Source organism: Syngnathus leptorhynchus, chromosome 7 (assembly GCF_054491065.1).
Source record: "Syngnathus leptorhynchus isolate UIUO chromosome 7, UIUO_Slep, whole genome shotgun sequence".
NCBI lineage: Eukaryota > Metazoa > Chordata > Actinopteri > Syngnathiformes > Syngnathidae > Syngnathus > Syngnathus leptorhynchus.
In genome coordinates, this window is record NC_141201.1 from 14,257,253 (window position 1) to 14,326,915 (window position 69,663).

Genomic DNA, 69,663 nt, shown 5'->3' on the forward strand with positions numbered 1-69,663 from the left:
AAAAGTTAGTTTCACGTCGATGCATAGTGTATGTAGTGGTTTTCTTAAGTAAAAAAAAATCTCGGGTGAATAAAATATTGTAATGCCCTTCAGTGCGTCAAAGATGTTCAGACGGTTTGATCTCCGCTTTTATTCTATAAAAAAAAAAAAGGCAACGGAAAAACACATTCAAACAGGAGTTGCTGGTGGCCACAACTCACGCCCATGCGCCTCACACACCAACTGATTGCCAAGCTAACCAGCCCACATAACCCACACGCATGACGTCACTTCCCCCTCACACGCCCAGATACGACAACAAATAATACAGGACATTCCAATATTTTTGAAAGTTTATAATATATAGCATATAACTGCCTACATTTTAAAGGAATATAAGAGTTTGATCTTAAAGTAGTTCATTAGACATCCTGTGTATGAGAGTATGAAACTGTAAAGTGCTGAGTGTGTGACGGTGGAGACAAAACAAGATATGTGGGCAAGGATGTGCACGAATGAAATGTTCCAGAACAAACAATAACGCAGGAGCAGCAAGGAGTACAAGATGACCCAGGGGCAGCTGGTGGATAACAACTGGTGACCCTGTATGGAAAACTACAACCAGGAGGAGCGAGTAAGTGATTCTGCAGAAGAAGAAAGACCAATAAGAGCAAGCTAAAGTTAAATGCAGTATACACATAGCCAATAGAATAATGACAGAATGCCTTTGTTGATGTGCCATTTGCATATTGTGTAGTATAATTAATGGCTGGGCAACTCGGAAGTAGAGTACGTCTGCTGGTGGAAACAGAGGCGTATTGAGAGGGACCCGAGACCCAGGTGATGTATTAGATTTGTGTGTTAGGAATAAATCCACTCGTGTGTGAAAATGCCGGCTTCCTGATACCTTTCTATTGCAGAACGAGCGCGCATATTGTTGGATGAGTGGCAGTTGGGTAAGGTCACAAATTGGAGTCAGATTAGTAACTTGAGTTTATGTTAAATTAGAAATATATTCCAACAATTTATGGTGACCCCGACGTGATGCAAGAGAGGTAAAAGAGTCTGGGACTCTAAAGAAGTCTGGGACTTCGGTAACCACAAGAGTCTGGGACTCGGGGTCTGGGACCCACGTCCACACCAGGTGACGACCTGATAAAGACGCCACACGTCCGACCGTCTTTCCTCTTGGGCCCACAGTGAGACAAGGTAAGCAGATTCCTTTTCAAATTCTGCACATTGACAACGCTAAATTATAAGAGGAAGGGTGAGCGGACCAGTGAAAGTGTGTAGTAGGGTATAAAATCTGGGAATTACCTACTAGAATAGTTTGGAACTATTCGCGGTTACTATACGGTTTAAAATCTGGGATTTACGTATCAGTACAATAGTGTGGATTTAGTAGGGTATAAAATCTGGGATTTACCTACTAGAATAGTTTGGAACTATTCGTGGTTACGATACGGTTTAAAATCTGGGATTTACGTATCAGTGTGGAAGCGGTGTGAGTGTGGAAACTAAAATTGTTCTGCGTAAAAAGTGGTTGGGAGACACGCGAGTGGATTTAAAGATGGCGGATAAGAGGAAGTGGGATAATGGTCTCGGGTCCCTTCAAATTAAGGGTTCCCTTCAAATTAAGGGTCCCTTCAAAATTAATGGAATAAAAAGTAAGAAAATTAAGAAGGAAAAAGAACGGTGTCAGAAGTTGTTTCTGAAATTAAAGAAGGATGAATTGTTTCACGGAGAAAGAGCAAAATTAATATCCGAGATAGTCTTAAATGTAAAGATTGGAAAATAAGTGAAAAGCAGGATCCTGATCGGAATAAAAATCTAGATAAACGGATCAAACCCATGTAACAGAGTGGGAACCTGGCTGAGGAAAAAAAAAAAAAGAAACGGAAATTATCTTAAATGTACAGGAGATATTCGCGTTAAAAGGAAAAGTAAGAGAGAAACACTGAAGTTAAAATTTGCAAAATAAAAGGAAAAGAATTACAAATAGCTTCTAAAAGTAAAATAGAGAATAAATCAGACAAGTAAGATGAGCAAAAAGGTGTCCTTAGTGTGCTCTTTGTGGTCTTTTATGTTGTGCGCCAAACGTGTGTGTGTAGCGTGTGTGTGAGTGCGTGTGCGCGCAGAGGATCCTCATGAATGAGTGTGTGTGTGTATGTGTGGGTGTGTGAGTGAGATGTGTGTCCTATGGAGGAAATTAGTCATGGAGAATGTTCAGGAGCCTGTTGAGCGATAATAGGGAAGTTGAGAAGTAGACGATGAGTATGTTTAAGTTGGTTGGAGAAACTAAGATGATTGAGGTGTGGCAGTAGAGAAAACAAGGTGTGTGGCAGTAGAGACTATAAAGTGTGTGACAGAAAGTGACTAGAAAGGTGGCTTGATAGGATGAGAATAAGAGACAACAAATGTTATGTAGAAGACAGTGAAAGATGTTGAAGGGGGAACAGTAAAGTAGGCCTGCCCTTTGAGAGGGTGAGATTGAGGAGCGTGCCTGCGCTTGCGCGTAGTCGTGGGTCTGTGCTATGCTCGTGTGTGTGGTGGGCCGGCATCATGATTGTTGCAGGAAATGGCCAGCCTGTGAGCAATCAACATTGATGCCGCGTCCCCCCTCGCACGGGGGGTCCTATGGCCGCGGGTGAGGCAGAGAAAGGGTGAGTTTTTCAGAGAATGTTTGAAGAAGAGTGATGCTTAAGGAAGTGGTGACATTTGCATGAAGGATAAAAGGCACTGATGAGAAAAAAGTATAACCAAAACGTCATCCTCTATGACGTTTGCGCAGCGTTATTTGTTGGTATTATTTGTGAGCTGTGTCTCTGCTGTTTTTTGTGTTGTCTGTGTGCTGTCAGTCTTATGTGTTAAAAGGATGAAATTGGCTAAAATAGGTAAATAAAAATAATTTATTAGATTGTAGTTTATCTGATTTGCACCGCAAAACAAAAGCAATTTTGAAAGATGTGTCATATTAAATGATAATGTGTGTATGTAGTAATACAACACCTTATATGGGTTCTCTAAGTTATATAAACATACATTTTGTAGAGCTTGTTTGACATGTGCTAAAGAGAATCCATAGGGTTATAATGCCTGATCATAATAGATGCATTCTCAAAATGGATTGAATTGTTTCAAAATTAACACTGAATGCCTTAACAGTGGCAAAAGCGTTATGTAAAGAAACAATGACGTTATTGCATGTTAGGTGGCCATCTTGGTTGCCGTTTTGTTAACTTTAACAATATGGTATTTGTGGGAACTAAGCGTCATAATGAATAGGGGAGAGATGAGTTGGCAATTTATATAGAACACTCCCAAAATGATGCTGCATTGTGTTGATTTAAAAAAGATCAATTTGGCCTTTGCAGTGTGATCCGCTGTGTTGCATCTGGCCATGGAGAAAGTATGATGTTTATTTGTGTACTTTGTCAACAACCGATGTAGATGTTAACGAATGAAATTAATATCTTTAAAATGAATGTGGATTGAGACCACAGGTAAACACCCAGGCAGCTACCCTGAAGCTGAGATGATGTTCAGGACGGCGATGCTGAACGGCCTCCCAAATGAGGTGCAAGCGATTATGAGAATTGATCCGGACATTTTGGTCTGTCCGGAACCGAGATTCAAGAGGCATTTGATACACCATTGTCGCATCTACATGGAAAAAGCAAATAAAGATCAAAAGGAAACTGACGCTCTGGCGACTAGTTTGGTTAAATTACAGTTGGCAAAGTTGCATGGTGAGGCAAAACAAGAAAAGGTTAAACAAAAACAGATGTATCAGACTTTTGTGGGGGCTGGACGGGGCCGAGGCCGAGGGTTCCGTGGTGGATACAGAGGGCGTGGTCGTGGCGCCCCCCTGGGACGAGGGTGGAATTGGTTCGCTCTAGGGACTTGCTTCAACTGCGGGTCCCCTGATCACTGGGCACGAGATTGTAATGGCAACCCACCACCACCAGGGGCGGAGCAGCAGAACCAGCAAGCAGGGCCACCACACCAAAGGGGACCGCAGCAGCCCCGCCCGTGGCCACAGCCGAATCCACAGGGGCAGTATTACCAAGCCGACCCGTGGTACGGCCCGGACGAATAGGGGGGCCTGGGAAGCTCGGGAAGCACTGGTCAGGCAGAGCCAATGCTTCGGTTGACAGTGGCAGACACTCCGGTCCAGATGTTGGTGAACACTGGAGCAACACATTCATGGATCAACATGCCACTGCCAAGTACAGCGTTGTCGAAACGAGTTACAACGTTGGTCGGCTTCTCGGGACGTCCTCAGACTCTGCCCTTTACTCAGCCATTGAAAACGGAAATTACAAACACCGGACAGAAACTATATCATTCATTTGTTCATGCAATGGACACACCCATCAATTTGAGGGGCAGAGACATGTTGTCAGCATTGAGAGCCCAGATTCTGTGCGGCGAGAAGGGACTTACAGTGACATTTCCTGACGGACAGGTTCTGGAATGCTCCCAGCCTGTGACACCTCAGGGTCAGTGGTTGATGGCACCACTCCCCACAGTACCAGAAACGACACAAATCTACTGGGCGAGATTGAATCCTGAGACTCCGTTTGGGGGAGGTGTCTACTCCACGTACCTCTTGTGGAAACCGTGGATCCAGGCATTGGCACCGTACCACCCCCCAGTGGATCCATTGCATTGCACTCTATATTATGATAGAGAATCAGATGAGATATATAGAGATGCGTTTGAAGAAATTGAGGGAGATGATTGGACATTACAATCACCATGCATCTTTGTGGGCCCCGAGGGAGTGGCAGCATATGTACAGTTGTCGCCGGAGCAAGAGCAATGGTATCGAATGAGTGAGGAAGGTTTGCCTGTCACTGGCTGTGTCGCCAGGCCATGAGCCCCGCCAATTGGGGCCCATGGTGAAACGATTAACACAACAACATGACTGGATGATGACTGAGATTCCAGATGTGTGGCATTCGGCCGCAACCAAAAGTTACAGGATAATGGCAAAAATGGTAGATGAGTCAGACCTTGAATTGGTCTTCCTGGACCGCCATCATGGGCGGGAACAGACGGACCATGAGTCTGCACAGGCGATGCTGGATCAAATGCCACAGACCTTGTGGTCACAGGGTCCATTTGATGTTGGTTTTTGTCATACGGTTCAGCCGATCCAATTGGAAGTTGATTGCTCCAGTCCGGTCCGCCGTCCTCAATATCGATGGCCGAAGGAAGCAGACAAAGATATGGAGGACACAGGGGCACAGTGCCTGCCAATGGTGGGCTTAAAGGTTGACCGCCCGGACGGGCAGGTCAAGAGAGGGAATGTGACGATGGCGAGAAAGTGTCTGAACCAAGACGACGACGATGCAAATGTTTAACTTTATTGACTATTTTGCTTGCTGGCTTGTGCTTTGTGTGGACTATGTTGGCGTTTGAACATATGGTGCGGGATGACAGAAGTGATGGAGCGAAAGGAGAACGAGTGATGGTGTATCATTCCTGTAATGGAACGGTATGGTATGAAGCAGAGCAAGATGGTGGTAAGACGCTGACACAGACACAACAACTACTGCTAAATCTGAAGTGTAAACAACCGACACAGGTGAAAGCTTGGGTGACAATTTTCAACTGGACTCAACAATGGCTTGATTTGTTAGATAAATTGGACAATTATCAACCACGGTACCAGGACTGGCCCTTGGTACACCCACAGGAAAGAAAAAGCCCATTTTTGACGCCCATGTTGCACAACAAAATTTCACCTGCCTAAAGTTAAATGGGACTGGCCCTGGGATTGGAAATATCCAGGAGTCATGGTGTATTGAAAATGTGTCTTTGCCAGCAGGAATCCCTCTCGCTCGTGCTGATGTTTGGCTGTGGTGTGGAGCAAAAGTGTTGTACGATAGGCTTCCCTCCAATGCCTCAGGTAAGTGCGCCCTAGTAACGCTGATCATGCCAATTAGTGTGACAGCATTAGACGTGTCCAGAATAAATTGGGAAGGCGTTGGACGGTGGGAAAGAATCCCCTTCCTTGTGAGGAAGAAAAAGGACATGCAAGAATGGTTGAATGCAGGAGACCCCACGTACATAGATGCAATTGGAGTTCCGAGAGGGGTCCCTGATGAATACAAATTGGTGAATCAAGTGGCGGCAGGATGGGAGAGTATTTTCCTGCTCATTACAGTAAACAAAAATATGGACCGGATTAATTATGTCCACTACAATGTCCAACGATTGGCGAACTTCACCACCTCGGCACTCCAGGCAGTGCATGAGCAATTAGCAGCCACGTCTCTTATGGCATTCCAAAATAGAATGGGTTTAGATATGGTGTTAGCGGAAAGAGGAGGAGTGTGTGGTATTTTTGGGGATCAGTGCTGTACTCTGATTCCCAACAATACGTCTCCTGACGGTCGGCTTACTAAGGCATTGGAGGGTCTGCGCACGCTAAGTAACAAAATGAAGGAGCACTCAGGTGTGGACACCAGTTGGTACTCTGACTGGTTAAACGTCTTTGGTAAATATAAAAGCTTGATTGCATCAGTACTGATTTCTATCGCTGTGTTTGCCGCTATTATGGTGTTATGCGGATGTTGCTGTATTCCATGTATCAGATCATTAACTGTTAAGACAATTGAACGCACGTTGGGGCCACTCCCTCCGGGTGGCCAGTACATGATGATCCCTCAGAAGGACCCCCAGGAGGCGAAGACAGCTGTGGCCCTCCGGGAGTTCGGGATGTGAGTATGTGAAGGTGGCCTCAGGGACCTGAGGCCATGAGGAGAATGAAATTTTTTACTGATTTTTAATTTTCTACTACTTTTTAATTGTTTACTGATTTTTAGCTTATGGCTATTGATTTTTAGCTCGTGTTTAACAATAAAACAAGGTATTCGAGTGATGACCTCAGTGGTCTGAGGTCATGAGAGGGAATGAAGGAATATAAGAGTTTGATCTTAAAGTAGTTCATTAGACATCCTGTGTATGAGAGTATGAAACTGTAAAGTGCTGAGTGTGTGACGGTGGAGACAAAACAAGATATGTGGGCAAGGATGTGCACGAATGAAATGTTCCAGAACAAACAATAACGCAGGAGCAGCAAGGAGTACAAGATGACCCAGGGGCAGCTGGTGGATAACAACTGGTGACCCTGTATGGAAAACTACAACCAGGAGGAGCGAGCAAGTGATTCTGCAGAAGAAGAAAGACCAATAAGAGCAAGCTAAAGTTAAATGCAGTATACACATACCCAATAGAATAATGACAAAATGCCTTTGTTGATGTGCCATTTGCATATTGTGTAGTATAATTAATGGCTGGGCAACTCGGAAGTAGAGTACGTCTGCTGGTGGAAACAGAGGCGTACAGAGGTGTATTGAGAGGGACCCGAGACCCAGGTGATGTATTAGATTTGTGTGTTAGGAATAAATCCACTCGTGTGTGAAAATGCCGGCTTCCTGATACCTTTCTATTGCAGAACGAGCGCGCATATTGTTGGATGAGTGGCAGTTGGGTAAGGTCACAAATTGGAGTCAGATTAGTAACTTCAGTTTATGTTAAATTAGGAATATAATCCAACAATTTAAAATGGAAATGTTATTTTTGACCCCTCCACCTTATTGTGGTGGAGGGGTTTGCGTGCCCCTATGATCTGTTGTCTGGGGCTTCATGCCCCTGGTAGGGTCACCCATGGCAAAAGGGTCCTACGTGAGGGGCCAGACAAAGCACGGCTCAGAAAACCCCTCATGATGAAAAAGACAAATGGACCTAGTTTTCCCTCGCCCGAACGCGGGTCACCGGGGCCCCCCTCTGGAGCCAGGCCTGGAGGTGGGGCTCAAAGGTGACCGCCTGGTGGCCGGGCCTTCCCCCATGGGGCCGGGCCGGGCATAGCCTGAATAGAAAACGTGGGTCACCCTTCCCATGGGCTCACCACCTGTACTTATTGCCCCCCCCCCCCCCCCCCCGGCTGGGCGCCTGCACATTGGGGTTCACCCCGGTGAACGAGAGGGTAGCCTCCCTCCGCCTTCGGGTGGGGGGACTAGTCCTGACTGTTGTTTGTGTCTATGCGACCAAGCGGCAGCTCGGAGTACCCACCCTTCTTGGAGTCCCTGGAGGAAGTGCTGGAGAGCGCTCCTTCTGGGGACTCCATCGTTCTACTGGGTGACTTCAATGCTCACGTGGGCAATGACAGTGAGACCTGGAAGGGCGTGATTGGGAGGAACGGGCCCCCCCGATTTGAACCCGAAGCAGGGCCTGGAGACTCTGAGGTGGACTCTCCAATCTCTGGGGTCGAACTCACTGAGGTAGTTCAAAAACTCCTCTGTGGCAAGGCCCCGGGGGTGGATGAGATCCGCCCAAAAATCTTAAAGGCTCTGGATGTTGTGGGGCTGTCATGGCTGACACGCCTCTACAGCATTGTGTGGACATCGGGGACGGTGCCTCTGGATTGGCAGACTGGGGTGGTGGTTCCCCTCTTTAAGAAGGGGGGCCGGAGGATGTGTTCCAATTACAGGGGAATCACACTCCTCAGCCTCCCTGATAAGGTCTATTCAGGAGTGCTGGAAAGGAGGATCCGTCGGGAGGTCGAACCTTGGATTCAGGAGAAACAGTGTGGCTTTCGTCCTGGCCGAGGAACAGTGGACCAGCTCTACACCCTCAGCAGGATCCTCGAGGGTGCATGAGAGTTCGCCCAACCAGTCCACATGTGTTTTGTGGACTTGGAGAAGGCGTTCGACCGTGTCCCTCGGGAGGTTCTGTGGAGGGTGCTTCGGGAGTACGGGGTGCCGAGCCAACTGATAAGGGAGGTTCGGTCCCTGTATCACCGATGCCAGAGTTTGGTCCGCATTTCCGGCAGTAAGTCGGATTTGTTCCCAGTGAGGGTTGGACTCCGCCAAGGCTTTGCTTTGTGACCGATTCTGTTCATAATTTTTTTGGACAGAATTTCTAGGCGCAGCGTTGAGGGGGGGTCCAGTTTGGGGACCTCAACATTGCGTCACTGCTTTTTGCAGATGACGTGGTGCTGTTGGCTTCTTCAGGCCATGATCTCCAGCTCTGACTGGAGCGGTTCGCAGCCGAGTGTGAAGCGGTCGGGATGAGGATCAGCACCTCCAAATCCGAGTCCATGGTCCTCGGTCGGAAAAGGGTGGAATGCCCTCTCCGGATCTGGTATGAGATCCTGCCCCAAGTGGAGGAGTTCAATTATCTTGGGGTCTTGATGACGAAATGAGTTTCCTCCGCAGGGTGTTCAGGCTCTCCCTTAGAGATAGGGTGAGGAGCTCGGTCATCCGGGAAAGACTCGGTTCCGGGCATGTCCTTCCGGGCATGTCCCACCAGTAGGAGACCCCGGGGACGACCCAAGATGCGCTGGAAAGACTATGTCTCTCGGCTGGCCTGGGAACGACTTGGGATCCCCCGGGATGAGCTGGATGAAGTGGCTGGGGAGAGGGAAGTCTGGGACTCCCTCCTAAAGCTGCTGCCCTTGCAACCCGACCCCGGATAAGCGGAAGAAGATGGATGGCTGGATGGATCGATGGATGGATGTTATTTTTGACAAGTGGTTATGCCGTATGCATTTACGATTCACATGTGAATTCAAAACTAATGTAAATAAATGTAGATGTCAGCAGCTCGCTTTCAAAAATCGCCATGGTCATTATAAAACAAAAACAAGATCAAACAGTAAATATAGATCACAAATTTGAGATTTTCTGATGGCATGGCAAAGATGTAATTTCCCTTTTTACCCATGTAGTGATTTGTGACTCCAGATTTAGCTCAAGGAGTGGCACGTGAAAAAGTAGGTGTTTATCTTCAGATGCCATTAAAATGTGCGCCTAACTTTGTTTTGCGCTCAACGGGCCTTGTAACTCTAAGGCAAATCACTTCAAAAGTTAAAATTGTGTTGTGTCATGTTATTAACAGCAGTTCATGGGTGAATTGTCAAATCAGATTTCTTCTTTTTCCCCTTTCCCTTTTTCAGACTCCGAGCCTGGAGATGAGGAGCATCTGTAATAAAAACTGACCGGACTCCACAAGGTACAAATTGAATTTTGATTTATTCTTGATTGTAGAAGTGATCACAACTGCCTTGCGTTATCTTTGGAAATTGAGCTGTTATTGGTGGTTTGAATCTACTTGTGTATGCTTAGCTACTGTCGCGTATATGCAAAAAGTGTATGTTGTAATTGCAATCTTCAATATGGAACTTGCATTTATGACGTCAGCTTGACTATTACACTTCGGAAACCATAGCAGATGTCAAAGTGCAAAATAAAACCCAGGTTTACCCTGTACATTTTCATCATTTGGATAACAACTTGTAAAACAAGCAATTTTATCAGTACTATTTTAAAATAACGTGATTGGATATGTCCAACAGCCAAATTAATTTGCACCACATTCAAAGGCACAGACAGAATGCCACCATTTTTTTTTTTCAAACAGGGCAAAGTTTATCATTGGAGAATGGTTCATTTGAATTTTGCAGCTAACATTTGCTTCATTCTTCAACAGCTAGGAAGTGAGTGTGAAACGCCCATGACCGGGAAAAGTAAGATTTTTTTTTGTAGGCAGTCATTTAAAAAGAGGTCATAGCTGCAGAAATTTAAGTGAGTATTTTATTTCTATTTCTCTTTATTCTGAGAGTTTCTGAAGGTCATCGTGGAGCCCCTTCTGGCAATCCCTGGGCTGAGGAGCCTCAACTCTCGTTCAGAATGTGACACGGAGAGTGGACGGTGCCCATGACTGATCTGGAGACCTTTGACATGATGTCCAAGGAAATAAATGACAAACAGGATGCAAGACTGAATCACAGATTGATTAAGTTTAGAATTAGTTTGTCAACATTTTGGATGTCCCCCCCTCACTCTTGATAGCTTACAAATGGAACCTGTAGGGTTCTGTTTGGTTTAATTGCTGTACTGTCAGTTACTGACTTTTCAGTTACTTTTTTTGCTTGATTTACAGGAAAAAAAAAGTTCTCAATTAAATTTTGTCTACTCTTAATTCCACTCTTCTGAGACACTGTTCATAATCCCCGAATCGGCCGGGTCATACCAAAGACTATAAAAATGGGACCCATTGCCTCCCTGCTTGGCACTCAGTATTAAGGGTTGGAATTGGAGGGTTAGATCACCAAATGATTCCCGAACGCGGCACCGCTGCTGCTCACTGCTCCTCTCTCCCCCAGGGGATGGATCAAAATCACATGGGGATGGGTTAAATGCAGATGACAAATTTCACCACACCCAGATGTGTGTGTGACGATGATCATTGGAACTTGTATACAGATTGCAAAGCAGTCTTGTGTTAGGAGGCCGCTGATTTGAAGACCTGTGTGTTTCCAAGACCATGGACAGGTATGATTAGTTTGACATCTGTACTGTAGATTAAAAAAAGAACAGTGAAGGCTTACGATCCCAAGGTCTACATATTTACACTAATTGCGCTAATAGCTATTAGCCATCTTTCGAACGTCTACTCAGTAAACGTCTAAAAAAAACTTTTACATATAGACGTCTAAAAGACTATGGCATAGACGTCTATATTTGTTACACTTTTAGACCACTTTTAGACGTGTAAAAGCCGAGACTTCCGGTTAGCATATAGACGTCTAATAGACGTCAAAATGCTAGCAGGGTATATACTAAGTATACAACAATATGTAGTTACTGACGTCAGAAAACACAGACACACATCAACATGTCCAAGTTTAATAATTAAAGAATGGAAAAAGAACTTTTGCTCGTTTTTTGGCACGCACTCTCAATCTGTCAATAACCATTTCACAGCGGCGGTTTACAGCAAACAGGCCAACTGTGCTCGTAAACACACGGTTAGCTCGTAAAGACATTGTTCACATCCATGGATATTGTGGGGCTTTCTTAGCTCTAGGTGTCAAACCACCTTAGCCACCCAAAAAGCGTCAAACATACGTAGGTCGAACATGGCCAGTTGACAATCATGTTTTACCTTTTTCTTTTATTTAGACAAACCCAAATAAAAGGTACATAAAACCTTGCGCATGTTTACATAATTATTTTCCATGAACATACATTTAAAAAAAATGCAGGAATGTTTTACCTTTCTGCTGCTAACCAGAAAGCCTAGCCTTCATATGTATGTACAAAACTTATCACTGTTAATAATCTAATACAAAATGTTTTATAAAAAGATTTTTCCTTGCATGTCTGTCATAACTATAGCTAAGTCCTCTGTTCTAAACGGTTTGTACAAAGATATACATTCATTTGCCTTCACAACATTTTCCATATTAACCCCGTCTCACTCCCATTCCTCAAAAACAGATGATTTGGCCTTTTTTTTTTCTCCCAAATTCTCCTCCCAACCAAAGTTATTGATTTTTTTTTTTTTTTTTTTCAAAGTCAGTTTCTTGCAGAGTCATGACTCATTCCATTTCAAGGTTTACTAACTAACTGGACAAACACCACCATAATGTTTCATCAAATAAATTGCTTATGCCATAGTTTGGTTGACATCTGGCTTCCTTCACAGTATATTTCATCAAACAAGACAGAGAGGAAGCATCAGCATGTGAAAAAATCTTGCTTAGTATTTCAGGCACATTTGTTTGCGGCCACTAGAAAAGGTAATATGACAGCACATGCTTGATTTTAACCAGTTTTTTAGTGTTTTGCTTTTCTATGTCACTATCCTTCTAAAAAATGTTGTTCAACTTAAACCTATAAAGGACAAGCTCAGTCCACATGCAACATTGTAAATAAAAACAAGTCTATTAAATGAATTACACATTTCCAAGATCAAAATGCCATTCCACATTACAGCATTTCCCTTGGAGGACAGTGTTGACATGCACACAATGAAATGAGAACATCTGAATTACCAAAAATGAAGCGTGGGCAAACATCAAACAGAAATCCTTATCTTATTACCACAAACTAAAATACCACTTTAAGTACCACTCTGTTGTGGTGTGCCTATCCTGGTTTGCTGCATGTGCTTCGGAGCTTACACTGAAAAAAATCCTCAATTTCAAACAGCCTTCACACAGTCAAAGTTTTCTGGATTGAACATTTCATAAAGCCGCAGAATTATTTTGCACGGAAAAACAAAACAGATATATGTAGAATAATAAAACCTTGTATCGTTAACAAATAAGGAACATATTCATGTTTGGGTATGACCGAAAAAGATCAACGTGTCGACGCTAACATTTTGTGACATGAGACTGCAAAAAAGCACAAACCAGCAATTTAAAAAAAAAAAAAAAGTCTGTCTTGCACAGTCATGAGTCATTGGAAATGTTAACTTGATTGTTTGGTGTTTTCTAAGTCCATGCAGGCTTGGGCGTACCATTGATGAAGGACAATTAAAATGTTCAAACCCAAGCTGTAGGCTACCATTGCTTTGCTTAAAATAACATCAGGAATAAATCTGCTTATGCTTTCATGTTTTGTTAATGAACTTCACTTCATGAATATGTTGCTTTGATTCAATAAACCATACCTAAAACCTTTGACAAGAAAAATGTAAAAGTTTAATTTGACGAAACCTTTGCTTCCTCACAGTGAAACAAACTTAGACCGGTGTTTTTTTTCCCCACAAGAAAAAAACAAATCCTGAAATGGTTGTGGGCAAGGGCTCAAAACTTGTGTTGAATTAGTTTTAAGATCAGCTATCTCTAACACCTAGTGTTCAATACCAATTAATATTGATGAAATTCTGTCATAGATATGGTTAATCGACATTTACATAAAAATTGAAAAATCCAGGATTCAAAATCAGTCAAAAATTTCATATAGAACAGTATTTCCATGTGCCACTAGTCTAGACACATTATGTCGATTAATCCAACATTGGTGGAATAAGAATTAAGCATCTTAATTATCCCATTTTTCATCCATTTCAGGGTGCAGTCTTTTCAACTTTCTACCGCCATTAGCTGTTGACTGAAATTGATGTCAAAGTATCCTTGTAATTGTAATCGTTTATGCTCCACCTGTTTTGGGTTTGGCCACATGACGTTCGCGATGTTGACAATTTTATTCGACGATAATGGGGCAACAGAATGACAGCTGCACCCTGAAATGGATAAAAATGGGTGGATTAATTTACATTATTTAATTCCACCAACACATTATTAATCCAAATCCTGTTTAGACTAAAGAGATTATAAAGAACATATTGCCATGAAAAAATTACTTGAAAAATATTTTTAAAAGAATGCTGGTGATGATTTTCCCGCGTTTCCTCGTCAGTAAGGCTTTGAAAAGATCAAAATACAGTGTACTGGCAAAAAGTTGTGTATGTTTTTTTAACAGCAACAACTTGTGTTTTTTATGTCAGAATAGGATATCAACACCACCTCAATCATGTGTGACATGCAAACCTTTTTTGTTTGTCCAATGGGATTGTTCCTCTGCCACAAAAAAAGCGACTATCAATTTAAATTCATCACAAAATAATTTGGTACTGTTTTTGGCACCCCTGCTGTTGGACGGCCATAACAATGCTTCGACAAGTCTTGCATTGTAGCTGGTGGTGCAGTCAGACTGGCGCTTCCACAGGTAAAAGGCAACAAAATAGTGTTTCATATTTACACACACAAAGACCAGTCATTAATATATTATAAAAGACTAATCTCAGTCAGACATCTGAGTTTTACTTACAGAATTGGGATCCTATACCTGCTCAAGTAAACATTCTAATATACCCAACAACTTTGGGCTTGCACTGTCAATGTGCAACGAAGCAAATCTATTGACCTCTACAGTTCAAAGAAAAAGACAGAAAACAAAAAAACTGAATTTTTCCATTTGACCTTAGATAATACTGTCTTTTAAGGGCAACGCCTCAGGAGACTTGCTTTCAGTTGAAAAACAAATAAAAAAAAAAACGATAAAAAACTTTTCTTTCAGTACCATTAACTATCATGTCCTTATGTATCTATCCATCCATGCATCCAAAATTGATGAGATCGCTTAAGTTTGAAGAGTATCCAGCAGTGGTGACAAGTGACCAGTTTCCAGTCATTTAAGAATACAGGAGGGGTTGATTTGAAACAATTACAATTCTAGCCAGTCTCAGAAACAACAACGCAATCCAAAATATTGCTCAACGCCTCTCACCCTCCACTCTAACCTTTAAAATACAGAAACTATTAAATACTGATTAGTCCTATAAAATATTTTAAAACTAAAAACATTAAACAATTTTAGTAGGAAGCATTTTTCACCCTCCGGCAATACCTCAGGGCGTATGATTTGTTGTAGTAAGGTGTCACATTTATTGACATCAAATGCCCAACGCATAACAAATATTTTGTGTTTGTTAGCAAAGCAGCTGCAATTAGCCGGCTAACAACCACTCACAGTATCTATTATGTTAAAAATAATAAAAACTAAAGTATAACAACCAAAAGATAAAATTATGGTTTGGAGTGTAACTGCTGACAATGTAAGATTTGGTGAAAAAAACTTTCAATATTAGAGATCCTAGTGAATATCTGTTTGAAAATACAACCTGTATTAAAATGTAATAATATAAAAGTTTGAGCCATGATATTTTCTACAAATCTCAATTCCAATGAACCTGAGATGTCGAGTAAAAGGTAAAATCAGATTCAATGATTTGGAAATCCCTTTCAACCCATGTTCTATTGAATACACTACAAATACAAAGTATTTTAAGATCAAACTGATAACGTCTTGTTTTTAATATTATTATTTACAAGTACTTTGAACTTGATGTCTATAACGTGTTAGCAAAAAGGCTGGGACAGGGGAAACAAAAGAATAGTAAAAGTTAGCAATGCTTAAAAACAAAGAAAAGAAAACCCTGTTTGGAACATTTTACAGGTAAACACGTTAACTGTTTTTTATTTTTTTATTTTGCAAAATGTTTCTCAATGTACAATTGCAAGAAATTTAGATATTTAATCATCTACGAGCCACAACACCTATAGAGATTCAGAGACTCTGAAGAAATCTCATCATATCGTATACAGGCCAAAAACCAACAATGAATCCCTGTGACTTTCAATCCCTCATCTCTATGGTAGGATACTGCATTGGGCATACCAATTGGGCTCACAAAACTTTCAGAAAATCCCTGAGCAATCCAGGTAACTGTTAAAACAATTGCTCAAGGCATTTTTCTCATTTACATGGACAGTGCTCTGGAACTAAAGACTCAAAAGGAGTCAAGGCAGGCGTAGCAAAAATTCAAAATATTTATGACAGTCACAATGTTGTCTTGAAATAACGTTCAGTTGCTAATTAAGGGCGCTAAAAAAGTACTCCATAACAATGGCACTGTAGCGTATGGCGCCTGTTGCCAGCATTAGCCGTTTGCAACGTTAGCATTGCTCAAGTGCCCCATATATATGTTGGGAACAAAACGTTAAGAATGAAGGAAATTATGACATTTTAAAGGCTTCAAAAAGCAGGCAAAAATGCTAGTTAACTTCTTCAACTGTTACAATGGAAGAGCGTGAGACTTGTCTGTGTGAAAGGATGCCCCTCGCATCCTTTCACACAGACAAGTCTCACGGACAAGGAGCAAAAAGAGGCATTTTGAGTCGAGAAGCATGTGTGTCATATAAGCAATCCGTCCGCCTGCTATCTTCATCTCATAGACCAAAAACTCTGAGAAGAGATTTGTCCAAAACAATTTACCGCGGTGTACAGTTTAAATTCAAGTATACATCTATGTTCAAATACGAGTTAAAAGTCTACCAGGTAAACGAAAGCCATCTATCAATAAAAACCCAGAAAAGTTAGTTTCTATGGGCCCAAGCTTAACTAAGATGGAATGACACAGAGTGGAAAAGAGTGCTATGATCTGATGAGTCCAGATTTCAAAATGTTTTTGGGCAGTCATGGACATCGTTTACTCCGGGCTAAAGAGGAAAAAAACATTTGGACTGTTATCAGCGCGACAATCAAAAACCAACATCTGTGATGGTATGGGAGTGTGGTACAGTTGCACATCTGTGAGGGCATCGTTAATGCCTCAACAGGCACATTCTGCACGTGTTACAACAGTGAGGCCTTTTAATACGAATATGAGCAATATACTTGCCTGGCAGCAGTCCAAACTTGTGTCTTATTGAAAATACTGAGCAATTGAAGTTGTACATCAAGCAAGATTAGTAACAATTCCACGACTACCTTGTGTGGAAAGGAAAGGTGAAAGGAATGGAAAAGATAAATGAAGTAACATATGCCTGCCCCAGCTTTTTTGGGAACATGTTGCAAAATGTATTATTGCAGAATTTTTTTTTTAAGATAATAAATATCTTTGTAGTGTATTCAATGGGCTATAGGTAGAAACTGGTTTTCAAATCAAATAATCCGTTTAAGTTTTATACAACATCCCATCCATCCATCTTCTGAATCGCTTAGTCCCCACGGGGGTCGCGGGCGTGCTGGAGCCTATCCCAGCCGTCATCGGGCAGCAGGCGGGGGACACCCTGAACTGGTTGCCAGCCAATCGCAGGGCACACAGAGACGAACAACCATCCGCACTCGCACTCACACCTAGGGGCAATGTAGATGGGGATGTGGGAGGAAACCGGAGTGCCCGGAGAAAACCCACGCGGGCTCGGGGAGAACATGCAAACTCCACACAGGGAGGGTCGGAGGTGGAATCGAACCCGCACCCTCCTAACTGTGAGGCAGACGTGCTACCTAGTGCCCCACCGAGCCGCCTATACAACATCCCAATTTCATAAAACAAAAATTTTTTTTGATAGATGCAATCAAAAAAATCCGATGTTGGCATAGGTTAAAATACAACATGGTGCAAACTTAAAGTTAACTGCCTGTAGCAGCTTCTAATGTGAGGCCTCAGTCAGGTAGTACGCTAATTAAGTGTATTTGGGTTTCCCAATCTTTTCAAATATAGAATTCAAAAGGGAAACATGTTGCTTGGAAAATCTTTGGCATAAACAATTGCTTTTATGTTTGGATTAAAACTATACAGTGGGTTTATTTGAATTAGACACCACCCAAACAGTTTATCTTCTACTGTTTGACCCATTAAAACACACGTGTCAAACTCAAGGCCCGGGGGCCCAGATACGGCTTGCCACATTTTATGTGGCCCACGAAGACAAATTGTGCATCAAATTCGTGTATCATTACTAGAATTACAAATTGTCTTCACTTTTCGTAATATCTTTTTTTTTTAATAATTGACCAGTTTTTACTCGTCTGATTTGAAAACGAGTTATTTGTCAGTTTGTTTTGTAGCTTTTACTGTATATAATATGATGTGCTCACACATTTATTTGGGTTGACAGTCATAATGGCCTTCCGAAAGAACCTATGACTACAATGTGGCCTGCGAAAAAAATGAGTTTAACACCCCTGCATTCAAAGATAAACGTCCTCTCGCCTCTCGATTTTGCAAGACGGGGATGCACCTAGAAAGTCCTTAAACTTCTTTTGGATTTTCCGAATGAAAGTTGTTTTGTTGTAAAAATTTGTAGGGACAGCTTTGGAGGTAATATTTCATTTACATCATTTTGCATCAATGTGATGAATTAATTTGTCAGATAAAGTATATAGATCATTGTTTACAAATTACTATAATGACGAAGACTTTTCCCAAGCATTTCCCTCTCATAAATACAAACAAACAATTAATGAAATGATATTAGCACTGATTTTTGCTATTCATAATCCATGTGGGTTGTAGGGTGTCATTGCATTATTGAGGACGGTATGCCAACTTCAGTGTTAGGCATATTGCCCATCCACTGAGAACGCAATTACAGTCAGATTTTGACAGGTTCGTGTATTATTAGGCAGTTACATTCTCAACAGTTACTCAGCGGCTAGAAAACAAACTCTACCAAGGAGGTGAGGATGGCAGAACCTGGGATAGAAAAGGCATGCTCTCCATGGGCCTCATGGCAATGTTAAGTGGGCCGGTGATATTCATGGGCATTGGGGTGGTGATGGTCACGGGGTGGGCAATATTCATGTGGGCGGTCGTGGGGATGTTGACAGAGGCTAGGTTCATAGGGCCTGTAATGGTGACGGGATGCTGCAGGTTGATGGGGTTTGTAATGTTGACCGTGCTGGTGGTGATGTTCATCTGAGCAGCAATGGTGACTGGGTTGCTGGCATTGCCACCGCGGTTCATGGCCGAAGTGATGGCTGCCGAGTTGGTGACCGGCGTTGTCGTGGCAGAATTGTTGTGCACGTTGTTGGCATCTACAGTAAATAAAAAAAAAAGAAAAGAAAGAAGCCCAGTCACCTTGGTAGGAATTTGAGTGTCTACTTAAGCACAGTAAAACCAACAGTCCAATCGGCATCGTCGTTCTTTATCTGGGTCGCTGAAAATGTAAAGACATCATTTCAACATTATGTCAACTGTAGTAATATTGGTGGAGAAACCTACCTTTGTGAAAGTTGTCAATTAGGACTTGGAAGGAGTTATTTAAAATCTCTCCTACCGTCAAATCACCTAAGGGGTAAATTCAAAAAGCAGGATCAATAGACTAAACGGCTAACTGATGGTTTAAAAAACTGTAATTTTGAACATTAATACATGATATAAAACATCCTCAGATCTATGTGCAGCAGACTAGATGAACACGACAGTGCATGACGGTTAATCTGATTACTTGAGGGCAAGGACATTGTCAATGTCAGCAAGTCTGGCTCAAGCAGCAACAAACTGTCTAAAAAAACTGTTAGCTATTGGGGCATTTGTGTCCCAGTTACATCTATATGTAACATCTATGAGTTCATTTCTATATGTAAGGTTTGCAGGAGCCTATTTAATCAATCAGGATAAGAGCCAGGTAGTGTGCATCTAGCCTGCGCAATGGTCCAGTTTTTTGTTAATTCAAATAATCTACTGATCCTGCTTCATGAACTTGAACCTAACACTGGCACAATTATACTGTACATACTACAAAAACAGAGAAACCTGAAATTTACCAGCTCTCAGAGAAAACGTCTTCATGGGGAAATGGTGCAACATGACTAAAAACTGGCCACATGTGTTGAGTAGACTGTATCATGGTATGTCTAAGAGTTTCTGCTACCAACTACAGGACTGGATTACCTTTTCGTGGCCCTGAGTGGTTCCACTGCCAGTCACTTATGCCTATTCAAAAATACAGACACATATGGGGTTACAAAAACACAGGGCAACATTGCCATCATCTGGGGGTTTTGGATAGCGTGTCTTTTTTTTGCCTAAAAAATCTGGTTCCTTACTTTTTTAAAACAATTTTTCATATTCTTTTATTGAGTTTGTAAGATAATTTGGGTCGGAAATGAAGAGCCAAGTTATTTACAAATGTTGGTAAAAAATAACACTGTAATTTTTGGACTATAAATTGCGGTTTTTCTCTTAGTTTGGGTGGGGGGGTGACATACTGAGGTGCGACTTGTGTGAATTTTTTCACAAATTTTCAAAACTCCCCCGAAAAAAAAAAAAAAAAAGGAAAACCGCGATAAACTAACCGCAATATAGCAAGTGACGTCAGCGGCGCGGCGGGTGTTTACATAAAGGACAAAGATTCGATCACGGGATGACGAAGGGCCCGACGTACTACCGGCATCATTAGCGGCTTTGTTTGTAAGTGACACGGAGGACGAAGAGTTTGAAGGATTTAATGATTTGGAGTGACACAGAAGGTTTGAAAAACTATTATGGCTTTTACGCATGCCCGGTCCTACTCGATGGAGCTCTCTTTCACCTCCATGGATGGAAGTCGGGGGCCGGCGCTTGGCCGGGTGGCTGTCCGAAGACAGTGGATGGGGCTCGGACATGGCTTTAAACGCACGCCCGTCCTACTCTACGGAGCTCTCTTTCACCTTCGCGGATGGAAGTAGGGGGCCGGTGCTCAGCTGGGTGGCTGTCCGGGAACGGTGGGTGGGGCTCGGACATGGCTATTACGCACGCCCGATCCTATTGTATGGAGCTCTCTTCCACCTCCGTGGCTGGAAATGCCACCTCCGGGGATGGAAGCCCATGCCGCCGCACGCCTGGAAGTCGACGCCGGTGCTTGGGGCCGTGTGTCGGTGAACTATTTATGTTATACTTATTTGATATATTTTATTTCGTGTCGCAACTTGTATATGTTTTTATCGTTACAGTTCAGTAGTTGTTGCCTCGTTGAACTCTTGTTTTATTAAATAAAGAGCCGTTTACCAAACCCATGTCTTCGCGTGTACTTTGTTAACGCTACAATATAGTTATATACTAGATCTGTGGAATAACGACGAGGCTGACGTCAGGGCGAACGTGCGGCGTTGTTGACAAAGGACGAGGAATTTGATCGATGGATTTAATGATTTGGAGTGACACAGATGGTTTGATAATATTGTTGCTATATGATAGTTATTTGAAATATACTTTATATATCGTTATATGGGTCTGTGGAATAATTACAAATGCAATTTACGAGTCCGACGTCAGCGGCGCATATGCGGCATTGTTTACATAAAGGACAATCAATGGATTTAATGACTTGGAGTGACACAGATGGTTTTATGAACGTGTTATTTAAGTAATAGTTATTAGAATAACTCCGAAGGTTACGTCAGGCCTGTTCTCAGCTCTTTGTTTGTGTTTATTTGTGTCACGTTAGCATACCTATCGTTTAGCCTGTTGTTGCTCGTTCATGTCTGTTGGATTTTGTCGAATAACCTTCCCCCAAAATGCGACTTATACTCTGGAGCGACTTATATATGTTTTTTTTCACATTATTGTGCATTTTATGGCTATTGCGACCTATATTCCAGAGCGATTTTTAGTCCGAAAAGACGGTATTTTGAACAATCTTTTTTTTTCCATTATCATTCAATGTGTAAAATAGAATTTATTGTGAAGAGGTCTCAGTTCTCTTTAATTTGATGTGGATACATCCTTTCTCTGTTTGTTAAATTCCATGATGTGGGTGTCATGTGGCCACCATGTCATTTCATTTGGATTATCTTCATTGAAATGTAGTGAGCCGGGAGCAGAAATGTAACAGATGACAGTGGCTGCCATGGCATTCACCATGGTGGAAATCTATTTTGTCAATTGCAAGGTGACGTTGTGCCACCTTCAGTTCTTCAGCTGCTACAATTTATGATGAACATTTGTAAGGCTTGGTACACAAGAATTCTTCAAAACTTAAAAGATTTTTTTCAGATTTGACAAACGACTAGAAATCAGGCATTTAACAGTTTTGGTCGTCTGCAACTCCAGTTCCTTGCAAGCTGCTGTGGTTGTGATCTATAAGTAAACGGTTCCGGTTGCAGTTGAGGTGAAACAGAACACCACACACAGATGTTGCTCCACAACTGGTTTAGCATGGAGTCCTTTGAGGCTGAATTTTCCATTCACAATAGTCCACGAGTCAAATGGTTGCTCTTCCCTGAATACATAAAGATTGGGTTATGAATAGGGATGGCTCTTCCTTATGGTATGACCTCCCGCTAAATATTTGTCGTCTCTTTGTTTATTTTTAAAACTTGTTTGAAGTCACATTTTTATTCTTTGGGTTTTTACTGAATTTGTTATTGTTCTACTGCCGTATATTAATCTGTAGTTAAATTTACTATTGCTGCTTTACCATTTAGTTTTTGTGGTTGTCCCATTGTTATATATAAAGCGCTTTGTTACAGCTTTAGCTGATGTAAAATGCGCTATGTAAATAAAGTTGGATTGTATTGGATTATTTTGGATATAGAGGGGTTTAGTTGATTAATCAGATTTAATATAATTCAATATTAAAAATTGCTGATTAAAAAAAAGTAAATTATGTAAAACAGGATATTGCTCCAAATAGCGTAGAGAATGCACAAACAAATTGCTTCAGCTACAGTTTCGCTCTCTTACATGTCATAAAATAGGGGGAAATATGGCTCACTATTTCCCTCAAGTAAAAGGTGCTGTTTTCAAACGTCCTTTACAGATTAAACACAAAGATAATCAATAGTCAGGTTTGCATAGAGCCTTATATTCCAATTAAAATAAAACCAAAATGGAATGAAAATACTCATTATAGGGGCAAATCAGAATAGAATTTAATTTGAATTCAAAGGAGTAAATATTTTGAGAATAACCTTTCTACTCATACGCTCAACCATTCACACTCGAGTGGTGGTGAACTACTTTAATAGCCACAGCTGCCCTGGAGCAGGCTGACAGAAACGTGGTTGCCAGTGCACGCCTACGGCCCTTCCGATCACCACCAAAGATTCACACACGAGTGTGAATGGGACTGGAGGCAAGGTGGATGATGAAGTGTCTTGCCCAAGGACACAATCCCCCATGACTTGGGCAGAGCAGGAATCAAACAGCCGACCTTTCGGTTATTGGACGACTGCTCTACCACTGAGCATTATAGTATAATTCTAATGAAAGTTAAAGAAAATGAAGAGTGCTTTAGGTAACATTTAGGTGTTTAACTGAAGTTTCTCTATCTGAGCATTGGGTGGCACCAACAAAATTGAAGAACAAATGTGACTGCTATGCCGTAAATAAAACATGTCAGACATTTAATAGTAGTGCAGTGATCAAACTTGAATGTTAACAAGTCCAGACACCTGCTGGCCATTCTGAACCTCTTTGTAGCCATTGAAGGTTTCCAATTGTGAATCTGAGTACAACAAAACTAGATGCAAATGGTAATGCTAGTCCTCTGTCGGTGTTGTGACTTCATTCCTCAAGAAGGCAAAGCAAAGGCTTGAACTTTAAAAAGACAGCGCTTGCTCAATTCTCAAACAATTTGACGAAAGTTGGTAGCCATGACATACATTTATTTTGGGTCTGCTTCTTTGTCTTCTTGGGTCCGTTGGCATCTTCTTTCTTTTATGACAAATTAGCAGCGTGCTGCACCGGATGTACCGTATTTTTCAGAATATGTCGCGTTTTTTTCATAGTTGTTGGGGGGTCGACTTATACTCAGGAGCGACTTATATGTGAAATTATTCACAAATTTTCAAAATTAAAAAATCTGCGATGCAGCGAAACAATGATAAACGAACCGCGATGTAGCAAGGGAATGGCAAGATGGCGGCGCGTGCACACGCAGCGGCCTCTCTCCGTCCCTGCCGATCGGTGTTTTTGTTCATTTAATGAGTGTTTGTCAGACAGTTTTATGTGTTTGTCTGATCGCACCACGTAGCGCTACGAGTACAGCAGGCAGGTTCTGCTCGACATCGGCGAAAGCGAGTTTTGCGGCGTTTCGGACTTTGATGCGGGGACATTAAAGTCACTGGGACTACAATGCCTGCATCATCGCTGGACTCGTCTGCTACTCCTTCCCCGGACCAGCAGCGTCGGAAGCGGTGTACGAGGAGGCAGAAGAGGGGGAAGCGCGGAGGCGTCCGGGCCAGGCTAGCGGCGTGCCCAACTCGCCCCGGCCGTGCCTTCCATTCTTCTGGCGACTGTCCGGTCGCTGGACACCGGACTCTGCTGTGCTACTAGAGCGGCTGGCGTGCTATCAAGCGGACCGGGCACTTATTACTTCTTCGTTGCTCTTGTCTGTTCGTTTTTACTCTTTGTGCTATTTGGTGCGAGTGTTGTGTACTGTCTAGTCACCGTGGGACGGTGGGGAACGTAATTTTGATCTCTTTGTGTGCCTGGCATGTGGAGAAATTGACAATAAAGCGGACTTTGACTTTGACTTGACTTTGAACACTGTAATTTGAACTGCAACTGGCATTCGCGGCGAGGCGCATTCGTGGCGGTGTTTACATAAAGGACAAAGGATTCGATCACGGGATTTAATGACTTGGAGTGACAAAGATTGTTTGATAAAATTGTTGTTTATAAATATGAGCCTGTGGAATAATTTGAACTGCAACCGCCGTCAGCGGCGCACACGACTGGCATCGTTGACATAAAGGACGATCGATGGATTTAATGATTTGGAGTGACACAGATGGTTTGATAATATTGTTGCTTATATAATAGTTATTTGATATATAATTTATATATCGTTATATGAGCCTGTGGAATAATTTGAACTGCAGCCGATGTCAGCGGCGCGGCACACACCCGGCATTGTTGACATAAAGGACGAACAATGGATTTAATGATTTGGAGTGACACAGATGGTATGATCGAGGTGTTACTTATGTTATAGTTATTTGGATAACTGTCAATGTTATGTCAGGCCCATTCTCAGCTCTTTGTTTGTGTTTATGTCACGTTAGCATACCGTATCGTTTAGCCTGTTGTTGCTCGTTCATGTCTGTTCTTGGTGTTGGATTTTGTCGAATAAATTTCCCCCAAAATGCGACTCCGGAGCAACTTATATATGTTTTTTCCCCCTTTATTGTGCATTTTGTGGCTGATGCGACTTAAACCCCGAAGCGACTTTTAGTCCAGAAAATACGGTAGTCGTGAGAACTTACTTTTGCTTTGAACAGTAACATCAACAAGATGCATACACTTTCAATGACTAGGATTGCACCTTAATTGCATAAATCTTGTTTACCAATTTTGGTTAATGCTGGTTGTACAACTTAACTCAAAGGTAAACAGATGTTATTTTCCAACATAATTCACACTAACATTACATCATTAATGTTAAATAATAAATATTATACGCAGTGGCAGTTCTACACCGAAATACTCACTGGACGAGTCTACTTCTGAGCACCCCCACCCGTAAATAAAACCCATTTTATTTTGCAGTTTTTTTTATTAGAACTCTCCAAAATAAATGCTCCAAAATATTTTTAAAAAGCCCTAGTAATTGCAATGCTAATTGAGCTTGATATACACATTATAACTCAACTCTACATCCGTTCATGAATTATTAATCTAAATAAACATGCATTTACATGCTAAATGACATTATTGTAAATTTCATAATAATGTAATGAATAATTTAATAATAATAATAATAATAATAATAACAATAATGTAATAAATGTCAAATGACATTAATCTTCTTTAAAGGAAGGAAGAACGATTAGCTCTTTGGTAACTGTCCCGAATTCTATGCTTGGCACACTTTCAGTTATGACACAAAATACAGTTGTCATAAAATATAGTTGCACTAGCAAATGGCAAATGTTCGTCAATTAAACTAGCTACAGATATACACGTTAGCTAATTACGGGCCAAGGGAAATAATTAGGCCTAATGACTGAACTTGTAACAGTCTTGTTGCAAAGCACAATTTTATAATCTTAAAGCCGAATTACAAGTTGTAGCCCATAAGCAAAGCAAGCATAAGGGAAACCAGAAAAGTAACCCAAAATGAATGCTAACAAACGTAAAGAGAAGGCTATATAATGAACTAGAATTGGCTATTTCTGGAGAAATTGCGTGTGAAGGCGAAATGGTTGAATAGCTTTTTGGGGAATTCAAAATTTTGAACTGTTGGTAACTTGAAAGTTGTGGAATAGGTAGGCAAAAGATTAACAGTTGAAAGTTGGAACGGGTTGAATCAGTTAAAAAATGTAGAAGTTAGAGCAAATGTTGAATCCCCATTGAGAATGAATGGGAATTTTTTTTTAAAAATTGCGCCAAAATGTTTTGAAATTTGGAACGAAACGAAATATATGGCTTCAAAAGTTTCACTTTCGGAGTTAAATGTTGAAACGAGTTGAATCGGACAAAAATTGTAGAAGTTAGAGCAAATGTTAAATCCCCATTGAGAATGAATGGGAATTTTAAAAAAAAAAGCGCCAAAATGTTTTGAAATTTGGAACGAAACGAAATATACGGCTTCAAAAGTTTCACTTTCGGAGTTAAATGTTGAAACGGGTCGAATCGGATAAAAATTGTAGAAGTTAGAGCAAATGTTAAATCCCCATTGAGAATGAATGGGAATTTAAAAAAAAAAAATTGCACCAAAATGTTTTGAAATTTGGAACGAAACGAAATATACGGCTTCAAAAGTTTCACTTTCGGAGTTAAATGTTGAAACGGGTTGAAACGGACAAAAATGGTAGAGGTTAGAGCAAATGTTAAATCCCCATTGAGAATGAATGGGAATTAAAAAAAAAAATTGCGCCAAAATGTTGTGAAATTTGGAACGAAACGAAATATACGTTGTTACGAGTTAAATGTTGAAACGGGTTGAATCGGACAAAAATTGCAAAAGTTTGCGAAAATGTAGCTATTTAGGGCACTTTGTGTTGAAATAAGGTCACTTCCGGTTTGATTTGGGTCACTTCCGGTTTATTTGGGGTCACTTCTGGTTTGCCAGGGGTCACTTCCGGTTCATTTGGGGTCACTTTCGGTTCATTTGGGGTCACTTCCGGTCCAATCAGGGCTCATTGGGGTCAATCCAAGATGACCGCCACACTGGAAGTGTGGGTCAAGGGTTGAATTGTGGAAGCATAGTGGAAGTGTGGGTCAAGGGGGTGAATATGGGAAGCATAAGGTGAATAAAATTGGAATGGGTTGAATCGGTTGAAAAATGTGGAATTTAGAGGGAAAAAACGGAATTTGGGAGAATTTGGTGGAATTTCTAATTTGAAATTGTGGAATTTATGGTAAATGGGAATTAGGGGAATAGGGAGGAAGATTAGGAAGAGTTGAACGTTGGAATGGGTTGAATCGGTTGAAAAATGTGCAAACTAGAGGTGAAAAATGGAATTTGGGGGAATTTGGTGGAATTTCAAATTTGAAAATGCGGAATCTTTGGGAAGTGGGAAATTGGGGAATGTTGAGAATCTTTCCCAATGTGATGTGAATGTGCTGAATGATGTGAATTTCAAACTGGAACGACGTGAATGTGAAATGTTCAATGTGCCATTGAGAATGAATAGGGAAAAGTTTGTCGGAAATTTGGGAATTTTGCGGAATCTGAGAATTTTCGTAATAAGAAAAATGGAAACGGTCATCTCGTGAATATTTGGAATGCGTGAAAAGTGGAATGGAGTGAATGGGTTGAATTGTGTGGAAGAAGGACAGAAAAGTGAGGAGAATAAAATAGAAGAAGAAGAAGAAGAAAGTGAATGGAGTAGAATAACATAAGTGTGAAGGCCTTCGCCTTCACACAATTATTAATAGCCCCTAATTTACAGTGCTAGGAACATTACCGTATTTTCCGCACGATAATGCGCTTCACGTTAAAAGGCGCAGATTAAATTGCAGGGTGTATTGAATCCTCACATAGAGTGCACCGCATTATCGACACCCGTGAGGCGGCGGGCCCAGACAACATCCCAGGTCAAGCACTGAAGGACTGCGCTGAGGAACCTATGGGTGTCTTCACGGACATCTTTAACATTTCCCTGCAGCAGGCCATCGTCCCATCGTGTTTCAAGGCTAGCACCATCATACCTGTGCCGAAGAAACCTGGTCCATCCTGCTTCAATGACTACTGCCCCGTGGCGCTGACTCCCATTGTCATGAAGTGCTTTGAGCGGCTTGTCATGACGCACATCAGGTCCATTCTCCCCCCCACCCTTGACCCCTTCCAGTTTGTGTACTGAGCCAAACGGTCCTCTGAGGATGCTATCTGCTCTGCCCTCCACTCATCCCTCACCCACCTGGAAAAAAGAAACTCGTATGTGAGATTGCTATTTGTGGACTTCAGTTCTGCATTCAACGCCACTGTACCACAGCGTCTCATCTGCAAGCTCGACAAACTGGGTCTCAGTACCTTCCTCTGCAACTGGCTTCTGGACTTCCTCTGTCAGAGGCCTCAGGTGGTTTGTGTTGGCGACACTATCTCCGGCAGCATTCCGCTGAGCACGGGGGCCCCCTAAGGCTGCGTGCTCAGTCCGCTGCTCTTCACCCTGCTGACGCATGACTGCACTGCAACCTACAGCGGCAACCGCATGATGAAGTTTGCTGACGACACGACTCTGGTGGGTCTCATCACCAAGGGCGACGAGACTCAATACAGGTCGGAGGCCGTCCTTCTGATCACGTGGTGCAGGGACAACAACCTCCAGCTGAACGTCAGCAAGACCAAGGAGATTGTTGTTGACTTCCGGAAGGGTCACGCCCAACACCTGCCACTGACCATCGACAGTGCTGTGGTGGAGAGAGTGAGCAGCACCAGATTTCTGGGGGTGCACATCAGTGAGGACCTCTCCTGGACCACCAACACTGCATCACTGGCGAAGAAAGCTCAGCGCCGCCTGTACTTCCTGCGGAAACTCAGGCGAGCAGGTGCTCCACCAGCCATCATGACCACATCCTACCGTGGCACCATTGAGAATGTCCTCTCCAGTGGTATCGAGGTGTGGGGTGGTAGCTGCACTGAATACAACACGAAGGCCCTGCAGCGCATAGTGAACACGGCCGGTAGGATTTTTGGTGCTTCACTCCCCTCCCTGAAGAACATTTACACCTCCCGTCTCACCCGCAAGGCGACCACAATTGTGTGTGATGTGAGTCACCCCGCTCACGCTTTGTTTGATCTGCTGTCCTCTTGGAAGAGGTACAGGAGCCTGCGCTCCCGAACCACCAGACTCACCAACAGCTTCATACTCCAGGCTGTTAGGATCCTGAACTCTCTCCCCCCTCGGCTGCATAACGTCCTGACCTTTTGGGCCGCGTTGGCTACCTTGCACTACTCTCGCACTGTATTCTGACTGTCTGCTGTATGCACACTTGCTCCATTTCTGCTCCTCTTATTTGTTTATTTATTTATATTTATTCGTTGCTCTTGTTTATTAATTGTTTGTGCCTTCTGGTTTTTACTTTTTGTGTTGTTTTTTTGGGACTTCCGGTTGTGAGTGAATGCTGGCGCGAATTGCAGCCGCTGCTCTCCGGACATTGGTGTGTTCCTTCGCGCCATTTTCAAAAGTCAAAGTCCGCTTTATTGTCAATTTTTTCACATGATAAGACACACAGATCAAAATTACGTTTCCCTTGTCCTTGGTCTTGTTGACGTTCAGCAGAAGGTTGTTGTCCCTGCACCACGCGGCCAAAAGGTCGACCTCCGATCTGTAGTGAGTCTTGTCGCCACCGGTGATCAGACCCACCACAGTCGTGTCGTCTGCATATTTCAGCACGCGTTTGCTGCTGTGGGTCGCAGTGCAGTCCTGCGTCAGCAGGGTGAAGAGCAGCAGACTGTGCACGCAGCCTTGAAGGGCCCCCGTGCTCAGCGTGATGCTGCCGGAGACATTATCGCCCAATTTTGCTGGCCCTGATGAGCGTTTTCCTGCCTGGGCCCGTGCATCAAGCTTCCAACAACCTTGCTGTGAGTTCTATGCTCTGATGGACTATCCTGTTCGCCATGATTTATCCAGCATCATCCATGTTCCAGTACACGAAGCTTCTCCAATACCGGCGCTGCCGGTATGCTCCCCCTCCTGTGCTGCAGTGTTTCCCGAACATTGCTCGACTTCACCATCACAGATACATCCATCGTGGCGCTGGACGCAACTACTACATCGACGACTCTACTTACATAAACACCATCTGGTCCTCCACTCGCCGCCATCCACCAAACAAACACCAAAAGGAAGGTTGATCACGGCGTATTAGCTAGCCTAGCTAGGTCAGCTAATGCTTCCTGTTCCAATCTACACTGTGACATCAAAATGAGACTACTCAACATCCGCTCCCTCATGAGTAAGGGTCAACTGCTACAGGACCTTCTCCTCGACTACAAGTATGACCTTTTGTGTTTAACAGAAACATGGCAACATCCTGGTGACTTTTCTCAATTAAATGAAGCAAGTCCGCCCGGGTTTGTTTACACCTGCAAGCCACGTCTCACTGGTCGAGGTGGAGCTCTTGCGATATTTCATCGTGAGTCCTGGAAGGTTTCATCTGTTGTAGTGCCAGAGTCCAGTTCCTTCGAATCTGTGGCTTTACAGCTGAATGGTCCCACACCAACTATTTTAGTTAATATCTACCGTCCACCCAAACCAAATAAGGATTTTATTAATGATTTCACCACATTTGTCACCCACATCTGCTTACTCTCGCCCAACATCATTCTGCTGGGTGATTTAAATATTCACATGGACAACACCAACAGCACTCCAACTAAGGATTTATTAAGATCTGGTTTGCTGCTCTGGTGTCACTCCTTTTAACTGCTCTGCTGTTGATCTGGGAACAGGCTTCTCTGATCACTTGCTAGTTTCTTTTAATCTTAAAATCACATTGTCCAAAATCAAACTGCCTCGTGTTATATCCTTCCGTGACATGGCTTTTTCACAACAGCCATTGAATGTCTACCCACCATCTCCCTCCCATATATCCCGGATCAACTGGTTTTTAATTATAACAATGGACTCCAAGCTTTGCTGAACTTATTTGCCCCCCTCAAAACTCGGAATGTTACCTTTACCCACTCTGCTCCCTAGTTCTCTCATCATTTGCGCCAACTGAAAGCTAAAGGATGACATCTAGAGCGTCTATCTAGGAAAACTGGTCTCAATATCCACAAACTGTTATTTCACACGCACATTCTCCAATATAAGGATGCAATTTCCTCCGCCAGATCACAATATTTTGCGGAGAAAATTGCAGCCGGCTCTGTTCGCCATGATTAATGATTCAACCCGCCCCCCTGACTCCCTCCTCCCACATTTTTACTCTTCCGACTACTGTAACACCCTGATGTCCTTTTTTAACAATAAAATAGCCTCCATCCACCAACAGATCCCTCACTCGTCTAGCCATCCATTTCCTTTCTTCCTCAATCCAAACCCCCTCTCTCTTTCCTGCTTCCAACTTCCTTCTGCTTCTGACCTTTCTAATTTTATCCGGGTTTCAGTGCCATCTACATGTATACTTGACCCCATGCCTTCCTCCTTGGTCATAGCTTCTCTCCCTTCTCTGCTGCCCCTGATCACTGCAATCATTCATTCTTCCCTCACCTCTGGCTCTGTCCCTTTACCTTTCAAATCTGCCGCTGTTACACCAACCCTTAAGAAACCCGGCACCAAGACCCAAACACCCTCAGTAACCTTCGCCCCATCTCCAACCAGCCGTTTCTCTCCAAAATACTCGAAAAAGTTGTTGCATCACAAATCCACACTCACCTCTCTAGTAATAATTTATATGAACAGTTCCAATCTGGTTTCCGTCCCCGTCACAGTCCAGAGACAGCCCTTATTAAAATTACAAACGATCTTCTTGCAGCCGACTCGTGTCTTTTATCCATTCTCATTCTCCTTGACTTAAGCGCAGCCTTCGACACCATCTCTCACTCTATCCTCCTTGACCGGCTAGCTTCTATTGGACTGTCAGACACACCCCTGCAGTGGTTCCATTCATATCTCTCCGGCCGCACGCAATTTGTCCAGTTAAAATCATTTACTTCACATCCCCTGTCCTCTGGTGTTCCCCAGGGCTCTGTCCTTAGTCCAATTTTATTTACCTCCTTCCGCTTGGTTCGATTTTCCGAAAACACAACATCAACTTTCATTGCTACGCGGACGACACCCAGCTCTACGTCTCCTCCAAACCCTCCTACACTTTCCCACCCTCCTCCCTCTGTGCATGCCTTCAAGAAATTAAATCCTGGTTCACCTCAAACTTCCTCAAACTCAACTGTGATAAATCTGAGGTAGTCCTCATTGGTTCCAAATCATCCCTCAACAAACAACCCTGTCTTATGCTCACCATAGACAACGCCTTGGTTTCTCCCTCCACTCAGGCTAAGAGTCTGGGTGTCGTCCTCAACAGCACCCTATCATTTCGCACCCACATCAATAACGTCATTTGTTCGTCCTACCTACACATCCGTAACATCAACCGCCTCCGTCCATCACTCACTCCGAACAGCACTGCTATCCTGGTCCACTCCCTCATTACCTCCCGTCTGGATTATTGCAACTCTATCCTTGTTGGCCTCCCTCACAAACTCCTCCATAAACTGCAATTGGTTCAAAATGCTGCTGCCCGCATCATCGCCAGAACCCCTGTCCATCATCACATCACTCCTGTTCTGCTCCAACTTCACTGGCTTCCTATAAAACACCGCACTAACTATAAAATCCTCCTCTATATATTTGAGGCCATCCATAACCTCACCCCTTCATACCTGACTGACCTCCTCCACATTAACATTCCCACCCGGTCTCTTAGGTCCGCATCTACTATTACCCTCACCGTCCCCCCATTCCGTCTGTCCACAATGGGGGCTAGAGCCTTCACCTGCTCTGCCCCCCATCTCTGGAACTCTCTCCCACCTCACATTCGAAACATTGACTCCATTTTACAGTTTGCATCCCACCTAAAAACCCACCTCTTTAAGCAAGCATGTACTTGAACCCCTCATTCTGCTGCAGATGTTTCCTTGCTTTTATACTGTTTTTATATTTGATTGTGTATGTTATTTTATCTTTGAACGGTGTCCTTGAGTGCCATGAAAGTCGCCGTACAAATAAAATGTATTATTATTATTATTATTATTATTGTTATTATTTATTCGTTGCTCTTGTTTATTCATTGTTTGTGCCTTCTGGTTTTTACTTTTTGTGTTGTTTTTTTGATGTTTTGTTATATGTCTTGTCACCGTGGGATAGTGGGTAACGCAATTTCGATCTCTGTGTGTCTTGGCATGTGAAGTGATTGACAATAAAGCTGACTTTGACTTTTGACTTTGATTATAGAGTGCATGCATGCCATGACTAACGGTAGACAAAACAAAAAACGTCGCGGGAGCAAGACAGTGAGTTTTCAGTTGTACTTTATCCCACTGTTTAAACATGTACTCTACTGTACTCACATTATTGTTAATTAATATACATACACAAATCCGTACATGTCTTCATCTTCTGTATCCAAATTAAACAGTTGGGCAAGTTTGCCATTAAACATAAGAAGTTCCTAATCGTCTCTGTAACGTTGTTTTTCTGCAATGATCCTGGCTTTCCAGAAAGCTCCAATTGTGCCTCGTAAGCATGTCTCGTTGTCTTTGCCATTTTAGAGGGTCCCAATGCTGTTTTCTTTGCACAAACGATAGTATTCATTTATTAATGGCGGTGGAGTTACGTCTTACATGAAGTCCTCTGATTGGTTTACCGCCCCGATCTACGTAAAACGTAATGTCCTCTGATTTGCTCATCGGGTTTACTACATAATACGCCTGTGTATTACGTTTCTGTGGCGAAAGCCACGCAAAGCAACTTTACAGATTTACACAAATGGAGGTATGTATTTATCAATGGCAGCGGAAGTGCGTACTTTACACAAACGATAGTATTTATTTACCAATGGCGGTACAATAGAGGTGGGGAGAAATTTTCGATTAATCGAGATTCGGCCGTGGAGAACGATTCAAAAGACATCCAAATTCCGATTACCGTAATTTTCGGACAATAAATTGCTCCGGAGTATGAGTCGCACCAGCCATAAAATGCACAATAAAGTGAAAAAAACCCATATATAAATAGCACTGGAGTATAAGTCGCACTTTTGGGGCAAATTTATTCGTCAAAATCCAACACCAAGAACAGACATGAACGAGTAACAACAGGCTAAACGATAGGTATGCTAACGTGACATAAACACAAACGCGGAGCTGAGAACGGGCCTGACGTAACATTCAGAGTTATTCAAGTAAGTATATAAGTCGCACTTTTGGGGCAAATTTATTTGTCAAAATCCAACACCAAGAACAGACATGAACCAGCAACAACAGGCTAAACGATACGGTATGCTAACGTGACATATACACAAACGAGGAGCTGACAACGGGCCTGAGTAACATTCAGAGTTATTTAAAGTATACATAAATAACACGTTTATCAACCCATCTGTGTCACTCCAATTCATTAAATCCATCGATCGTCCTTTATGTGAACAATGCTGCGTATGCGCCGCATATGTGCCGCTGACGTCGGACTCGTTGTAAGTTGCATTTCTAATTATTCCACGGACCCATATAACGATATATAAAGTATATTTCAAATAACTATCATATAACAACAATATTATCAAACCATCTGTGTCACTCCTAATCATTAAATCCATCAATCAAATTCCTCGTCCTTTATGTCAGCAACGCCGCACAGATCTAGTATATATCGCGTTAACAAAGTACCAGGAAAGACGTGGGTTTGGTAAACGGCTCTTTATTTAACAAAACAAGAGTAAAACGGGCCAACAACTACTGAACTGTAACGATGAAAACATATAAACATTGCTCCACAAAATAAAATATATCAAATAACTAACATATGTTTTTCAAACCTTGTGTCACTCCAAATCATTAAACCCTTCAAACGTGGGGCCCTTCGTCATCTTTGTCATGCCGTGATCGAATCCTTTGTCCTTATGTAAACAACCGCCGCGCTGCTGACGTCACTTGCAGTTCAAATGACAGTAATCCCTTGCTACATTGCGGTTCGTTTATCGCGGTTTCACTACATCGCAGATTTTTGAATTTTAAAAATTTGTAAAAAAAAAAATCACATATAAGTCGCTCCTGAGTATAAATCGCCCCCCACCCAAACCCAAACTATGAAAAAAAAATGCGACTTATAGTCCGAAAATTACAGTATGTTGTACTTTCTTGTACTATTTTACAAGTGTTTTGCAGTGCAATAGTTGATTTTTGCACAATTAACATTTAAAGAAGTGAATGAACTGGTAGGCTGCACGGTGAGCCACTGGTTAATACGTCCGCGTCACAGTTCAGAGGCTGTGGGTTCGATTCCACCTCTGGTCCTCCCTGTGTTGAGTTTTCATGTTCTCCCCATGCCTGCGTGGGTTTTCCCCGAGAACTCCGGTTTCCTCCCACATCCCAAAAACATGCATGGTAGGCCGAGTGAGCACTCCAAATTGGCAGTAGGTGTGAGTCCGAGTGCGGATGGTGGTTCGTCTCTGTGTGCTGCCATTGGCTGGCAACCGGTTCAGGGTGTCCCTCGCCTACTGCCCTTTGATGGCAGGGATAGGCTCCAGGCCGTGACCCCCCCATGGGACAAAGTGGTACAGAAAATGGATGGATGGATTAATTGGTGGGTTTTTTTTTTCAGTGTTATCAAAAAAGTAGCGAATATGGAGTTTGAAATTTTGGTACTGTGACTAGAGGTCGACCGATATATGGGTTGGACGATATATCGGGCCACCATTTGCTATTGTTTAAGTCATTGGTATTGGCAATATTTGTGTTTAGTAGTGCTGAGTTAAATCCCAAACCAAAACGTTTGGAATATGTACTCAACAACAGGTAAGGCTTACATTCTGATATTTCAAAGTCTTATTGTCATACATTTACTGTATGTTACTAGTAAACTATTAAGTGTTGCTTCAGTTAGTGAAAGAAATAAACGAAGGGCAGCGAACCGTCTGGAACTGGCAGCTACAGCTCGTTGAATATTCGCTAACTTGCAGTTAACTTGAAGGACTGTAAGCTATCAAATGTTTCCTTGCTTAATATATTACGTTATTAGCCCCAATGTTATAAGTTGTTTAATTTTTCCACAACTCTGAGAATTATAGTCTGTGCGTGGGGTGGAGCAGGCATAGTGATTACAAATGCTGCGCTCCGCCCTGCTCACAAACACAGAGCACCATGTGCAGAGTGATAGCTCCGCTGGAGCAGAAAAGAACTGTAGACTATGACATTTTTTGTTTCTGAATCATGTTAGTTGTTGCAGACGCTAGCCGGGTTTCTATCCAACGTATTTGCATTAATGAAAATTCAGCTCAAGAATTTATTGTGTATCGTGAGTAAAAGTGGACCTGATTAGTGTAATAAAGTGATGTGTTTGACCGATGACATCGCAGTTATTTTCCTTATTAAACCTAACGTTAACCCTGAATATTCATTCATTCATTCATTAAAAAAAATATATCAGAAGTCACTCAAGGTGTTGCACTGCTACTGCTACTAGGCTGAGAAACATGAAAAAGTTAGTAAAAATAAATTTTGGACGATAAGCCGCGACCTTTTTTATCAAATTTTGTACCCTGCGGGGTATAGTTTGATGCGGCTTATATAGGATTTTTTCCATGATTTTTGTGATGACTTGATCACTTTTATACACTCGCAAAAAGGCTGTGGACCACTGTTGTGTGGCACCACTTTGGTAGGGGGGGGAATATGTGACACGATCACTGGGGAGAAAAGTGGTGTGTTGATTGCATGTCTATCTGCCAGGCAAATAGTGCCGTATAATTCATCCAAAGAAGAGACATAACGAGATCAAGACGGACATTACTGATAGGAAGCTTTTATCAGGTATGAGAATGGTGAAAAAACACGGAAAAGTAGCGCAGGGGGGGATTATGGAAACTGGAATCTCCCGTCGATCCGACGGATGAGAAGACAAGCAGTTATTTCTGCAAGTCTTACCAGCACAAAGATTGTTTTTTCCTCAGGTGGTACGTGTTGGCGACAATATCTCAAGCAGCATCACGCTGAGCACGGGGGCCCCCAAGGGCTGCATGCTCAGTCCGCTGCTCTTCACCCTGCTGAATGCACTGCTACCTACAGGAACAATCGCGTGCTGAAATTTGCTGACGACACGACTCTAGTGGGTCTCATCACCAAGGGCGACGAGACTCAATACAGGTCGGAGGTCGACCTTCTGGCCACATGGTGCATGGACAACACCCTCCTGCTGAACGTCAGCAGTACCAAGGAGATTGAAGGGTCACACCCAACACCTGCAACTGACCATCGACAGTGCTGTGGTGGAGAGAGTGAGCAGCACCAGATTCCTGGGGGTGCACATCAGTGAGGACCTCTCCTGGACCACCAACGCTGCGTCGCTGGCGAAGAAAGCTCAGCGCCGCCTGTACTTTCTGCGGAAACTCAGGCGAGCAAGTGCTCCTCCCGCCATCATGACCACATTCTACCGTGGCACCGTTGAGAGCGTCCTCTCCAGTTGTATCGCTGTGTGGGGTGGTGGCTGCTCTGAGTACAACATGAAGGCCCTGCAGCGCATAGTGAACACTGCTAGTAAGATCATCGGGGCTCCACTCCCCTCCCTGAAGGACATTTACGCCACCCATCTCACCCGCAAGGCGACCGCGATTGTGTGTGAGTCACCCCGCTCACTCTTTGTTTGAACTTCTGCCCTCTGGGAAGAGGTACAGATGCCTGCACCACCAGACTCAAAAACAGCTTCATACTCCAAGCTGTCAGGATCCTGAATTCCCTCCCCCTCCACCCTCGGCTGCCCTGTTCTTTTGCGCTATGGTCTGGCTGTCTGCTATTAGCACGCTTGCTCCATTATTGCTGCTCTTATTTGTATATTTATTTATTTATTTATTGTTTTTTTTATCTGGGTTATTTGCTTATTACTTATTCATTGCTCTTGTCTGTTCGTTTTTACTCTTTGTGCTATTTGATTGTAAGTGTTGTGTACTGTGTCTAGTCACCGTGGGAAACGTAATTTCAATCTCTTCGTGTGTCTTAACGTGAAGAAATTGACAATAAAGCGGACTTTGACTTTAAATAACACTGAAGTCATTCAAGTCATTGTGTCTCAAGTCAAGTCCCGAGTCTTTAACTTCGAAGTCCAAGTCTCAAGTTTTTTTAGGTTTTGTCAAGTCACAAGTCATCAAAACAGCGACGCGAGTCGACTCGAGTCCAAGTCACAGTGCCTCGAGTCCCTATCTCTGCGAGTATGCCAGTATTACACTGAGTCAACACCAGGGAAAGCCAAGTGCAGAATCGGCAATGGACTGGTGAGTATGAGAGTGGAAAAAGGTAATAATAAAACAAAAAAACAAAAAAAAAAACATGACCAATTTGTGGAGTCACCTGAGGTGCCACCACCTCCAAACTTACAAGAACGCACAAATAAAAATAAAAAAAAGGAAGCAGCTGCCTCGACAGCCAAAATTTGCAGTTTTACTGTTATTTAATATGTATGTGTTGTATTTTTTACATTTAATTCTATTGTTTAATTAATATTTATTCATAACACGTTTCTTTTATTTACATGTATAGTTTACACTTATGTTCAACAAACTAAAGAATATTTGATTGACTTCTTTAAATGACATGTTTTATATATTTCATGCCGTATCTACTAGAAGGCGCACCGGATTACAAAGCGCACCTTCAATGAATGGCCCATTTAAAACTTTGTCCATATATGAGGCGCACCGGATAATAAGGCGCATAAAATAGAAGCTATACTGCAACAAACTGAGGTTGACAAGGGTTGCGGTATGCATCGACTAGCCAATAACCAATGAGCCCTCTGTAAACAATCGCGTTTCTCAAACTATCTCCTATAAAATGATCAGAACTGACTAAAGTTCGATCTAACGCATTGGTACTGCTTACCTATGTTTCCCTTCTATATCGATCCGTAAATTTACTTTAAACATTAACAGAGCAGTCTATTTTAACATGAAATAGCCTCGTGCGAATAGCAGCTATCACTATAGCATTAGCTATAGCACCCTATAGCACCCTAACCCTAACCCGCAAACTCCCATGAGCCTCATAACCCTAACCCTTATATCGATCATTAGTTTATCCTGACTGCTAAATATTGGTATCGGTTATAGAGAACCCCATATAGGTCGATCTCTAATCGTGACAACCCTATTTACACGTGTAAAAACACACAGCTGAGCCTCGGTTTTCAAACGTCCCGGTTCTCGAACAAATCTGTATTCGAACAAAAAATTCGAGATTTTTTTGCTTCGGATGTCGAACGAAATTCGGTTGTCAAACCTCGCGAGGTGAGCCGAGATGACCCGCATGCCAACTGACTCCGTTCGTTATTACATTCTCGTTACTCTGAGAATTGCATCAACTCTAATCATGCCTCCAAAGGAAGCAAGTGGGAGCAGTAAAGCCATCCTAAAACACAAAGACCTAAAGCAATGAATGCGACAGTGAGCGCCCGGCGCGCTGCAGTTGCGCGATTGGACCAAATTAAGCTTCCCTGAAGTCCACTTAAATTTTGGAAAGTACATCAGGCCTTTAAAAGTATTTTCTAAATTTCAGCGACGGCTCTGTCACAATAATGCGACCAGCACGGTGCAGTTTTTTTTCCCCATTATTTGTAATGGGAAAACTGTATATACATATACAGTGGAGCCTCGGTTTTCAAACACAATCTGTTCCAGAAGGCTGTTCGAGAAGTGAATCGTTCGAATTCCGGATCATGTTTTCTCATTACAAATAATGGAAAAAAATTGTATCTGTTCCAAGCAAAAAAAAAAAAAAAGTCATTTTTTTTCATTTCCGCATTTTTGTTTGATCGCGCAACCGTAGCGCGTCACCGACCGCAGTGATAGATATATATACTCTCTCTCTCTCTCTCTCTCTCTCTCTCTCTCTCTCTCTCTCTCTCTCTCTCTCTCTCTCTCTCTCTCTCTCTCTCTCTCTCTCTCTCTCTCTCTCTCTCTCTCTCTCTCTCTCTCTCTCTCTCTCTCTCTCTCTCTCTCTCTCATCTCTCTCTCTCTCTCTCTCTCTCTCTCTCTCTCTCTCTCTCTCTCTCTCTCTCTCTCTCTCTCTCTCTCTCTCTCTCTCTCTCTCTCTCTCTCTCTCTCTCTCTCTCTCTCTCTCTCTCTCTCTCTCTCTCTCTCTCTCTCTCTCTCTCTCTCTCTCTATATCTTTTTTTTTTTTTTTTTTTGGGCAGGCTGCATCTTATCCAACTTAATTCGGAACTAAAGTAGGAGGAAGCAGCATTATGACTGGTCCTTTGTGTTTTACAGCTATGCAATGCCGCCCCTATGTGTTTCATTTGAGAACTGCAAGTGAATTAAAGTAGATACCCTCATTTTTTGCATGGTATTGAGGGACAAATCTAACCAAATACATAGTTGTAGAAAAGCACAGCAACATCAGCATTTTTTTAGAAGGGGGGGGACAAAAGAAACCACGTGATAATTTTATCATAAAGTTGTAGCATATCATCATGAATGCCAATATTGACCATTTTGTTGTCATAATATCTATGTTACAAGTGGATATTTTTCATATTTTTCAAAATCCATATAGAATGTGGAGACACTGCAAATACACGTGTGACTGGAGTGTATTCACAATCCTGAGTCAAGTCATAATGGAATTGTGAAATTTGGAAACAGCCTACCTTTATTGTTACATTGGTTGCTGAAGCTGGCCTGACCATGTGTCTTGAGGTGACTTGTGATGTAGGCAGCACTTAGCATTTTGCCACAAATGTTACAGGTGACTTTGCCTTCATGTCTGATCATGTGAGAACGTAGACGGTCTTTGGTAGCGAAGGCAGACGTACAGGCCTAAAATAAACAAAACCAATTACTCATAATTTCAAAGGCAAATAAAATATTTCTTGAGTGGAGAAAACATACTTCCCTAAAACAAGTTATGTTTAACAATCAATAACATGAAAATAAATACATACATCATTTGACTATTTCAACACTGCTGATTATATGCAAAGCAACGGTACAATGACAAAAGTGAACTGATTCAAGAGAAATCAAGATGAATTAAAAGTAACTAATCAAAGCTAAATGGAAGTAAATTGAGTTTGGGTGATTAGTTGTGAATGCCGAGTTCCCGATACAGCTCTAATTAAACTGAGCAAGTATCAGAACGCATAAACTTCCATTCACTACAAAAGTCCGAACGTTTGGATAATTTCTCAGGCTAAGAAATAAGAAAAAGTGTATCCAATTGCTTTAATAGTATAGAGGCACATTATGTATGTCTGGTCATGTTAAATGTGATAAATGTAGTGTTGACATCAGTTACCGTCACTTGGCACTTGAAAGGCCTCTCTGAGGAATGGACATGCTTGACATGACAGCTTAGGTGATCAGGCCTGCACAGAATGATGGAGACGTTGAAACCAATTACATGATCTATAGTTTTAATAAACAGTAGCAACTCTGTGGATCGACACATGCATGTGCATTAAAAAAAAAACTGGAATTTGAACCTCGGTGTGTAAACTTTTTCTAACAACTGTCGGTGCTTGAATTGACCAAATTGTCTGTTAAAATCTGAATAAAGTATAGTATGGCCAGTTTGAATTCATGAGTTTGTCTGGTGAATTGTTAGTTCAGAGTTCAAACATCACTACATACACAAATACAATTTTATTGACATTAGTAACATGATGGAATAAAAACTTCATATAATTTTGTAGCTCACATACATAACTGTTCTATATTTTTTTATTCAATTTCTTCATTAAAAGGAGAATACTTAATAAAAAAAAACCTAGCGAAGTATTTTAACATATGCCCACCATTATCAAATGTGACCAAACTATGATCTGTCATTTTAAATACATTTCATGTGTTTTTGAATTAGAAAATTCAGTGTGGGTTTCTTTATTCTGTTTTGATTTAAGTACATTTTAATTTTGTTTTCTTGTTGCTCCGTGCATGAAACGAAAAATCGTAATCAAACTGTTGTGTTGTACGAGTAAGTGAGATTATTTTGGCCGTAATAGTGTGTGATCTGAAATTTTGAGATTGGTTCATCTCTCTCTACTTGTACCTATTTTTCTGTGCATTATATTAAAACTGGGGTGGCACGCTTGGGCACTGGTTAGCACGTCACCTCACAGTACAGAGGTGCATGGAGTCTGCATGTTCTCCCAGAATCTATGTGAATTTACTCCGGATACTCTTGACTCATCCTGCATTCCAAAAACATCCAAGGTAGGCCAATTGACCACTTTAAATTGTCCTTAGGTGTGATTGAGAGTATCAATGCTTGTTTGTCTATGAGTGCCCTGCCATTGGCTGGCAACCAGCTCAGGGTGTCCTCCACCCACTGCCAAAGTCAGCTTGGAGAGGCTCCAGCACACCTGTGACCCTCATGAGAAGCGGTTCAGATAATAAATAGATGGATATTAAAACTCGTGTATATTACAATCATACACTCTTACTGGCACTTGCTGTCCTTTTGGTTGATATGATCAAATGTTTTTGGATGTTTATTTATACAAACAAATAATTACATACCTGGAGAATCCTTTCCCACATACAGAACAAATATAAGGCTTGTGAACACCACCATCATGGGAGCGTGCATGATACGTCATTCGATCCTTCCTCTTGAACCTCTGATGACAGATGGGACACTCAAATGGCTTTTCATCAGAGTGTGACAACTTGTGGCGGTTCAGGTGATAGACATCCCTGAAAGCCTTCCCACACATATCACAGCCATGATTCTTTTTCACAGGTTTGGGGGGCTTCTTAGGGATGTTCTGCTGCTGTTGGTGTTGCATCGGAGTCATGATACTCGTCCCTGTCGCAGTTGATGTGGTGGCTGTTGTCAAAATGCCAGCTACAGTAGTAATGTACGAAGGGGTTCCACTGTTATCTCGAGGTAAAGTGGATATGATTGGCACCATGGTGGGAGCTGCTTGAGTCTTCTTTGTTCGCGAAACCATCTTAATGCCGGTGTGGCAAGACTCGTGCCGCCGCAGGTGGTAGCTGTCGCGGAAAGCCTTGTTGCAATAGCCACAAATGAATGGAGTCTTTGATTTAGGCTCTTTTTTGACCACAGCAAGGGGAGGTCCTCCACCACCTCTTGCCCCAGTCCCACTGGCCACATTGTCTTTGAGAAGTTCCGCGGCGCTGACTGGTGGTTTTTGATCCAACACTATGGGCAGCACTGGTTTCTGATCAGGCGGCTCTGATCCAGAAGTGAGCAACGGCAAGAGGCTGTTCCCGGCTAATTGGTGCTGGTGGTGGAGTGCCTCGTTAGCCTGCTACAATGGGAAAAACAGAGCAAGAGAATGGCTTTTGAGTAAAAATACAACAAGGATTTTTGCATCCAACTGACAAAAGTATCAGAATCTAATCATCAAGGTAAATAGGTGATGTGCACAATTACCAATCATCCTGACAAAGGATGTTCAGTCTTCATCAACAAAAACAGCACGAAACATTTTCATGTTTCACCAGACCAAATTGAGCACATTAGTTGGAAATGTTTCATTCCAGAGGAGACTGGGGCACGACGAAAATAGACCACTGCCGCCAAGTCGAATCTGTCCCCAGTTAGCCCTGTACAGTGGTACCTCTAGTAACAAACTTAATTGGTTCCACGATCGGGTTTGTAAATAGAAACACTTAGAAGTAATGTTTCCTATAGGAATCAATGTAAAAGCAAATAGTGCATGCCGGACATGACATTATTAACATTAGAAGTTTTTGTCCAAGCCTGAAACAAACAATGGGGCCCAGCCTCACCCCAGACTCCACCTCCAGTGCCCCCCAGGTAAATTGAGTTTGAAACCCCTGGTGTAGATGGACAATTATCCAAACTAATTAAAGTGTCTGCGGAGAATGCTCAAAAATGGTCAGGAAACCATCAAATTTATCATAGCCAATGCCAAGCAAGAATGCCATTTTAAAACAATTTTATAACATGAACTTTTTTACACTACCCTGTGATAGTACATAGGAATTGTAATGTCACTAAAATGTGATAAAACATTTTAATATGATTTTTTTTCTATTACAAATTAACTCCAAAAATCATGGTGCAAGGATTGATTTTTGTGTACTGTGAGGTAGTGATAATGCAGAGGAACAGAATGGCAATTTAAAGAAGAATATATATATATATATATATATATATATGCAAACTAAAAAAAAAAAGAAAGACCTTTCTAAACCAAGGCACAGGAACAAAGCTGAGACAGTAAAATGAAGCACTTGCAAGATTGCTGAGCACACGCTTTTGACACAATCTGTACAGAGGATATCTTAAGTCTGCAGCTGCTGCCAGGCATTGTCCAATTGGTCATGGCAGATTCCCAGTGGGATAGACAGAACAGACGGTGGGAGCTTTTATGGATATTTTTGCAAGAATGAAACAAGAAATTCACGTTTGAATTAGCTGGTTTACAACTGCTCAAAAATGTGGTGATTGAGAAAGACTTGTTTTTTTCTGTAATTACCATAGAGCTGGGTTAAAGAGCTGACCCTTGGCTTTTCAGGTTCAGCCAAGCATCACAAAACGGTCAGCCAAGCAGGGGAGATGCAGTTTGATGGGGTGGGGGCGGGACCCACTGTGCTCAGTTTTACCCCACTGTGTTCTTTTATGTACAACCCTGATGCGCTTGCAACCTTAATGGGGTGGAGAACGTTCAGCTGCCATCGTATACCTACTTGGGACAAGGGGCCCCGCTATCGTGGCGGAGCGAGTGCAGGGCTGTCACACATTGTCAAATTGCTTTTATAGTTGCCACACAGCAGTATGTTGACAAGAATCATTACTGCAATTACCATTGTCTGAGTATATTCAAACAGGACTGAGAAAACAAAATCCTGCTCTCTCAACATGGTCCTCTCATGCTTTTGATACAAATTTGCTGTGTAGGATGAAATCCCTCTTTCGAGATAAATTACCCCAAAGAATAACATATCAGCACTGTCTAATGATTGCTGTCCAAGGGCTGCACAATATAGTGATATCCTGATAATGGTTCGTGCAATGTGCTCAGTGCAAAAACATGTGATAAATTAATACTTTCACATGGTATTGCATGCATTGTTGCACGTGTTAGTGATTACCTACTGACCAAACAGATGCAACCTTAAATGCCGATCACCCACACTCTCATAGATACTGGTCTCCTATAGGCACCCAGTGAGCAGTTCCACGGCCGTGGTCAGAGGAAGGAAGCAATGGCAGATGCCGGAATGGAGCAAATAAGACAAAAACAATGAACTTTCACCAGAAAAGTATAGCACATCTGAAATATGGGACGACTTTGGCTCCAGGAAAGAAGTTATTGCAGATATTACTGTGTAAAGTCATGTAAAAAAATAGAGAGTACGTCAAGAGGCCACACAACAGTCATATGGAGCACAACCACAAAGAAGATATGTCAACTCCCAAAAATACTCATGCAAAACAAGTTACAAAATAGGTAATCCACAGTCGAAGATTAAGGACAGTTTTGAGAATGTCACACTACGAGAACACTTCAGTGCCACAGCGCCTTTACTGCAGCATTCTCAATTTGCAACACTTGATCAAACGAATCAGAAAATACGCGGCAAGCAGCTAATGTTCCAAGAGACTTTTTGGTGCCTTGTCGTTGAGTAGGCCCTAGAGCTATCTAACTAAATAAATCGTCTACAAGTGATAAAAACCTAATCGCAAATTCACATTGTGGCAGTGTAAAAACACTCTGTTCTCTGTGTAAATTAACAAGTGGAAATGATGTGACGAAAGTAGCGCCAAAATGCTGCCGAAAATAAGGCGGATGTCGCATCACTGCTGCCAGTGTGTTAGCTTTACAGAGGCAAGCTGATTTCCGTACTCACAGCTTAACAAATTTTGCCCGAAGATGTGCCAAAAGATGCCGTCGTGGCGGGTGAGCAAATGCTTGCGAGTTGCCTTGGCTAACGTTGCCCGGCCAGCTGCCCCCCCCATATCTAAAAATAATAATTTCTCAACGGATTGACACGATTCACGAAAATAATTTCGACGGGAAAAAACACGGAAATCCGCGGATCTGCGGAAAATTCTCATCCCTGATTATATCGAGATCAGAAACGATTAATACATATATACATATATCATTTAGAAATTTAAACACCATTCTATTGAAATTTTCAACACGTTGTGTTTCCTGTTGGCCGATAGAGGGCATGGGTGTATTGCAAGTCATTTAGAAGCGTGGTTTTTCCTTTCCAAGCAATGGTCCTGCTGCACCAGTGCTTATTCCGTAAGTGCATGACTGAGTTCAAGCGCTGGCGCCTCCAGCGCTTGAACTCAGTCATGTTCGCAGTGACGCACATTGCTCAGAGGCATGCCTGCGTTATCAGGGCTCATTGACACTGTCCCGACTCCTGGATGGCAGTGCTTTTTTCCTAGCTACGTATCTGGCAGCTAGCCGTGCACCCCGCGCTTGTCCTCTGTAGCACATTGGTCAGAGGCACGCCCCATGCTATCAGCATGTATTTAAACATCGTTCTCCCGTCACAAACCTGCGAAGTAGGTGAAAGGTGAAGCGCGAATTGGCGATGGATCACTGTGGACACACCCACACAAGTATTTTAGGGGCGTAACCAAAGTTCAAAGTACTTTGGTTCAACTGCTCCTTCTGTCATCCTTAACCGCGGTTTGGCTGTGCACGTCCTAATTCTGCGGAGCATTTGAATGTAGCACTCGAGTTGACGACAATGACGGACAAACCCAAACGAGCAGCACTTCCAGCCACATTCGGCCGTGTGGAGACATTTTGGATTTCCAAATGAGATGAAAGAGGATAGTGGTTGCATTGTTACCCGAACGCAAGTTATTTGTTGTTTGTGATCAATGAAACTGTCTGTGGGAGAGGACCGTAACACGTCAAACATGCTAGCACATATGAAGGGATATCACGCCGGCACCAAGCTCACTCGGCCGCGTGGAGCCTTGAAACCACAACAGCAGCCAAATATTCACAAGGCTTTCAAAGTGAAACTTGGTCTGAAATCAGAGGGTGCAAAAGCAATAACTAACACCAGCCAATTTCCCCATTTTGTTTGATTAAAAGTCGGCAGTCTAGCTATGTGGTAAAAACAAAAAAAACAAGTTTCAAATATTAGTTTGGACTCTAGATGTCCACAAAACCATGCTACAATTTGAAGACCTGCAAGTCAAAAACCTAATTATGTACTATATTTTGCACATCTTTTTTGACTATGTGTGGTCGTTGACGATGTCAAGTGTCAAGAGAAGTCAGTAGAAGATAATATATTCCATCAAGCAAAGCAAATTTAGTGTAATTAGCCAGGACCATAGTTTATTTATTTACAAATGTAGTAGTTCCCTGTCTGCATTATAAGAATCTGTAACGTAACCTGCGAAAAGTCTCCATTGATAACTTGAGTCTTGATGAATAAACATCAATATCTCATATTACAGAAAAACGTTCCGTCTGATGTCAGAGGCTTCACAAATGAGTTTCACGTTCACTCTTGCTATTAAGACGATGCTCCTACGGTCTGTGGTCACTGGTAACATCCGAAAGTTTGCAATGGTTGTGGTTTAGCTTTTCGCAAAGGATCCGCGTGCTACCGACTCTCGCGTTTGCTTTCCTTAATCAGCTAACTTGTGGTAAACGCACTTTACACAATACCTTCTGCATGGGCGTACCCACATCAACGATACTAAATCACTGCCCGAAACCAGTTTAGTCGGCTGTGAAGGAGATTGCTGCAGTGCTCAGGAGAAAAGAAGCCTGCTGCGCTAAACGAATAGCCGACACGTTTAGCATGGCTACATGGAAAAGCAATGGCTCGGGCTATCGAGTCAGCGCGCGCGCAACAATAGCGCAGTGGAGATTTCAAATAAATTCGTCCTTTTAATATATCAAAATTATGCAAGACCAGTTTCATTAAACCTACTTAAATGAGGTGGTCTTTTGGTAATCGGTGCACCAGACAGATGTAGCTTTCGTCTTCGATACAGTAGTTTGCTGCTGGATGAGCTAGCTAGAAAGCTAATGCTAACACCTTTGTTTTGCTGGGCAAACTCTACTTCAATTTCAAAAAGCATTACAAACACAATTTTGCGACGAACTTCATTTGCATGGTTCAAAGATGAGCATGCATTTTCTCAGACACGCACAGGTGCCGTGTTACTTACTTGAAATAAAAACGTACTCCAGCTGGGTTCCATTGCAACTCTTACGCTAAACCCTGAAGGAAACCAAGGAGGAATCCTCAACAAAGCAGCCAGCAAAACGTAGCACCAACTTCCTGTCATCCCGCGGGCTGCACCAAATAAAATTGACCAGCTTGCCTGAATTCGACAAATAATGTAACAGATGTAACATTATAGTTTTGGCCTCTTTTTGACAGAACATTAATTTCCACCTTAATAATGAATTAGGGTGGATTTGTTACTAGACGAAAATGTTTGCAATATCTATCCACTACTAAAAGTTCCACGACTGAATATGTAAACATTTTAGAGTTGTAATATTTGAAATGTCAAAATGTGAGAATAAAATAGAATGCAAACAGGTTTGTGACCATCCTCTATTTTGGTTCTAACTCATATAAATGCATATTTTGATACAATACGGTAAAGGTGCCCTCCATTTTGAAGGCTTTAACAATTCTATGTTTGGGACATCACAACAACATAGTCAAGCCCTCTGAGAGTCTGCGTGGTGCATTCGCCGCACACCACGACCACTGTCAGGGGGCTCCAGGGAAAATCTTGCCTAGGACACCAAATTGCTCAGGGCCGTTACTGGTCAAAGTAAACAACTGCTTGACCTTTCTTCTCTACGGGGATGCACAGCAATACAGAAATAAATATGTAAAATGAACTCCAAAATGTCATACATGATATTAATTGAGATTGTATAAAACAAAAATGAAAGACGTTAGTTTTAGTTACTTTATAAAGGTAAGATGTTGTTTCAATTGGTTTTCTTTTGTAACATGTATGTTTTTATTTTATTTTGTCAACAAAAATGTTTTCTCCTGTTTTATTTTTAATTATTCCATTCGTTTTTTGTCAACTATAGCAACCTTAATTTGGAATGGAGCAAATTGCACCCACAGTAATGAACATTGTCAAGTTAATGTCAATCAACCTATGCACTAGCATCGAGGTGTCAAACTCATTTTCGTCGAGGGCCACATCAGAATAATGGTTGCCCTCAAAAGGCAAAACGTAAACAAAAAACAATGTACCAAAACTCCATAAACCCAATCCATTCATCCATTTATCTATACTGCTTGTCCTCATTACAATTACTGGTGTTCTGGAGCCTATACCAGCTGACTTTGGGTGAGAGGTGATCCTGAATTGGTTGCGGGCCAATCTCAGAGGCAACCATCCATCCATCCATTTTCTACACAAGTTGGCTAAAGTTTCATAAAAACCTAGACTTTTACTGACGAGTCACTAGATAAGAAAAGGGTCGAGTACGTGGTTGGAGTCCACACGGTACATGTTAGAGTGCGTTTTAACGTGTTCTATTCTTAAGTGATGTTTTTTGTGTTTAACAAGTCTGAGGTGAGTTTAAAGTTTTTAACTAAGGTTTAGTAGAAACCTTTAGTCTTTAGTTTTTAACTAAGGTTTAGTAGAAACCTAGACTTTTAATTGTGTATGCATACATTAATGTTTTTGTTTTCATGTGTTCATGTTCTTTTTATGTCTGTTCCTATGTGAAGCATTCAATGCTTATAATTTCTTTCTTTGTTGTAAAGCGCTTTGACCTGCATTTCTTGTATGAAAGGTGCTATACAAATAAAGTTTATTATTATTATTACGATTATTATTATTAATAAATCCATGCAAACATTGTTCTTTCTGAAAGCAATACACATCTTAGCCTGCAGTTCTGTACCATACCCATGATGATCTGAGAAATATGACACTTTGGCATGAATAAGTTCTGTATTTTTTGTTACAATAAAGGGGTCTAAGCAATGTTAGTGACAAATATCTCAATCTAATTATAACCATCAACCAAGCTAAGGTATGCGTTGTTATTACATTTGTTTGACATGGGCAATCCAACACAATTTAGGCCGGCTTATTTCAAGCAATTTGTAATTTGAATAAAGTATTTTAACTTGCAGTTAGCCAAACGACAGATGTATAATCCAAATATGAGAGTACTACTCATTAAACTAAGTACTGAGTTATCAACACATCCGCCACTTTAAAGTTTTGGGTTCTGATTCATGCGCCCGGCTGGCTTCCTGTCCGTCCATCCATCCATCCATCCATCCATCCATCCATCCATCCATCCATCTATTTTCTGTACCGCTTGTCTCCACAGGGGTCGCTGGCATGCTGGAGCCTATCCCAGCTGTCATCGGGCAGTAGGCAGGAGACACCCTGAACCAATTGCCAGCCAATCGCAGGGCACACAGAGCCGAACAACCATCCGCACTCGCACTCACACCTAGGGAAAATTTAGAGTCTTCAATCGGCCTACCAAGCATGTTTAGGGGATGTGGGAGGAAACCGAAGTGCCTGGAGAAAACACACGCGGGCACAGAGAGAACATGCAAACACCACACAGGGAGGGCCGGAGGTGGAATCGAACCCGCACCCTCCTAACTGTGAGGCAGACAAGCTATCCAGTGCGCCACCGAGCCGCTTAAATTCTAGTTCTTATTATTATTATATTATTATTATTATTATATGTTTTACATGTTACCTATTTAGTACTTTTAAGATGTAGTAATCACTTTTCCTACCACTGTCATTACATCCATCCATCCATTCTTTGATCCATTCTTTGATCCATTCTTCGATCCAACCATCCATCCATATCCATCCATCCATCCATCCATCCATCCATCCATCCATCCATCCATCCATCAATTCGTCCATTCAGCCATTTTCCCTATCCCTTATCCCCACAGGGGACAAATTAGGTAATGCACACAATGTGGTTGGATGGTGAGCTTGTAAAGAAACATTTACATGAATCAGTGCACTCGCCATTGTTGCAGAACAAATGAAAATCATGTTAGCAGCTCTCATTTCAGCATCATATCAAAGTCAAAGTCTGCTTTATTGTCAATTTCTTCACGTTAAGATACACAAAGAGATCAAAATTATGTTTCCCACCGTCCAACGGTGACTAGACACATTACAAAACACATACAGCAAATAGCACAAAGACTAAAAACGAATAGACAAGAGCGATGAATAAGTAATAAGCAAATAACCCAATAAATAAACAATAAATAAATAAATAAATAGACAAATAAGAGGAGCAAAATGGAGCAAGCATGCATCCAATAGACAGCCAGAATATAGCGCAAAAGAACAGGACGTTATGCAGCCGAGGGTGGAGGGGGGAGAGAATTCAGTATCCTGACAGCCTGGAGTATGAAGCTGTTTGTGAGTCTGGTGGAGCGGGAGCGCAGGCTTCTGTACCTCTTCCCAGAGGGCAGAAGATCAAACAAAGAGTGACCGGGGTGACTCACATCACACACAATCGTGGTCGCCTTGCGGGTGAGACGGGAGGTGTAAATGTCCTTCAGGGAGGGGAGTGAAGCCCCAATGATCTTACTAGCAGTGTTCACTATGCGCTGCAGGGCCTTCATGTTGTATTCAGTGCAGCCACCACCCCACACAGCGATACAACTGGAGAGGACGCTCTCAATGGTGCCACGGTAGAATGTGGTCATGGCGGCAGGAGTAGCACTTGCTCGCCTGAGTTTCCGCAGAAAGTACAGGCGGCGCTGAGCTTTCTTTGCCAGTGATGCAGTGTTGGTGGTCCAGGAGAGGTCTTCACTGACGTGCACCCCCAGGAATCTGGTGCTGCTCACTCTCTCCACCACAGCACTGTCGATGGTCAGTTGCAGGTGTTGGGTGTGACCCTTCAATCTCCTTGGTCTTGCTGACGTTCAGCAGGAGGGTGTTGTCCCTGCACCATGTGGCCAGAAGGTCGACCTCCGACCTGTATTGAGTCTCGTCGCCCTTGGTGATGAGACCCACTAGAGTTGTGTCGTCAGCAAATTTCAGCACGCGATTGTTCCTGTAGGTAGCAGTGCAGTCAGCAGGGTGAAGAGCAGCGGACTGAGCATGCAGCCCTGGGGGGCCCCCGTGCACAGCGTGATGCTGCTTGAGATATTGTCGCCAACACATACCACCTGAGGCCTCTGACAGAGGAAGTCCAGTAGCCAGTTGCAGAGGTAGGTCCCAGTTTGTCGAGTTTGCAGATGAGTCGCTGTGGTACAATGGTGTTGAATGAAGAACTGAAGTCCACAAACGGCAATCTCACATACATATTGTTATAATCATTTGTTTCAGATGTACTGTAATTATTTGATGTATAAAATTTGTATTTGTTGTTCAAAAATTCTTTTTTCAAACTTGAGTCTTGAAAAAGAGGGAGTATTCTTATAATCAGGGTCGTCTTATATTCGGGCCAATACGGGAACTCGTTTTTAAATTTGTCAGGTCATAAAACCCACATTACACCATCAATTAACTGTAGAGTTGCGAAAAATCAGTTCACAGACTGATCCAACTTATGTGGAGACTACTCACGACAATTCAAAATGAGAATCGGTATTGTGTATGGCCTCCTCATACATGTATGCACTCCTGGCATTGGTGCATACTCTTGATAAATCGATGGAAATCTTTTCCTGAGGAATCTTCTCACAGACCTGGCGATTTCTGACAATCTTATTGTTTGACGGGCTGTTTGCCATGGCATCTCCATATTCCATCAGAAGTTAATGTGATTGGCAGGGTGCCAATAGTGAGTCTACCAATCATGGTGTGTTTGGGCTGCACGGTATTGGACTATGAGCAAAGACCTCACTTGTGGACGTATGGCCCTCATACCACCCGGAATGAGTTCTGTTCCTGACTGATTGAGCAGAAACATGCATACCATTAGTGGCCTGCTAGATGCCATATCGTACTGCTCTGGCAGTGCTGCTCCTGTTCCATCTGGCACAAAGGAGCAGATAGGGGTCCTTCTGTGGGGTTGTTCTCCTACGGCCCTCCATGCTCATCTCCTGGCTTACTGGCATGTCTCTGGTTATTTCCAACATACGGTCATGGCAGACACAAGAAAGCTTCTTGCCACTGCGAGGAGAATCTTGTCTGAGCTGCACTACCTGAGCAGCCACCTTGTGCTACCTCGAGAGGTGAGGACAATGGCAAAATTCAAAAGTGACCAAAAGTCAGTCAAAAAAGATAAGGACCTGAAAATAGACTGTGGCCGCCACCTGAATTCTACGTTCCTTTAGAACAGGGGTGTCAAACTCATTTTTGGTACGGCGCAGTGTGCCACTGTGATACCCACTTACAAGTCAGTCTTTAATTAATCTATTATGCATATTTTTGGAATGTGTGAGAAAACCATGGCTCGTAGAAAACCAAGCACATGCAAGGAGAACATGCAAACTTCATACTTCATACCAAATTTAAACTCACGATCCACCACTGTGGGGTAAAAATGCTAACTATTTGTTCCCTTTGTTTTTTCCAAGCATTTTAAAAGCAAATTGATATAATAATGAAGGCGCACAATATCTTTCACTTGTGTTTTTGGACAGTTGGGATAGGAGTATGAACATAAATTAACAAACAAAATGAAGAAAGTTAAACATACAGGGGGGAGGGGCTGTTCTATGAACTGGTCTTTTTTAGGGGAGGGATTTTCTTTTTAAGTCCACAATGGTCCTCACAATAAGCCACAGTTAGTGAAAGAAATTGTAAAATATAAATCATAATGAAAATGAGAAAAAAAAATACGAAAGGTTCTTTGACTTTGTTAAGGACTCGTTAAATCTTCTAAAATTATAATCTGCCATAGTGATTGCTAAATTCACTCACTTCACTGGTTCTTTTATCTCAAACAAGGTATTTTAGGTTGCATTACCTGACATGTACACGCCGAAACATTTCAGGTAATGCAACCTAAAATACCTTGTTTGAGATAAAAGAACCAGTGAAGTGATTTACAAGTGAAACAAAATGAATTTAGTACAACTGCTAAATTCACTGTTATTATGCAATAGGTCTGTCATTTATCTTATCTGTGCTGCAGTTGTCTATTCAGTGGCTGTGGATGGAAACACAATACATACAATTGCAATTCCTAAAAACCCTGTTGTTCTAATACAATTAGATAATTAATGCATGACTTTTATTTTAGCATGCCGCTAAACACAAAGCTTTTACATAAACTAGCATTGTGTCTTTCCAGCTCGTTCCAAACACTATTGAATCGTTTCACCATTCCCAGCTTTTCAGAAAAGGAACCCCCTCATTGTGTTTTGCACTGTACATTGCCTGCCTTTGTAGCCACACTGCACAATGCCAGTTTCAGACGGACTGGTTCAGTATGTGTGGTCAGCCTATTCTCCCTTACCAGGCTCACTCTCATCCAAACGTCAAGATTTGACAAGCCAGAAAAATGAATTGCAAAGTTTAGTTTCAAGGATTTATTCCAGGAAGTTCAGGTTTACATGAAGGTAAGTTAAACTTTGTTTCTGCTTTGCCTCATTTAATTTGCCGAGTTAAGTATAATTGTTTGTGCATCGCACCTATAGAGTTTTGGTAAAATAATGGCATTTGATTAGGGACATTGAACACAGAAGTAAATGTTCTGAGCACTACTTTTTCGAGTTTTATTTTTTTTAAATTTACAATTGCAGAATAATCATGTCAAAACAGACATATTAGCACTTCACAGCTGCATAACACCAAAAATAAACAAGCACTTACACACGTACAACCATCCCAATAGCGCATTGTTTACTTGAATTGTAAATAAATCATTCAAAGCAAGAAAAATTGCTGTGTCTTCTCTGACCGGAGGATTAGGCCAGTTGATACACAACCAGTGTATGAAAAACTATTCCTTCAGGTCGAAGAAACTCATTTTTGGGATCATATAGTAAAAACAAATAATTCAAACAAGTACATAATTTATATACTTATACATGGATGATGTTTTCTAAGGGAAAAAAAAACAAATACTGACATGTTTCACTTTTTTTTTTAACTAAGGTCAAGTCATGGGTGACTGGTCCATTCTTGGGCGTTTCCTGTCTGAGGTTCAGAATCATTCTACAGTGATAGGCAAGATCTGGCTCACTATGCTGCTCATTTTCCGCATCCTGCTGGTCGCCTTAGTGGGAGATGCCGTCTACAATGATGAGCAGTCCAAGTTCACCTGCAATACCCAACAGCCTGGCTGCAACAACGTCTGTTACGACACATTTGCACCTGTGTCTCATTTGCGGTTCTGGGTTTTTCAAATTGTGCTGGTCTCCACTCCATCCATATTCTATATAGTATTTGTTTTGCATAAAATTGCTAAGGACGAGAAGCTAGATGGGCAACGGGCGCAGGTGCTGAGGCAAAGGCCTTCAAGGCAAGGCGCTGGGCAGGACGGCAAGGAGGCGATGAGAGTGGGTGTGCCTACTTACTGTCCTCGTTACAGGGAGGATTGGGATGAGAGTGAAAGAGTGCAACAAAGCTTCCTGGAGGAGGGTCATGATGCACTCGCAGAAGATCCCACCAAGCAATCGAACCAAGTTCTACTCATCTACATCCTTCATGTGTTTCTTCGCTCAATCATGGAAATCACCTTCCTGATGGGCCAGTATTTGTTATTTGGCTTCGAGGTGCCTCACCTCTACCGCTGTGAAACCTATCCTTGCCCAACTCGCACGGACTGTTTTGTGTCTCGTGCCACTGAGAAAACTATTTTCCTTAACTTTATGTTTAGCATCAGCCTGGGCTGCTTTGTGCTCAACATTGCAGAGCTTCACTACCTGGGCTGGGTGTACATTTTCCGTGTCCTTTGCTCAGCCTGCTCCAAGTGCTGCAGTCAGAAGAAGGATCCAGATAAAAGGCCCTTCAAGCAAAACCCTCTCCTGCTACAACTCAGGCATTCTCTGAGAGGTCAGCTGGTTCTGCAGACCCGATCGGCCATGGCTCAAGAGAAAACAGGAACTTTGCTCACACATGCTCCAGCTATCTCTTTCGAGACGGACTCTACTGTGGAATGTACCTCAAAGAGGAGCCCAGAGAACATAGACAAGGTGAAGGTCAAGTTGGCCAACATGGCCAGGTTGGGACGAACTAAGAAATCTTGGCTGTGATACCATGTGATAGTGTTTGTGCTATGAGTTCATGTTGCGTTGTGTTTTCGCATGTACTATATTCTTTCATACATTAAAGTCCTGGAAAAAATATGGTGAACATGTAGTATGTATAGTTTTAGCTTAGTACTACTTAGTCATTTGTGATGGGCATAATAAGAAGTTAATTAATTCTTTGTGAACAATTCTCTCAATTATGTATATATATATATATATATATATATATATATATATATATATATATATATATATATATATATATATATATATATATATATACACATATATACACATATATATGTATACATATATACATATATATATACATTTATATAAAATTCAATAAATTTTAATTTATTTATCTATTTAATTTATAAGTTAAACTTATATATATATATATATATATATATATATATATATATATATATATATATATATATATATATATATATATATATATATATATATATATATAACTTAAGTTTAACTTGTACTATATGTAATTGTAGTAATGATGCATTTTGCACTGCATTAAACACAATTTATGTATGCTATATTTTGATTGATGAGTGATTATGCCGATAATGAAAATAATATTTTGACTGTTCATTCTTACTTTTGTGATGTTTGAACTATTTCCATCAACTGGGAATAAACAAACAAACAAATAAATAAATAAATAAATAAATAAATAAATAAATAAATAAATACATTTACAAACGAATAAATACATCAATAAATCCGCAATAGAAGAAACAACCAAATAAATGTTTTTAAAAAAAATTGCACTCATAGGTGCTGCCGGATACTAGTGAATACAGTTTTCAAACCAGTGGCTCTCATTATGGCCAAGTCTGTCCTTATCTATGTTCAGTAAAAATGTGAGAAAATACGTTTGTGTAAATAAATTCACCTCTACATCGGCATTTTGTCTTGGTTGCAACGTGACTTTTGTCCCTATAGATGGTGCTCTAAGCTCTCAGTTCCATCATGTGGCATGTTTTATTTGTAACTGTTTCATTTCGATATCTACAATTTCAAAACATAATGGGGCACATTTAAAGATCCTCTAATACATTACAAATTTAGAGTGATTACGAGAAGTAGACTAAGTCTTTATCCAATAATATTTTGCAATACTTTTTTTCTTTTATAAAAAGAACAATGAAACGTACAATGGATGCACTCAACAAGGGCTTAACATTACTTTTGGGTTTTTTACCAGCCACTCTGACTAGTCGTTTCCAAGAGTTGCTAGCCCCTCGGCATTTTATATTTTAATTAGAAGATAACATTCTCATTAATTATTGGATTCATCTTTTTCATTATTTTGTTTTATTGCTTGTACAGCAGTTTCTTACCTCTGTTTGTTTTGCAGCGCTCTCCAAGTAAAGTTCAGTTGAGTTTTGTCATTACATGACATTATAATTAAGGAAGGCGTTTCTATTTTTTTCTGTTTTTATGTGACAAACAGTCTTCACCTTAGCCAGTCTGTAATATTATTGAGAAACCTATGATTAAGTTTCACAATTCATCCTATCTGTTCTCAGACACAGCCCCTTAGCCGTTTTGGACCATTTACATATACCCCTTCTAACCATAAACAAAACTTATTTGTACCTAGGAGTTCAGTCATGAACCCTGTAGTGTACATCACAAAACGTTGTACCTTGTCAAATGCACTACCCTTCTTCTGACAGTGTATTTACAATGTCTACACATAATGATGAAAAAGAAAGACATTCCTGTTGATGAAAAGAGTCATGCATGCATCCGATATATGGTTGATGAACTAGGAAGGAATTTCTTATACCGCAATTGATGCTCAGTGCCCAATGTTAGATTTACTTTGGATTGTTGTACATCATGGTTGTCAAACTCATTTTTGTCGCGGGCCACATTGTTGTCATACTTTCCCTCAGAGGGCCAGTACGACTGTCAATGTCTTCTATATACATACAGGATAGGCTACACAACAAACTGATGAATAACTAGTTTTGAAATCAGGGACTAGTAACTACTGTTCAAATCATTTAAAAAGATGAATGGTAATATAAATTGCTAGCAATATCTGTTTTTAAAAAGTGAAGAAAATTTTTAATTTTAGTAATGACTAAGTCGATGCAACATTTGTCTTTGCGGGCCACGTAAAATTATGTGACAGGCCGTATCTGGCCCCCAGGCCTGCCCTCCACTCTGCCTGCACCCACCTTGAGAACAGAGACTCGTATGTGAGATTGCTGTTTGTGGACTTCAGTTCTGCATTCTACACCATTGTTCCACAGAGTGTCATCTGCAAACTAGACAAGCTGGGCCTCAGTACCTACCTTTGAAACTGGCTACTGGACTTCCTCTGTCAGAGGCCTCAGGTAGTACGTGTTGGCGACAATGTCTCCGGCAGCATCATGCTGAGCACGGGGGCCCCTCAAGGCTGCGTACTCGGTCCGCTGCTCTTCACCCTGCTGACGCATGACTGCACTGCAACCTACAGCAGAAACAACGTGCTGAAATATGCCGACGACACGACTGTGGTGGGTCTCATCACTGCTTACACTGCTAGTAAGATCCTTGGGGCTTCACTCCCCTCCCTGAAGGACATTTACACCTCCCGTCTCACCCGCAAGGCGACCACGATTGTGTGTGATGTGAGTCACCCCGCTCACTCTTTGTTTGATCTTCTACCTTCTGGGAAGAGGTACAGAAGCCTGCGCTTCCGCACCACCAGACTTACTAACAGCTTCATACTCCAGGCTGTCAGGATCCTGAATTCTCTCCCCCCCTCCACCCTCGGCTGCATATTATCCTCTTTTGCGCTATATTCTGGCTGTATGCTGTATGCATGTTTGCTCCATTTTGCTCCTCTTATTTGTCTATTTATTTATTTATTTATTTATGGCGGCTCGGTGGAGCAGTGTGTAGCACATCCGCCTCACAGTTAGGAGGGTGCGGGTTTGATTCCACCTCCGGCCCTCCCTGTGTGGAGTTTGCATGTTCTCCCCGTGTCCGCGTGGGTTTGCTCCGGGCACTCCGGTTTCCTCCCACATCCCAAAACCATGCTTGATAGGCCGATTGAGCACTCCAAATTGTCCCTAGGTGTGAGTGCGAGTGTGGATGGTTGTTCGTCTCTGTGTGCCCTGCGATTGGTTGGCAACCAGTTCAGGGTGTCCCCTGCCTACTGCCCGATGACGGCTGGGATAGGCTCCAGCACGCCCGCGACCCCCATGGGGACTAAGCGGTTCAGAAAATGGATGGATTTATTTATTTATTTATTTATTGTTTATTTATTGGGTTATTTGCTTATTACTTGTTCATCGCTCTTGTCTATTCGTTTTTACTCTTTGTACTATTTGCTGTATGTGTTTTGTAATGTGTCTAGTCACCGTGGGACGGTGGGAAACGTAATTTCGATCTCTTTGTGTATCTTGACATGTGAATAAATTGACAATAAAGGAGACTTTGACTTTGATATGATGCTGAAATGAGAGCTGCTAACATGATTTTCATTTGTTCTGCAACAATGACGAATGCACTGATTCACATAAATATTTCTTTACAAGCTCACCATCCATTTCTGGAGAAATTGCGTGTGAAGGAAAAATGGTTGAATAACCTTTTGGGGAATACTGCGGAATGATTTTGAATTACTTGAGAAACGTAGAATTTAAAGGTGAAAAACGGAATTTTGGAGAATTTGGTGGAATTTCAAATTTGAAAATGTAAAATTTATGGAAAATGGGAATTTGCGGAATAGGGAGGAAAAAATGAAGAGTTGATAGTTGGAATGGGTTGAATCGGTTGAAAAATGTGGAAATTAGAGGTTAAAAATGGAATTTTGGAGAATTTGGTGGAATTTTGAATAAATATAAATGTTCCGGTTTGATTCGGGTCACTTCTGGTTTCTGTGGGTCACTTCTGGTTCAATTTAGGCCACTTCCGGTTTAGCTGAGGTCACTTCCGGTTTATTTTGGTCATTTACGGTTCAATTTAGGCCACTTCTGGTTTAACTGAGGTCACTTCCGGTTTATTTGGGTCACTTCCGGTTCAATTTAGTCCACTTCCGGTTTATTTAGGTCACTTCCGGTTCAATTTAGGCCACTTCTGGTTTATTTGGGTCACTTTCGGTTCCATTTAGGCCACTTCCGGTTTAGCTGAAGTTACTTCCGGTTTAGAAAGCTCATTTCCGGTTTACCTGGGGTCATTTTCGGTTCATTTGGGGTCACTTCCGGGTTACCTGGGGTCACTTCTGGTCCAATCAGGGCTCATTGAGGTCACTTTAGGGTCAATCCAAGATGGCCGCCACACTGGAAGTGTGGGTCAAGGGTTGAATTGTGGAAGCATAGTGGAAGTGGGGGTCAAGGGGGTGAATATGGGAAGCATATAAAGTTTGAATGGGTTGAATTGGTTGAAAAATGTGGAATTTAGAGGGAAAAAGCTGAATTTGGGAGAATTTGGTGGAATTTTGGAGAATTTGGTGGAATTTCTAATTTGAAAATGTGGAATATGGTATATATGGTAAATGGGAATTTGGGGAATAGGGAGGAAGATTAGGAAGAGTTGAACGTTGGAATGGGTTGAATGGGTTGAAAAATGTGGAAACTAGAGGTGAAAAAGGGAATTTGGTGGAATTTCAAATTTGTAAATGCAGAATTTTTTGGAAGTGGGAAGTTGGGGAATGTTGAGAATCTTTCCCAATGTGATGTGAATGTGCTGAATGATGTGAATTTCAAATTGGAACAACGTGAATGTGAAATGTTGAATGTGCCATTGAGAATGAATGGGGAAAAATTTGTCGGAAATTTGGGAATTTTGCGGAATCAGAGAATTTTTGGAATAAGAAAAATGGAATATATTATTATATATATTATATAATATTTGGAATGCGTGAAAAGTGGAATGGAGTGAATGGGTTGAATTGTGTGGAAGAAGAAGGACAGAAATCGAGGAGAATAAAATAGAAGAAGAAGAAATAGAATTTGCAATTTCTGGAGAAATTGCGTGTGAAGGCGAAATGGTTGAATAACTTTTTGGGGAATACTGCGGAATGATTTAGAATCTTCCGGTTCAAAGATATCACTTCAGGGTTTAGCTGAGGTCACTTCCGGTTTATTTGGGTCACTTCCGGTTCAATTTAGGCCACTTCTGGTTTAGCTGAGGTCACTTCCGGTTTATTTGGGTCACTTTCGGTTCAATTTAGGCCACTTCCGGTTTAGCTGAGGTCATTTCCGTTTCATTTGGGGTCACTTCCGGTTTATTTTGGGTCACTTCCAGTTTGCCTGAGGTAACTTCCGGTTTATTTAGGGTCACTTCCGGTTTGCCTGAGGTCACTTCCGGTTCATTTGGGGTCACTTCCGGGTTACCTGGGGTCACTTCCGGTCCATTTATATATGTCAAGTCAAGTCAAGTCAAGTTTATTTGTATAGCCCTAAATCACAAGCAGTCTCAAAGGGCTTCACATAGACAATCAATTGACAATTATTCTCAAAGCATCCCCTGATCTTGGGCTCCCAAAAGGGCAAGGAAAAACTCAAAAACCCCTACCAGGGGAAAAATGAGAAATCTTGAGAAGGGACCACAGATGGAAGGATCCCCCTTTCAGGATCACCAGGCTGCAATGGATGCAAAGAGGGCACATAAAATACATAATATGGAAATCAAAAAGTGGATGTCCAGGCTAAAGCGAAGAGCTGTCGGAGGTGCCTTCGATTGTCCTGGCAGTGTCCTCTAGGAGGGTAATCCGCTGCAGTTCCCTCATGCTGAATTGGTCCACGAGAATCTAGATAGCCGATAGATATATATAGACTGATTGATTGATTGATTGATTGATTGATTGATTGATTGATTAATTTGATTGAACATGTATTGATTCCGGGGGTGGGAAGATTCAGGCCCCAGCAGTATCCATAACACAGAGCGGGTATACAAAAGACCCATAGATGGCATGAGCGCATCTCAATAGGCTCTCACAAGGCTGCCACATAATGGCGCCACCAAGAAAGCCAGTAAGTGTGAAAGATAAAAGCCATCAAAGCAAAGCAAAAACACAAAGGAAAAAAAGTAACAGCACCCCTCAATATCAGAGAACACCCCAAAACACACAAAATAGCCTCCACGGGGTCCATAGACAGGTGTAAGGGCAGTCCAGTTCAACGGCGCCCAATGGACCATGGTCGTGAATCGGTGAAAACATCACAAAGCAGGCAAACGTGTGAGCAGCGTCCTGGGCACCCAGTCGGGGCATGTTCAGATGGTCACCATGGGGCTAGCACGGCGAAGGTCGTTGGTTCCGACGAGCATGAAAGAGCGGACTCCCCACAGGGGTCGCAGTTACGAGGCCAAGGCGGGGGACCTGGTCAGCACTGGCCGGATAAGCAGGAACGTCGTAGTTACGCCGGCCTCGACTGATGTGCGCAGCCATCCTGGTCCCAGGGGAAAAAAAAAAATCTGATCCAAAGCGATACCGAGGTGCGGTTGAAGGCACCAGCATCGCCGAATGAAAGAAAGAAAAAGGAGAAAAGAAGGAAATAAAAAGGAAAAGAGAGAACACTGCTGGCAGGCTGCCACCCACATCGGCGCCAACCAGTAAAACCTCAGTTGGCGAATGTAATTGGTTTTGAGACTTGACATTATCAAAGCAAAATGTCTTGGAGCCCATTTAATGGTTACAATTTATGTTTATGGAAGTATAAAAGAAAAAGATCAGCCCCAAAACCAGGTTACATTTACCTGTTTTTTGTTTGTTTTTTTTAGTTAAAATGAAAGATAAATAAATGTTAGCTCTTTTTGACTATTTGTTCTTGGTAGATTTCATTGAATCAAACTGCTGTTATGTTGAGATATAGTAAGTTATTTTTTCTTTTCTTTTTTTGGGAGCGGGGTCTTTATTTTTGTGGGGAGGAGGTCATTTGTGTCACATGTTATGACACAAATGACATGGTGTCTGTATAGCAATTGGATTTCCTGGCCCGAATAAAACAAAACACCACATCTACAATAACAAAAACGTATTTACACTAACAAAAACATATGTGTACACTGACATTTTTTAGTTGTCTAGTGGTAGTAAAAAATTAAAAAAAGACAAAAGAAACACGACTATTGGTGCAGCATTTGAAGGAAGAAAAAAGGGCTCCTCTTCAGTCCTCCTCTTGCAGGGTGCGGTGGCACCTTTATTTGCCACAGACACATATGTAAGTGACGTAACTGTAACATAAATAACACGTTTATGAAACCATCTGTGTCACTCCAATTCATTAAATCCATCGATCGTCCTTGTAAACAATGCCGCGTATGCGCCGCATATGCGCCGCGCCGCTGACGTCAGACTCGTAAATTGCATTTCTAATTATTCTACAGACCCATATAACGATATATAAAGTATATTTCAAAGAACTATCATATTACAACAATATTATCAAACCATCTGTGTCACTCCAAATCATTAAATCCATAGATCAAATTCCTCGTCCTTTGTCAACAACGCTGCGCGTGCGCCCTGACGTCAGCCTCGTCGTTATTCCACAGATCTAGTATATAACTATATTGTAGCGTTAACAAAGTCAACTTCCAGGTGTGCGGCGTGGACTTCCATGTGGCATTTCCAGCCACGGAGGTGGAAGAGAGAAGGACCGGGCGTGCGTAAAAGCCATGTCCGAGCCCCATCCACCATCCCCGGACAGCCACCCGGCCGAGCGCCGGCCCCCGACTTCCATCCACGGAGGTGAAAGAGACCTCCGTAGAGTAGAACCGGGCGTGCGTAAAAGCCATGTCCGAGCCCCATCCACCGTCCCCGGAGAGCCACCCGGCCGAGCGCCGGCCCCCGACTTCCATCCACGGAGGTGAAAGAGAGCCCAGTCGAATAGAACTGGGCGTGCGTAAAAGCCATAATAGTTTTTCAAACTTTCTGTGTCACTCCAAATCATTAAATCCTTCAAACTCTTCGTCCTCCGTGTCACTTACAAACAAAGCCGCTAATGATGCCGGTAGTACGTGGGGCCCTTAGTCATTTTCGTCATCCCGTGATCAAATCTTTGTCCTTTATGTAAACAACCGCCGCGCCACTCACGGGTTTTGCTATAATATACTTTGAAACTGCTTGAATATTTTAATTTGCTAACTAGGGAAGCCCATGCTCATCGTTAGGTAATGTAAATGAGACATGTTAATCACAGTTAGAGTAAGCTGCAATATACTTTATTTTATTCTACTTTGCAATATTGTATAGTTCAGGTGTCGGCAACCCAAAATGTTCAAAGAGCCATATTGGCCCCCCAAAAAACGGAAACCATACCTGCCTGGAGCCACAAAAATCTAAAGCCTTTTATGAGGCAATGTAGACTGTTAATATATAAGCTGTATGCCTACTAATAAAATAATTAAAAATAATAATAATAATAGTGGTATCAATTCGATAATTTCTTCTTGTGGCCCATTAGACTTCACCTACATGTAAAGCAGTCACACGACTCATCCATGACAGGCAATTGAGAAAGCTGGAGCTGAATTGATGTCCTTGATCTGCTGATCGGTGATATTGTTTGTGCGGAGAGGCATGTCTTTAATTTCTGAATGATCTCAGTTTTTTTTTTGAAGTCCGAAAATAGGCACTCTAATATTTTAATGAATGAATTCCTTCATGTGCTCGCCATCGGTGAATGGTTTTCCCTGCTTTATTACCTCCCGGCCTGCAACAAAACCTGCAGCTGTAGTAGAGTTTGGGGATGCAATCCACTTCGTGAAAGTCTTTTTTCCGTCCTCAAATTTCTCCACCACCACTGCAAGTGCACATTTCCTCTCAGTTCCAACTGGGTGATCAGCAGAAAATTTAGGAAATGCTTTAGCTGAAAATGTCGCTCCGAATTCCTCTTCTTGTTATTGTCATTCCAAATCTAACATGCAGGCGATCCTTCAGCATTGGCAATGAAAGCAAATTGTTCAGTCCATTCTTTCTTAAACCGTCTGTTCTCATCAGCAATCTTTCTCTTTTTGCCTTTTGAATCCATGGCCCATCACTCACACACCTGTTTGTTTGCAACTCACCTGAGCTGTGTCGCAGCCTATGACGCAATTTTGCTATTTGACGCCATTCTTAAATTCAGTATTTTTAATAGATTTATAACTACAGACAATTTTACAGCATAAGAATGGTTGTGTCATGATTACCATCTATAAACCGTCTTTAAAAAAAAACACCACCACCACCAACAACAACAAAAACATTTTCACGCATTTTTGCAAAAACTCCATGGAGCCACTAGGGGGGGTGCTAAAGAGCCGCATGTGGCTCTGGACCCGTGGGTCGCCCGACTCCTGGTATAGTTAGGAGCAACTTGAGCAGCATCAACAAAGTCAAAGTCAGCTTTATTGTCAATCACTTCACATGCCAAGACACACAAAGAGATCAAAATTGCATTACCCACTATCCCACGGTGAAAAGACATATAACAAAACATCTAAAACAACAACACAAAAAGTAAAATCAAGAAGGCACATACAATGAATAAACAAGAGCGACGAATAAATATAAATAAATAAACAAATAAGAGGAGCAAAAACAGAGCAAGTGTCACGGTTGGAATGGAGCAGGGCGACCAAGTGCAGCTTGGACCAGGGTTTATTGGAGGAACCAAAGACAGACTCTGCAAACTGACATGACTTAACAAAACGATAACATGACTGACTAACCGAAAACAGACTTGAAAACGACAGGGACCAAAAAAGACATGAAGACGACACGACAACAAAACAACAGCAACCGCAACAAAAAGACAATGATCCGACGGGGAATGAGGGGCAGACAGGACTTATATACATGACAGGTAACAAGAGGCAGGTGAGAATAATCAAACTAATCAGGGGCACACAGGAGGGGAGGGGAGGGGCGAGCACACAGACCGAAACCATGACAACAGACACATGGTGGAACGGCTGGGTACGAGACGTGACAGCAAGTGTGCATACAGCAGACAGTCAGAATATAGCGCGAGAGTAGTGCAAGGCAGCCAACGTGGCCCAAAAGTTCAGGACGTTGTGCAGCCGAGGGCGAAGGGGGGAGAGAGTTCAGAATCCTAACAGCCTGGAGTATGAAGCTGTTGGTGAGTCGGGTGGTGCGGGAGCGCAGGCTCCTGTACCTCTTCCCAGAGGGCAGCAGATCAAACAAAGCGTGAGCGGGGTGACTCATATCACACACAATCGTGGTCGCCTTGCGGGTGAGACGGGAAGTGTAAATGTCCTTCAGGGAGGGGAGTGAAGCACCAATAATCCTACCGGCCGTGTTCAGTATGCGCTGCAGGGCCTTCATGTTGTATTCTGTGCAGCTACCACCCCACACAGCGATACAACTGGAGAGGACGCTCTCAATGGTGTCACGGTAGAATGTGGTCATGATGGCTCGCCTGAGTTTCCGCAGGAAGTACAGGCGGCGCTGAGCTTTCTTCGCCAGTGATGCAGTGTTGGTGGTCCAGGAGAGGTCATCACTGATGTGCACCCCCAGGAATCTGGTGCTACTCACTCTCTCCACCACAGCACGATGGTCAGTGGCAGGTGTTGGGCGTGACCCTTACGGAAGTCAACAACAATCTCCTTGGTCTTGCTGACGTTCAGCTGGAGGTTGTTGTCTCTGCACCACATGGCCTATAGGTTGCAGTGCAGTCATGCATCAGGAGGGAGAAGAGCAGCGGACTGAGCACGCAGCTTTGGGGGGCCCCCGTGCTCAGCGTGATGCTTCCGGAGATAGTGTCGCCAACACAAATCACCTGAGGCCTCTGACAGAGGAAGTCCAGAAGCCAGTTGCAGAAGAAGGTACTGAGACCCAGTTTGTCGAGTTTGCAGATGAGACGCTGTGGTACAATGGTGTTGAATGCAGAACTGAAGTCCATAAACAGCAATCTCACATACGAGTCTCTTTTTTTCCAAGTGGGTGAGGAGGGATGAGTGGAGGGCAGAGCAGATAGCATCCTCAGAGGACCGTTTGGCTCGGTACGCAAACTGGAAGGGGTCAAGGGTGGGGGGGAGAACGGACCTGATGTGCGTCATGACAATCTGCTTAAAATAGTTCATGGCAATAGGAGTCTGCGCCACGGGGCGGTAATCATTGAAGCAGGATGGAGCAGGTTTCTTCGGCACAGGTATGATGGTGGCAGCCTTGAAACATGATGGGACGATGGCCTGCTGCAGGGAAATGTTAAAGATGTCCGTGAAGACACCCATAAGCTCCTCAACGCAGTCCTTCAGCGCACGACCTGGTATGTTGTCTGGGCCCGCCACCCTACGGATGTCGATAGCAGCAAGCGTCCTCCTCACGCTGTCGGCAGAGAGGCACAGAGGCTGCTCGTGTGGAGGGGGAGGGGTCTTCAGCGAGCAAGTGCTGTTCTAAGCGTCAAAGCCAGTAAAGAAGCGGTTCAGATCATTGAGCAGAGGGACGTTGCCCTCACTGCTCTGCAGCGCGGGTTTGACCACAATGGCTTTTGTTGGGGACCCAAACCACAGCATTGTCACTCACCCCAAGTCACATAAGCCGCAGTACCAAGACTGACAGCTAATTTCACAGTAACAGAAAATATTCTTCAATCAATCGACAGGATGTATGGTAAGATCCAACATTGTCAGTATTGGTGGCCTAGTATTGGAGTTTGACAGTGACAATGAACACTTACGTACATGTAATGGTGAATTTGGACAGTGTCAAATCACATTGCAGATGCTGACAGAGAGGAAGTCGTTGATAATTTAACCACCCAAGTATCTAAATTGGGTTTGTATTCTACACTAAATGTTCCTTATTACATGTTGCCTCTAGTGTTGAAAAATCAGTTAAAAGAAATACATAAACAATTAGCAAACAAAAACCTGCATGGTTCACCAAACATAGCAGCCATTTCCGAACAATCCTATCACAGTTGTCCGCCTGCATGATTCGCCAGACATAGCTGCCATTTTAGAAGAATCCTATAACAATTGTCTGAACAGTCCTCTAAATATTCTCATTTATGAAGTGGACTATTTAGATTACTGTGGACATTTTGCCTCTCCTACAAGCAGACTTAATCAATTCACTCTCAAAAAGACTGGTGTAGGATCTATTTATATTTTAATGGAGAAACACACGCCAACATAGAATAGTTTCACTCTTTTGGGATGCAAAATGACAGTTAACTTCTGCCAGTCAAATATGGGTGAAATCATCCATTCCATTCCATAGTATTGTAATAATGGTTAAAGAATACCCGAATACCAAAAGACAAAAGTAGCTATTTGTTCCTTGTTGAAAGCTAAATTAATATTTTATGAACGAATGAAAGGACAGGAAAAGGAAAAGTATGTAGTGAATACGTAGGTGGCGCAGCACAACTCCCCGTCTGTTCACAGATTGTTTCCCACAGCAGCTTAACCTATAATAACGCCTGCTGATGTATGAATGATTCTATGCTTGATTGTGGAATTGGTAAATATATAGAATACCAACTTCATAAAAATGCTGTTGGTATGTATTAGCACCCCTGTGGCTATTTGCAGCCTCACAGAGCTGCTTGCACAGCTGCAGACTCTGCTGTGTTGTTTTAAGTGGGCCTCAAGATGTCGTCCATCCGGTGCTGTACTGAAACTGGTGCTTATGCTTTTCGATAGCTGTGTGTCCTTGTTAGACCACAAACACCTTGATGTGGCCTAGGACTTGGTCGGAGTAGCAAGAAGCTGTCTTTTTTAAATAACACCAAATATTTAATAATCATGGATGTACATTGTGTATCCAGGACATTGGGATGTATGAACAGATTTCCTGCTGATCAAAGGTCAAAATGCATTTTACCTCCTGTCATGTGCCTTTGATATTCTTCTGACACCACCAAAGAAGCCCTGCGGTTAATGCATTAACCATTCTGAGGTCAAGCAGTGATGCCTGCATCAGTACTAATTAAGGAGGTTCTTGTGAAAACTAAAGCACATATTTGGAGACAAACCAAACTAATCAAGATTTAATTAGAAATCCTACAAGACCAAAACTTCATGGACTGCTGCTTATCTTCAAGATGCCCTATAAAGGAATCCACATTCAGGTTGCTGTAGTCTTTTTCGGGGGTGATTGGGATTTAAATTGTTGAATTTTACATAAGAGAGAAGTGGTACATATTGACTGGATGTTATGTATGTATGTATGTATGTATGTATGTATGTATGTATGTATGTATGTATGTATGTATGTATGTATGTATGTATGTATGTATGTATGTATGTATGGAGGTATGGAGGTATGGAGGTATGTATTTATTTGTTCGTTTGTTCATTTGTTTGTTTGTTTACGTCAGACATGTCCAAAGTCCGGCCCGC

General features: G+C 42.2%; 2 protein-coding genes and 1 long non-coding RNA gene across 5 annotated transcripts; 2 read left to right on the top strand and 1 right to left on the bottom strand.

Moving 5' to 3' along the window:
- Positions 1–8,656: 8,656 nt before the first annotated feature.
- Positions 8,657–12,375, top strand: LOC147054850 (uncharacterized). Its single transcript, XR_015066739.1, has 4 exons — positions 8,657–9,135; positions 9,210–10,005; positions 10,483–10,519; positions 10,615–12,375. It is a non-coding gene; the product is annotated as an uncharacterized LOC147054850 (long non-coding RNA).
- On the bottom strand, positions 10,830–48,510 carry LOC147054851 (vascular endothelial zinc finger 1-like). Of its 3 annotated transcripts, XM_085916915.1 has the most exons (7): positions 48,374–48,510; positions 42,736–43,490; positions 41,513–41,582; positions 40,866–41,034; positions 20,032–20,073; positions 19,360–19,425; positions 10,830–19,172 (listed from the first exon to the last, which is right to left on the bottom strand). In XM_085916915.1, exons 1-7 carry the CDS (start codon positions 48,491–48,493, stop codon positions 18,805–18,807), a joined length of 1,590 nt encoding a protein of 529 aa, XP_085773041.1. In that variant the 5' UTR covers positions 48,494–48,510; the 3' UTR covers positions 10,830–18,804. The 3 variants fall into 3 exon arrangements, with proteins under 3 accessions (XP_085773041.1, XP_085773042.1, XP_085773043.1); XM_085916916.1 differs by lacking the exon at positions 19,360–19,425; XM_085916917.1 differs by lacking the exons at positions 19,360–19,425; positions 20,032–20,073.
- A 6,738-nt stretch (positions 48,511–55,248) lies between these two features.
- Positions 55,249–56,343, top strand: LOC147054852 (gap junction delta-2 protein). Its single transcript, XM_085916203.1, has one exon. It carries the CDS (start codon positions 55,252–55,254, stop codon positions 56,341–56,343), a length of 1,092 nt encoding a protein of 363 aa, XP_085772329.1. The 5' UTR covers positions 55,249–55,251.
- Positions 56,344–69,663: the final 13,320 nt, after the last annotated feature.

Coding starts and splice junctions, on each gene's coding strand:
- LOC147054851 (XM_085916915.1), bottom strand. CDS start 48,493: ATGACAGGAAGTTGGTGCTACGTTTTGCTGGCTGCTTTGTTGAGGATT. Junction 43,491..48,373: donor GGAGTACGTTTTTATTTCAA/GTAAGTAACACG, acceptor TTCCCATTGTAG/CAGGCTAACGAGGCACTCCA. Junction 19,426..20,031: donor CCACTCAGGGCCACGAAAAG/GTAATCCAGTCC, acceptor TTTACCCCTTAG/GTGATTTGACGGTAGGAGAG.
- LOC147054852 (XM_085916203.1), top strand. CDS start 55,252: ATGGGTGACTGGTCCATTCTTGGGCGTTTCCTGTCTGAGGTTCAGAAT.